At 34.1% G+C, this 62,768-nt stretch overlaps 1 protein-coding gene across 4 annotated transcripts; it reads right to left on the bottom strand.

Moving 5' to 3' along the window:
- Window positions 1-3,638: 3,638 nt before the first annotated feature.
- Window positions 3,639-62,174, bottom strand: LOC143249111 (uncharacterized). 4 transcript variants are annotated; one of them, XM_076498433.1, is made up of 7 exons: window positions 62,057-62,174; window positions 56,296-56,854; window positions 18,837-19,103; window positions 13,101-17,419; window positions 11,842-12,112; window positions 10,722-10,841; window positions 3,639-6,997 (listed from the first exon to the last, which is right to left on the bottom strand). In XM_076498433.1, exons 4-7 carry the CDS (start codon window positions 17,385-17,387, stop codon window positions 6,840-6,842), a joined length of 4,836 nt encoding a protein of 1,611 aa, XP_076354548.1. In that variant the 5' UTR covers window positions 17,388-17,419; window positions 18,837-19,103; window positions 56,296-56,854; window positions 62,057-62,174; the 3' UTR covers window positions 3,639-6,839. The 4 variants fall into 4 exon arrangements, with proteins under 4 accessions (XP_076354548.1, XP_076354549.1, XP_076354550.1 ...); XM_076498434.1 differs by lacking the exon at window positions 62,057-62,174 and adding an exon at window positions 59,581-59,708; XM_076498435.1 differs by lacking the exon at window positions 62,057-62,174 and adding an exon at window positions 57,836-57,960.
- Window positions 62,175-62,768: the final 594 nt, after the last annotated feature.

The raw sequence follows: 62,768 nt of genomic DNA, 5'->3' as shown, positions 1-62,768 counted from the left end.
ATAATTTGTTGCAATAAACAATTCGGTTAAAACTTGAAATAAAGGTAACACGTGTCTTGCAGATGGAATGTCTGTTTGCCGACTCTTATGAAGCAAAACTTTGATAACAAGTAGTATTGTGGAGCAACATTTTGCTGTCGTTAAATATTTGACTGTATCTTTTCTCATTCAATTAGATTTTATCCAGCAATATGAAGTTACCCTGAACTTCGTATCAAGTGCTATTGAATTAAATATGCTATCTGTTAGGTGTGACTCTGAGGCTAAAAAAGTACTAAGCAAAGAATTGCAGTGTTCACATTTAAAGAGTAAAGACTGCGGATATTTTTTAACAAAACCTTGTCTTCACACGTTTGTCTGAACCAATATTCTTACCACTATATAAAACCCTTCCTTGATCTTAAACGATTACGAGTTAGTTTACGAGACATAATTAGAAAGAACTACTGTTAATTGTTACTGTATATCGTTATCGATCTTGAGATGTGAATTGGTTTTAAAGTATTGTTGTTGTTTCGAAATGAGGTTTATCTTTTTTAGTTCTCTCTTTTTAATTCCTGTATTTATTAAAAATGATTGCATATAAATTCCTGGCCAGAAAGAGTCTACTAACTGTTTTTTATTCCAGTTGTTTTAAAGCTTTATTTTTAATTTTCTGTTTTTGTTACATTTTAATACAGTTTTTTGTTTGACACTGTTCGTAGCAGCGTTCTGTTTGAGTTAGTTAAACAAAGGAAAATGTATAATGATATATCAACTACACAATATCTTCTCCTTCGAGAACAAACGAGTTCATTTGCCCGAAGTCAGGGCTCTTCATGACGCTAGGATACGGCAGATGTAGTATTGTCAAAATTATATTTATATTACGAAAGTGCTTAATAACGGCTGTTTTGATGTGAATAGGATTAAATCAGTGAAATATATTTTTTTCAGTTTTATTTAAGTTATTAAAAATCAGAATTCTGGTTAAAAGTTAAAATTATATCATTTATTTGTTAATTTTAACACTAAATTGTTTAATAATATTATTATATATTTATTTTACTTTAATTAATCTACTCATAACTAAGAAGAAATGGGAACCAGCATGCCTGAAACTTTGTGGTATACAAGGCTAACCAAGTGTTTATTAAATCCTCTGTCCCCCGCTGGCTGTGCTAAAAGAAGACACACACATTAAATCCTCTACCCCGTCTAATATAGAATTATTTACAATTTTGTGATGTAGAGGTGTCTTCAGGCCTGGCATGGCCAAGCGCGTAAGGCGTGCGACTCGTAATCCGAGGGTCGCGGGTTCGCGCCCGCGTCGCGCTAAACATGCTCGCCCTCCCAGCCGTGGGGGTGTATAAGTGACGGTCAATCCCACTATTCGTTGGTAAAAGAGTAGCCCAAGAGTTGGCGGTGGGTGGTGATGACTAGCTGCCTTCCCTCTTGTCTTACACTACTAAATTAGGGACGGCTCGGTGCAGTGGGCTAACAACCTACTCACCTAAATACTTGTTGAAGAATCCGCAAGCGATTGCGGCCCTATGTTCCTAGATGGAATCTACTGGTGATAACTAACTAACTAACAGGTGTCTTCGGTTTGCAAATATATCGCCCATTGATAAAGTTTTTAAATTTATTTCGCCCAAAGTATCACACATGTTTAAGAGTGAGAATGATTTCTTTAAAGTTGTCATAATATGGGAAAGTAGATAGGGATCTTTTCTATTAACAGGTAGTGTGACCCAAAGGGGGGTACGAAGATATGACATTCGGGTTCGCGTGTGTGTTTGTCTGTCTGTGTTTCCACGCGTGTATTTCGAAAACTAATGGAACGATTTACAACAAATTTTGTTTAATGCTGATAAGTTAAGTATGGGACAGTCTCACTCAAATTTGGTCGTCATCTGGACTCAGATCCAACATGGCCAGCAATTCAAATTATTTTTTGTAGTTTGATGAGGTGTCTCAAATTCAATGTGCTACAAATCCGATCACATGTTCACATTTTCCCTATTAAATGCTAAAGAAGTTTTTTATTTTTATTTTCCCTTTTCTTATTTTCATCTTTCGAAGCTCTACTCAGATAAGTGGTTGAGTCTAACAACGCAAAATCCATATATTTTTTTTTACGTTCATTGGCCTTAAGATTTTGGCCAGCAGTGTATGTATATATGAGCCAAGTTCAGGTAGCCCTTTTAAACATTTAGGACTACTGCAGTGATTCCTCGTGTTTTACAACTTACTGTGAACGATTGAAATGGGATAGGCTGTTAATGGAATTAGCTGCCAAATTATAGAATAATATAGAGCGATTTCGAACCTTTACATTGTAACGTATGTATTTGCCAATGACGATAGACACGAGTTTCCTTACATAAAAGCTATGTTGTTTTTGTTTTTTCTCCCATCACCCCTAACTATTAAAAATTATATTTCAATATCTTTATGTTATAAGTTTTATCTTCCTGACCAGAACAAAAATGGTTCAAATCTTTTCAGATCTTAAGTGTCAGGCCTGGTATGTGTAGATGGTTAGGGAGCTGAACTCTTAATCTGAGTGTCGCAGATTCAAATCCCCATCGCACTAAACATGCTCGCTTTTTCAGTCGTGACGGTCAATCTCACTATTCGTTTGTAAAAGAGTAGCTCAAGAGTTAGCGGTGGGTGGTGATAACTAGCTGCCTTCCCTCTAGTCTTACACTGGTAAATTAGGGCCGGCTAGCACAAATAGCCCTTGTGTAACTTTGCGCGAAATTCAAAAAACAATCATATTTGGCTCTAATTTACCGCAATAACATTCGTCACTTTTACAATTCGACTGAAAAATGAATGGCTTGAAAGAAAACATTTTAAAATATTTTACTGAGCGACAAGCAGTTAAGACACCTTTTATTGCATACGGAATATAATATCTGGGAAATTCTGAAACATCGTTCGAAGTTAAAATCAAATAAATAGCACAAGAAGCAAACTTTGGGAACAAGAAAAGATAATACCATGTTTTGAGAATAAAATAAAAATATTAAAGTTAGTTACTTAAACAGTTTTATCTTGGCTACAAAGTGGTTTAATAGACACTCTAAGTTTAAAAACTATAGAGTTTAATAATACGACGGTCAACTAATGTTGTTAGTCCTAAATTAAAACACCTACTTATTGACTACATGTAGAATCTTATTAGACTCGGTTTATCAGTTTGCTCATTGATATTTTGAAATAACTTATTTTTCATGTTTTATAACTACTTTTAAGTTTTCGCTGATAACAGCTTGGACTTTTGTCATTGCAGCTTCGTATTTGAGATACTTGATTTTTATCAAGTTATTTCTGTTTGTTTAACAAAGGAGAATAAACATTCCTAATATATTTTACTGTAAAACTAAATCCAACGTAGATGTCTATAAGGAGTGTAACATAACAGTCATTTTAGCTTATAATTTTTACATTATATTGTCACGGTTACGGCTAAAAATGTTACCGAAATTATGCATTAATAGTTATGATAAGAATGTAATTTTAAAAAAGACAAGAAACTAATACAAAATCGTGTCGGACTGTAAGACATTTGAAGAAACAAATAATTACAAGCATAAAAGGCTTTATATATATGATGAGAAGAAATAAGTCACACTATTTATTCAAAAAGTAGCTTTTTATTGTCATTCCATGGTTTCACTACGAACTCAAACCTGAAAGATGACGTAAACTACAAAATGCTGAACACAATTCTACATTTCTAACCAATATCTGTTTAATTATGAGTCCTAAATCACAAGGTAAAAATTATCATTTGTAGTTTATTCTAATGAAAGATGTTTTCTCTATAGTAGAAATAGCTTCAATATTTGTTTTTAATGAAATTTAAAGAGTGTTATTGGAGAATGTAAAATGTTTAACTGTTCTCCATTCTCCGTTTATCAGCTGCTAACTAGCCATAAACTACAAAGTTACTGTAGGTGTTACGTACTATCCGTACAAACATATTATATACATAAGTTTGAAAACGTACATTTAATTTCAAAATTCTACTGACTTATCATAATCTAATGGAATTCTTTACAACAGAAAGTTTAATTAATATAAAAAAATAGTTTCTGATGAACTAATTATAGTTTTCACATCTTCGTAAAACACATAATTTACCACAGAAGAGAGAAGACCATTTGCCAGAAGGCAACACAAAATGATTATAGAAAATTAAAATGATTTTTGAACCAGTGTCTAAAGTTATATCCGCAAGAAGGCAGGCTATCTGGTAGATAGAATACGTTACCAATGGATAAGTGTAAAACAAATACGTGCATTTTTTGAAGCTAAAAATCTTTACAATTCATTTTGATTTGAAGAAACAGGGATTACATTATGATGAGGTAATAATACCTTTTTTAGTGTAGTGGCATATTGAAAATATATTCATTTGAGAGACGATTTCTTATATTAAAATATTTATACGACATATTTTCTTCTTTAGAAATACTATTGGTTTACTGAATTATTGTAAAGCGATCTTGTGTAAAAATATGTTTTAGCGACTCTTCTACACATTAACAAAATAATATCCTATTAGTTTTTTTTTAGTAAATAGAACAAAAAGCAGGCTGAAAACAATTCACTTTCACAGCTGGAGAACTTTAGAAAATGCCATTAAAACATACCAGTCGGGTTTTGTTTGTAATTAAGCACAAAGTTACACAATGGGTTATCTGCGCTCTGTTTATCAAGGTTATCACAACCTAGTTTCTTAGCATTGTAAGTCCGCAGGCACACTGCTGTGCGCAAGGTGTTTTCAGAAAAAAATAATTCTCTCTTTTTGAGCTTACACAGAAAAATATCATTTGAGACATGTTGAAATAATGGTCTCTTGTACAATCTACTGGTATCACCATTACAAGTGTTTATTAACATTGGCTATCACTATACGGTGTTTATTAACTTTGGGTATCACTACTACCAGTGTTTGTTAACATTAGGTATCACCGTTACCAGTGTTTATTAACAATGGGTGTGACCATACAGTGTTTATTAACATTAGGTGTCACCATTACTAGTGTTTATTAACATTGGGTGTCACCATTACTAGTGTTTATTAACATTGGGTGTCACCATTACTAGTGTTTATTAACATTGAAAATTGGTCTTGCTTAGCTTAGGCTCTCGTTTAAAGACATTGTTAGATACACGAGTGCTTGGTTAGTTATCATAAAGGTATGAAAACTGATTATATACATAGTTGTTGGAAACAGCCCTTCAATAGATGGCTAATTCTAACTTTTCCTTATCACAATTGAAATAAAAAGATTGATTGTTTGTTTGGGAAATCTGTAAAGCCATGAAAGACTAGAACAGTGTTTCTCAACCCATAGGTCGCAATTAGAAATTGGTTTGTCAGAATCTAATAGTTTATTGTTTTATTTAATAAGTATTTAGTAAGCCAGATGTGTTTCCTTGCACTAAAGCTAATTACTTGGTCGCAAAAGGTCATAAATGTTTACAAATAGGTACTGAGTCAAGAAAGGTCGAAAACTACTAGACTAGAGAGAAGGCTAGTCAATAGCCCACACCGCCAACTTTTGAGCTATTCTAATCTTGTAGTGGGATTTGACGTGACTTTAAAAATGTTCTCACGACCTCAAAGCGCGGGGCGTCTATTTGCTGTAACAGGATAGGAAGCATGTACGGTCCGGTACACCAAACCGCCAAATCACGAACAGCTTGAAATAAAGAGAAAACGTTATAATTTTATCAGATAGCGATTGCTAAAACAGGTAACTGCTGGTAAATGGCACAATAAAACACCAGCTTTTATGTCTGTCAAAGATTCAAGTCTTTTTGTATGTACACGATAATCTAATTAATTTACGACAATACCATCATAAGCTTGGTTTGGTTTGTTTTGAATTTCGCGCAAAACTACTGAAGGGCTACCTGCCTTAGCAGTCCCTAATTTAGCAGTGTAAGACTGGAGGGAAAGTAGCTAGTCATCACCACCGATGGCTACTCTTTTACCAACGAATAGTAGGATTGACCTTCACATTTTAACGCCCCCACGGCTGAAAGGGCAAGCATATTTGGTGTAACGGGTATTTGAACCCGCAACTCTCAGATTATGAGTCAAGTGCCTTAACCACCTGGCTATGCCGGGTTCCCTCATAAGTCTAGATACTCAAGGTTAATACATTTAATATTACAAACTCGTTAAGAAACATTGTCAACGAAACAAAAATATATATATTACGTAACCATACTTACTCAAAACCGATGGATTTGACTTCAATACAAAATCTAATAAATCTAACAATTTTACAGAGACCTGCGATAATGACTCGAGCTAATAAATACAAAAAGTTCAGAAATCAAAATTTTGAGCACTCTTCGAGTAATATCCCCTCTCCTACTTCTGTTTGGAAATATATCTAATATCGTTGAAAATGTTGAATAATCTTTAACTATTTTTTACTGAAATAAAAAAAAGTTTTGTTTTTTGTTAAACAAAAGCTACAGAATGAGCTATCTATGCACTGATCAACACGGGTATTGAAATATGATATTCAGTATAATAAGCCCACTAAGTTACCTAGGGGAATAAAAACAAACTTTATTTAATAATGAAATGGAACAGATAAAGAAAACAAAGTTTTCCTCGTTTGTAATACAATCTATATGATTTATTAACGTTATTATTTCTCAGAACTAAATTCATCATTTAATTGAAGGAACTTTATAGCAAAAAAGAAAAATAATACAAAAGACATTAGATTCACATTTTGTTTGTAATTCTGAGTTCTCATCATCATGAGTCTTATAGAAACTTTATCTCAATCTTCTTGACATAGTTATAGTACATGTTTTTAACTACGCTGTTTTACAGTTATAGTGGCTTTTCCATCAGGTAACTTCTTCATGAAGTTCCATGCCTCTGTTCTAGTCATGTTGGATACTGGTTGGTTGTTTATCGTGAAAATCTGGTCTCCAGCTCTCAGTAAGCCTACTTTATCGGCACTTCCGCCTTTGAGGAAAAAAAAAAAAAGTTCTTTCAGTCTTTCATCAAAACATAAAACACACATAAATAGAATATGAAAAACACGTCAGTGTCTTTTTTTATATATAAGAAAGAAGAACATGAATTGGTTCAAAAATAAAGCAAAGCTAAACCAAAACATGTTTTATGAAAACAAGAATAAGGAGAATAACGGAAAGTGACTTTGAATTTTCTCCATCACAAACTTCATATTTCACATTTGGCGTACATTAAACTTTCATATGTGACCTCCAGTCACTGTATTATCAGCACTTGTTTGTTTTGTTGAATTTCGCATATAGCTACTTGGAAGCTGTAGAGATGTACTAGCCATTTTTATTTTGAAGTGATAAGACTATAAAAAACAGCTGGTTGACACAACCCACCGCCAACTCTTTGGTTACTTTTTACCAAAGAATAGTGGGATTGAATGTACATTTTAAAGCCCTCACAGCTGAAAGGGCGAGCATGCTCAGTAACAAGGATTTGAACTCCCGACTCTCAGATTGCAAGCATTTTATCCATCAGGTCATGGCATGCGTTCTGATGTTAGTGGCCATAAACATTATTCATACAACTGTCGAAAGTCCACAGCCTCATCACTTACTTGGGTCTGCTATATATTCAGATCCTACAGTTCTACGACATTTCGCATCCGCAATTTCGCACTCGACTCTTGGCATCCAACAATTTAACAGCCGAGCTCGTTGGCAGCGGACAATTTCGCATCAAGGAAAACTGGCAACGGATGATTACCCAGCCAAGTAATACATAGTTAAGTTAAGGTGTTGTTCATGATGTTGCTAATGTTAACTTAACAACAAATTAACATCCATTCGAAAATTGACGTCACTTTTAAACCTGGAAAAAAACATATAAAATGTTTGCATTTACTGTTAGAACTTCAACACATAGTCTTCTCGTTAAACTTTTGTTGCTTTATTTTAAAACAGCTTCAAACAGCCGATTAGTAACATCATGAACAACACAACAACTTACGTAACATCAAACAGAGGAAAGGTGAAGGCATGCAACAATGAATACGTTTATTTATTCGATAAGGGTAGCAAGAAAGACAATCAGGTAACTTTCTACATGTGTGAAAATTACAGAACTTTGCACTGCCCAGCGCGGATTCATGTCCGAGATGATACAGTTACAGCTCGCCTCAAGGAGCACAGCCACACACTCGATGGACCGAGAAAATCCGTCCTGGATGTTGTACCTGCAAAATAATACCAAATAAATCTAAATCTTCTGGAACAAATGATTGCAGGGCATGAACCGCGAAGGAAGAAGGCAAAGTACGAGACTGTAAATCAAAGAGTCCAACGTATGGTTAACGAATATCAAGAAAGGGATCTTATTCAATTCCTTCGAGGAATTAGCTACTGGTTTAAGCTGTGAACAGATGTGGCAGCATGGTTATATGATTTTGACTGTGAATAAATGTGGCTACATGGCTGTACGATATATGAGTCTTTTTCTTAAACTGTAATGTTGATGTAAATACTCGGCTGGATAATCATCCGCTACCAATTTTCCTGAGTGCGAAATTGTCCGCTGCCAACGAGCTCGGCTGTCAAATTGTTGGCTGCCAAGAGTCAGGTGCGAAATTGCAGCTGCGAAATGTCGGGATACCAGATCCTACAATTGTTGGAAAGTGCTCAGATGTTCCATCAGTTCGAACATGCGTTGAGTGACACCAAAAATTGCCAATGGCATTTTGAAAGAACTTGACATTTCTCACATAAAATTACTTTACAGTTTAGTAAACACTGTGTTTAGTAGTTCTTGTCGTTTCAAGCAACTATATATATTACTTCTACAGCTCAACACTTATGTCTCAAGCCTTGAAAGATTAACACTGTGTAGGTAAGCCTCTGTTGCACAAAGAATAATACCTGGGTTTTCACACATACATTGAAGAAAATCCAGTTCACCCCAACCATTTTATTCAAAAAAGAAAAGAAAACACATCATATGGTTATATCCACGTGCAGGTATTTCGAAAAAAATTAGACCACATTAGTAGCATATATGTGTCTTTTTATGGCAAAGCCAAATCAGGCTATCTGCTGTGTGCACCAAGGAGAATCGATCCCCTGATTCTAGCATTGTAAATCCAAAGAGGTATCACAGGGGGACGTTATTAGTAACTTATGGATCACAACTTGCCCAACAATAGGATATAAAGAACTGCCACAATATAAGCATTAGTGTTAAAATAGGTTGTTGCTTATATTTTGTGCAATTTCACCAGTGGAATACATATTTAGTGTATTTTTGTAAAAACACATTAATACTATCTAAAAGTAAGATTGCCGTTTTTCAGTTCTAACAAATAGTCCCATGCAGTGAAACAGGAGGTATTGTTAGATACCAAGTCTTGGTGAACACGTTTAAATTTATAATGAAGAAGCACAAAATTAGTTATCAAAGACGAAGGTCCGAGGGTATTACTCTGTAATAAAGAATAATAAAGTAATAATATCTTGTAGATATTATTAGTTTAGATAATTTCTACACTGGTCCGTACAGATCTTTGTCTTGGTGATCTAAAAATATTTAATTATGTAAGTTGGGTCATTAACTTATACTTTATCGGCCCAGTCACGTTAAAGTATTTATTATCACACAGCTTGTAAGGCCTATTAAAGTATATTTCACCTAATATTTTTTCCTTCCTACTTCTGTATGCTTTCTGAAAGATGCATCATATCCGCTCTGTCACAATTGTTATGGTCTTCAGGTACAAAATGTTTTCTGTGCACGTGACTTTTCACATCACCAGTCTCCACTTCATGCTTCAAATGGGAATAAACAGGCAGTTAACAACATTTTTGGATAAGTCATACATCTGGCATGACTATTAGATACTATTCTGATAGTCAGAGAGAAATTCCTTGTACAGTCTGATTTCACAAGAGGAAAATGTGAAAGAGAAACTTCACTGGGATCACTCCTGTCAGTTTCACTGACATCTTTAGAGAATTATCAGGCCTACGGCATCTGGAATAATGGTGCTGGGTTGTCATGTGGTGCAATTGAAACGACATTTTGGCAGTAGTTTTCTTTTATTTTTAAGGCATTTTCTTAGTTCACCTTTACGGAGATGCAAATTAAGAAATGTGATCTTTAACTAAAGAACACTGTAGAAGTGATCCTTTATAGGTTTCGATAAACACAAAAATATATGGTGTGGCAATAGATAAGATAATTTCTGTAATTATACCGTATGGTCGTTTCGTCACAATTGAAACAATTTTCAAAACAATTATTTATCTCTTGACCGTAACTTGCAGGCACATTTTCCAGCTTAGATACCTTTCTCCTATCAAATATTACTTACAAAGGTTTCTACTTAAAAATATGATTAGAAAACTATTGAACGTTACTTTGTTTAAGGTGGTTGATGACCAATTCTTCCAGGATAAGATGCTACCCCATTACATGTTAGCTCCAAGTTAACAGCTGATACTTGTCATATTACTGGGACAAGTGGGGTTAAGACATCTTACACAGGGACTTAACAACATGACGCGAGCCACTCTCGAACTCGCAACTATCGACCACGAGTCCAAAGCGCGAACCCATTAAGCCGTACAAGTGCATTTTAACTCTTATTTTAATTTAAATGCAGAATTGTATAGGTTTAATAAATGACAGTTAATACCAACTTTTACAAGATATGAACAGGAGAAACAGCTACCTTTGAATATCTTTTTTATGGTTAACGGACGGTTTCCTGAGGGAGACTCTTTTCCTCCTTCTAAGCTAAAGCCTACTCCAGTTTTATCCTTTTGTAATTCCACTGTGATGATCTTTTCTTCTGTCGATGAGAAAAAAGTTTGTCTTGCTTTACATGTGTGCATCAATCAACATCTACCAACATTTTCATATGTATATACACATACATGTATGTGAAAAAAAGAAACAATTAACCACAGTCTTTAACCTCCATTTCAAGGCATAGAAAATTGAAAACGTATATTTCATTTCAGTAAAGAAAATAGAACTAGTCTATAATTTCAAGAGACATCCGTAGGTGTAAATATAAAAAACGTTTTAAGGAGTTTCTATGACATAAACTCATAAAGTAAAAAGACGTTCCAGTCATTAGTACATAATTAGTTGATAAAATATTTGTTTTACACAAGTTGTTTTCTTCTAAGTATTACGAATATTGTGTTTTGTTTACATCTCACACATGCTCCAAGAATCGTCTATTCAATATTCGCTCATAGTTTAAATACACACTTGAAAAACCGCCTCTATCATATTTTGCTTAAGTTCACAAGCATACACATTCAGACACACATAAAACAAAAACTGTCGGTGCTGTATTTCGTTTATACTTCACATACACACCTTTCAAGGATCACGCATACCATACTTTGTTAATCATTCACACATACATAGCTTGTAACATTTCGCTCATAGCTCACAAACATACATTCCAAGAATCGTCTTGACCATACTTCGTTCATATTTTATACCTACATTCCACGTATAGCTTGTGGCACACGTACCATAAATAGTTCATAGTTCACATACACACACTTGAAGTTATAGCCACCACTGTGCTTTGTTTTCAGTTCACGAGTATTGCAAATGTCGTATCTTATTGAGAGATCAAACACACACTCCATGTTTTGCCGATGCCGTATTTTATAATTCTCAAATACAGTTAAACTAATTATAATTTCTACCGTAACAAAATTACTGCTTTTGAAGGTTGTTGAATTATATAAAAATGGACAAATAATAATCATAAAGATGAATTTTCAACACATTTTTCAGTCTACAATCTAAAAGAAAATTCTTTGCACCTATTTTCATTATTTCTTGTTCACTCTCTTCTGTGGTAGCATGGTGTCCATTTATTAATTCAGGAACTACATTCGCCTTCTCTTGGTATGAAAACTTCGCACGTTCACTTGCCAAGACTAAAATCACCTCATTCCGTGGTGCTTTTAAAATGTCCAATACTTCCTTGTGTGTCAACCCCTTCACATTACGTCCATTCAGAGCAAGAATACGATCTCCTTTCCTAATCTGTCCGTTTCTGTCTGCTAAACTGCCTGCTACAATTTTATGAACCTGGAAAAGTCAGTTTTAAATTTAAAACCATATATAACAGAAGTGATAACTTATTACCTCAGAAAACTTATCCCATAATCATAGTTATCAACGCCTAAAAAAAAATTCATTCGAGCTAAGGGTGGGTTTTTCAAAATATATTTTGTTAAACTGTCTGTATGTTAATTTACTTGTGGATTAATAATATTATATATGCATGGTTGCCAATAATACGAGTTACTCAAAAATTATAGAAACAATTATACTACAAATAATGCAATTAATCCATCTACTTACTGGCAGGGTCTCTTCTGTATTATACACAGGAAATTTGTGGCTTTATACAGTTGATTTGGTCGAATATTTATACTAATTACTGTGCAGGCTAAAACATAAAATTATTCAATATGTAGATATAACCAATTCGGTAGTTTGGCGGTTTAAATCAGTTTCATTTCACAAAACTTACTAAACAGCCTGCAAACGGATATACTGAAATAATAGTATTGTGTTCCCCTCTTACCTCCCTCGTGTAGTTACATAATTTTGGTCAAAGATTCTTGTCGTAAATATTACAATTTTATTATGGAGCATAAGCGTTAAGAGAAGCTCCAATAAAACGTATTTCCACAAATATTTGTCTCTCAAGAAATTTGATATTTCAGAAATATCTATGAGCAAGTGTACATGTGAGAGAACTGAAAGATTTTATCACATACAACAATTATATATAAAAACTTACTGGAAACCTATAATGAAACTCAAAATATAAAAGCAAAGTATGTTCATGATTTTTTTTTACTTGTAAAAGTTGATGTTTTATTATATAGAAACCATGCTACAGATAAGAACTCGTAATACTGTCAGAATTCAAGTCCATAAGTACTATTTTAATATTAGTTATCAAGCCAATCATTAAACTTTGTGATAATTTCGCTTCCCATATTTCTAACGCACCACTGTAATGAAATGCTTAAAGCAATCAACTTGGTGTACTTTTTAAACTCACCGTAATTTCCTTGACTTCATAGTCTGCTCCTCCAGCAAGAGAGATTCCAATACTGCCAGTTTGTAGTTCTTTTTGAATTACAACCACATTTATTTCTTGTTTACTGTCTACACCCTCTTCTTGAAGGATCTGGTTGGCTTCTTCAGTCAGTTGCTCACGTTCTTGAGGAGAGATGGTGCCAGTTAAAGAGGATAATGATGTATTTAATCCACAAAGCTCTGTTGATGTCTTAGATTGGCACTGCATAGTAGTGTTTTCTCCTGACTCACTAGCAGATGAATCAACTGAAGAGGAATGTTTGCATTCAAATCGCAATGCTAAAGGATTTTCACTGTTTCGATTTGAGGCAGAAATTAAACACTGGTTGTTAGAATTAGGACAATTATATTTTGCAGCATTTGTAACAGTATTTTCATTTATAAACGTTCGTTTAGGATCAATTTTAGGAGCAGAAGATAAGTTACTATAGTCTGATGTTTTTTTATTCAAATGTTTAACTTTTATAGAAGACTTATCTTCGTCAGCACAACTAATAGGATGATTTTTAATAGGAGTTTGTACTCTAGTACTATAGCTACTAACTTTGGTATCATTCTCAGAATTTCTAAAACTAGATGAGCAATGAATACCAGATTGAAAGTCATAATGGGTTTGATTAACTAATGCTCGATGATTAGCGTATTTAAAGTTGCTAAATTGGTAATCATTAATCCCATTAGTAGCAGACTTGACAATTGAATTAGTATGGTCAGAGACTTGAGTATGGTTAGATAAAACTGATGTGTTGCGGATGTCATTAGATCGTCTTTGACTTGCAAAATGGATACTTAAGTTGGAACAATCTCCAGATAGTTGTGAAGTAGCAGGTCCTAAGGTTGAGTTAAAATCTTCAGAAGGTGGACATTTTTCTGACTGGACAGTTAATTTGGAACAATCGTCATATATTTGACAATTTTCAGAATAAAAATTATGATTAAAGTGCACGTCAGAAGATTTGAAGGTTTGAGGCTTTAAAATGGTTAACAAGAGGGCATCTGGGTTAGATGTGTTTTTTTCAAAACTCTTACGAATATCACTAACGCTCATGGACCTTGCAGAAGACGAGAGATATGGTCTGTTTCTGGAACCCAAATGATCCAAGAATTCTCGACTTCTACTAAAGGCTTCTCTAGAGGCAAATGACTTACCAACAATGTGGGAAATCTCTTGTTTTTCTTCAGAGGAAAAAGTGCTGTTGGTTACAGAACGTTTATTCCACATATTATTTTTTTCTCCTATTTCTTCTGTTAAGGATATGGGCCTCGGAATAGACTGTTGTTTGTCCCTCATATTCATACCTGATGTAACATTGTTGGCTAACGACTGGTTTGATACTCCATTTATTCTTGAGCAATGTGCTACATTATTCCCTTTTAGCAAGAGAGAGGGAGAAAGTTTCACACTACCACTCTGAGATAGGTTAGTCAATGAGCTGCATTTTGATATTGAGGGGCTTGGCAACGAAAAAAAAGGGAGTGAAGAAATCTCTTGGTTGCTGTCAAATGATTTTCGCTCCCATTGTTCAGCTAATGATCTAAAGTTTTTAGTTCCTTCAGAAGGTCCTTTTTTAGACATGTTCAAAACTGTTTTTTGTTGACTAAATTGACGTGCTATAAAATTTGATGTTAGAGAGTAGTCAGGAGATTCTGAATTTGATTCAGATATTAAATCACTGGTAGCTTGTCTTGAATCTTCCGTTCTTTGGCTAACTTTCGAGAAAAAGTTATCGCCACTTTCATTTTTGTCAGAAGGATATTGACTGTGGTAAGCAAATCTTGTTAAGCTTTCGAATTTTGAAAACTTTTGATCACCGTCGAACAACACAATGTGGCTGTTATTTTCAGCTCTGTCCAATGACTCTCTATAAGAACCGGTTGATGGAAGTGAAGAAATATTGTCATATTTATGTAATGTTGGCCTCACGTATTTTTTCCATTCTGGAAGATGCTCCTGTTTCAGTGTTTCTGACTCTTCAAAATCGACACAGACTGGTTTAGCCAAAAACTTTCCATGCATGTCTGAGTTTAGTTCTTTACTGTGTTCTGTTATATTGATTGAAGAGTTTGTTCTACAACATGGAATATCAGCAGTGCTAAACGTTTCTGGTTTATCTTTAAACATTTCATTGTGCGTTGATTCTTTAGAACTATTTGACTCCAAACTCTTTATGGCCATTAAACTGTTTTGTTTATATTCTTTATCCCAATAAGAACTGTGGTTATTTTTATGAATATGTTGTTCTGTTGAACGTGTAAGGCTGTTTTTACTGTCAAGCATTTCGATATCTGATAAAGAATTTGTCGAAAAAGAAGCCTTCAGCGGTTTTGAAGATGAAAAGCTTTTAGTTGTTTCTTCATATAGAGGTGAATTAAGTACTATCGACTGTTCGCAGTCTCTTTCTTTATTGTCTGATGACGTTAAAGTTGATGACATAACAGGTTTTTCTGGAATAAGAGGGGTTATAGGTTTGCTCTGTGATAGTGAAAACTGGAATGCACTCTGTTTTTTGAGAGTTGGCGGAGAAGTGATGCCAAATGAAGATGACGTATTTGAACTGCTTGTGCTGGAAGGAGAAGACGGTGTAGGAGACATAGGAGAAGTCAAAGAAGAAGGAGGAGTTGGTGAAACAGAAGAGGTAACATTTGTTCGTGGTAGCTGAAGAAATCTTCTTTGAAAAGCTGGAGAATACTTTGGCACATTAGGGTTGGCATTTTTCCATGGTGGATCTGACAAAAATGACTGTTTGTTTGCTCTTTCTACAGTGTCTTTTGATATTAGTGAAGACTGCAAGCCCAATTTTCTTGGTAACGATTTTGCTTTTTCTGGCTGAGAAATATTTTGTTCTTTCCACTGATGGCAAGTTAATAATTTAACAGGTTCGAGTTTTGAAGCTAAACAAGTAGTTTTATTAACTATTGTAGGCAATGATTTTACTGTTGGTAAAGCACTAAGGGGCTTCTCCGGAATAACTAATCCCTTTAATTTTGTAGAATTAGATTTAGAGGATTTTTGTTGTAATGAAAACAGATTCCAATTGTTTGATCGGTTTGACAAGTCTTCGTGGCTTCGAGAACTTAATATACTCAACTTGTCATAGGTGAAGCTTCTTGCTACAAAATTGTGTCTGTAACTGGATGATGTAAGATCTTGTCCATTGGAATGTGTATTTTCCATTGGCTTGATATTGCTTGGAATGCTTTTATTATAGTCATATGTTTGAAATGTTCGCTTACTGCTGAAAAAACGCGATTCTAAACTGTTCGAACTTTGAGATTTAGAGAAAGACTCTTCAGTAAAAATATGATTTTTCTTCAAACTGTTGTCCTCTGAAGTTACACAAACATTATTAACACCATGAACTTTACTACTTGATTCTTGATTTTTGCCACTAAAGCACGCGGCTGGAGTACCAGAAAGGTTTTTATACTCATGTGGAGAAGCAATAAGTTCATAATCCTCAGAACACAGAACTGTTTTATTTGTGATATCTGATGAATCCTCGTTCACGTCTATATCACTACAAGAAAACATAGCAATATGATCTTTAACACTAAGTGGCTTTTCTTTAAATCGTCTATGACAGGAGCTACTATTGAAAATCTGATTTTGTTTTTTTTTCTGTTCACCTTCTGTGTTTTTACGTGTTGTTTTTTCAGTAAGGTTTCTTATCTCGTGTGAACCGTTTTGATTGTTCTGAGCTGATTTGCTGCTTCCAAAATTTAAGTATTCTTTACCTTTGTCACATGAAAACTCTGAAGTATTAACACATAAATTGTCTTCTGATGGGAAGAACCACGGCTTGTTCGTCTCAGTACCTGAGGCCAGTCTTGTTCTACATAATAGTTTAGATGGAGGTAACGGTAAAATATTAGTATTCTTATAATCTTTAATTCCGTGTGAAAGTTGGCTACTTAAGTGACTGTTATGGATTGAATAATACTTCTGTTTCATATTAGTGTCATCTATTGTTTTCTTAAATTCTTGCTTAGATACAAATTGGAGGGTTGGAGGCCTTTTGATTTTCTGACTACTCTTTGTAGGGTGGACAAGGTCGCTATTGGACACACGGTCAGTCTGTTGTGGTGACTGTTCGTTAACAAATACTCCTGAACCCTCACCAAAGTTTGGAGACTTTATATTTAGTGAATGACGTGGTTCACTGTATTTAGAAGGAAACTTACGCCCAAAAGGGTGTTGTCGTGATAGCTTTGGATATCTTTGGTTATTTGTGTTTGAAACAAGTTCCATGTCAACATAGTTGTTGATGTTATCATCTGTTACTGTAATAAAACAAAACGTTTATCATGATAAATATTTTTAATATGTCATCAATCTCTCAAAACTAATTTTATCAAATCTATACGCATAATCCAATACGTCAAACAGAGTCACTGTAAAAATAAAACAGACTTATGAAGTTTGTTGAATTTTGCACAAAGCTACTTCAGGACTATCTGTGCTAGAGTTATATGCTATAGAGAAGGCAGCTAGTAAACACCACCTACCGTCAACTTGTGGACTGTAATCGAATATCGCGACTTGACTGTCACTTATAACTCATCAACGACACCAAAGTCCAGCTTTTTTTTGGAAATAAAGGTGTGCAAACCAGGAACATCGAATTTACAGTCCGGAAGAGCTTAAGAAGCAAACCTCCAGTCATAAACATTAACTTGGCTTACAGATAGTACATGCAACTTTAAGATATACAAACGCATGCGATAATTTAGCAGGCTTATGATATTGAAAACTGTACTTCATATCCGTGCTGGGCAGAGCACAGAGAGCCCATTGCGTAACTTTACGCTTTGTATAATTAAAATTAGTGAGGTGGTATAAAAGATTGGTTAACGTATGCTCAGTTTTAAACAAAGATTACACCATTCTGAAAACGAAAAAAACTGTGATATGTTGAAGATTCTGCAATAAACACAGTTACAAAAACTCACTTATTTAACGAAATTTGTTAAAAACGTTCACTAAATTCACACTTTTGTTTGATAGGTTTTGAATTTCGTGCAAAGTCACACGAAAGCTAGCCGTCCCTAATTCAGCAACCTAAGACAAGATTTAAGGCACCACCGCTCACGGCCAAGTTTTAAGCTATTATTTTGCCAACGAATAATAGGATTGATCGTAACATTATAATGTCCCCATGAATGAAAGAGCGAGCATGTTTGGTGGGACGGGGTAATCGAACCCACAGAATGCAAGTCGAATGCCACCTAACTCCATAGATTATATTATGTTATAAAATCCCTGAGAATATTTCTTCATTATTGTAAGAAGCAAAAAACATATCGACTATGTTGTTTTTCTTTTCCAACGAAATTCATTTACGACGTTGTTTATTTATGTTTTATAATATGTATTCTATTCAAGACATTTAACAAATATATTAGTTAAACAAAATAAAGAGAGTAAGCAATCATTTTAACAATATTAAAAAACAGTATCCTTCTAAGATGGCGGGATTAATTTGACTTGTTGTTAAAGTTTTTTCTAACTGTAACTTTTGCTTAGCCCAGAAACTGCTACTGAATTCCAAGTTATATAATAATATACGTGTATAATCAGAGTAATAACAAAATGTCATTTGTTAGGAAACCCGTAGTGCTCTATAGACGAGAAATGGTGTTATTTTATCTTAAAGCCAGTTATTGATACAGTTTTAATAGGCCATCAATATATCCATACCTCTTGCAGTAAAATCCTCATCGGTGGGTATTTGATTCAGACCTACTGACTGCACAACGACTTCTGTCGAGTCTGTTGATAAAGATGAATCCCCACTATCCTCTGCTGAAACATTTTTAACAAATGACTTTTCTTTTATATTGGTTCCAGAGTCTAAGAGTTCAAAGTTCGCAAGGTCGTGCAACAAGTGTGACAGTTCCGCAGTCTCGATATCTGTATATTCTAACGATTGACCTGTATCACTGGTGACTTTGTTCTCATCAACATCTGGACAAGAAACAAGAAGAAAATCTTTACAAATCACTGCTTACTTCTTACTCTGTCTGCATTATGAATTAATATTGTGCAACTCACGGTATAAATCGATAACGAAGTCAAAATGTTGGCTCTTTTCATTACACGTTTATACTTCTTTGACAGACTGAAATTATCTTTCAACCAATTCCATTTTAATAAAAAAATACAACTGTTCTCTTTATGAAATTATCCTATGGTATGCTTAACTGTATATCAATTCTAATTTTTCAAGTTTGTAAAATATAATTTTTTTTTCCCAAGTCCACATTTCATTGCATTTAAACATTACAAATCCTATGCTCAGATGAAACGACTGGAAAATACTTTTAATACTTTTAAATACATGCTGTTATAGCTTCTGTCACGCAATTAAATTTATAAAATTAGACATAAGACAACTGAATACATATATCAGAAATATTTAAGCTCAACTTTCGTTCTTGTTACGACATGCTTGAAAAAAAATGTTTCTTATTATCATCATTAGATAGTGCATTGGTTTTACTTTCTTGGATGCTGTTCACTCTTAATTGGTATTAAAGGTATTTTTTTCTCTTATATAGGCACTCATTCATAAAAAATTGACAAACAGAAAAGATGTACAAGTAATACACATCCACTTTGAGAGTGACTGACTGATAATAATAAGTCAGTAAAAAGGAGGCCCTTTACAATGTGGAATTTAACTATTTTACCTCCCACTAGGACATTTTAGCCATTACCTGATTACTGTTCTCAAAGACAGATCCATCCAGTTTCTAAAAGGTTGGGCATTCTATTGGAATGTTGTTTCTCTAGTTTATATAATAAAAAAAGAATGCCGATTAGATTATAGCCTATTTAACTCAGCTGAATAATGTGGTATCTGACTACTTGTACAAATCACAAAGCCAATATATGTTTTATTATCGCCTATGGCACCTGGTGATCATCGAGCAGGCAGGGTGATTTAGCTATAATCCTTGTTTCTAGTTGAAAATAAACAGGCTGTAAGTCATGATTTTTTTTTCTGCGAATATTATTCTCGAGACCTATATGCAAGAACATATATTTCTGAGAGTTTCAACAACAAATTTTAGCCGTTTGAAGTCCTCTAATAAACAAATACAGTATTAAAATATTTTCATTGCTTTTATGGTCACATACTCAATAATCTACTTTCATAATCGCTTTTATTTTGTTAATTTAATATCATAAAGTTAATATCATTAACTTACAATGTAGCTTATTCGTTAAGTGTTAAAAGGTATATGTACAAAAAGTGACGTCTTTATAGGTAATTTGACAAATATCTCGAGCTTCGAGATAAAAAGGTGATCTCTGTTGCATTTCAGCAAAACAAAATACCTAGCATTTTATTGTCAGAACCATGACTATAATTTACTATAAGTAAATCACCTGCCTATACGTGAGAAAGCAATCACACAATCGCTATCACAGCTGTAACCCAATGAATTAAGCATAGCAGAGTTTAGTTTTTATCACTAATTTTGGTTTGTTGATAGGCTGTGAAAAATATTTGTTGTGTCGAATAACAACATTCATAAATTAAAATACCAGATTATATTGCTTTTGACATTTGCTTTCATAATGAGACGATTTAAGTAATTATAAAAAATATTTTATACTGGTTTTACCTTGAACACCCCACTATTGCCTGGTAAAGCTAACATTTAGGTGTTTCCGTAAATTATATAAGTGATACAATAACCTATTTTTATATAAATTTGAACTAAAATTCAGGCGTAAAATCATTAACAATTAGGTAGTTCAGCTCAGAAAACTACTTATGTTTCATCCATTTGGAAAAGAAGCAATAAGTCTGTCAAGAAATAACCACCCCCTAAGCTTTATTGTCCCATATTTGGAATACTACAGTTTTTAACTTGAGGACAAAAATGTTTTTGCGTCCAGTTTGTATCTCCTGCTCTACTTATTAGAATACTTTTAATCTAAACATTCTGCTCATGTGTATAAGTGTGTGTGTGTGTAGTGTAATAGTATGCCAAATCCTTTAGCCAAAGCATCTCTTGTTCAATTGACAAAAAGTTTATCTTTTCCTCGAAAAAGTTAGTGTAATAATGATGAACAAACTGTACTATCTGTTTAAAAAGATCTGTATCTGCTAAATTAAGATGTCAGTTTTAATAGAGTAATTATCTATCAGAAAGAAACGTGTGAATTGTTTACTTTTTACTCAAATAATAATAATGACAAATATTTTCTAAAGCGCTCCGAACTAATTGCAACTTCATCTATTCCAAATAGGTTTGTTTCTGAGTTTTATATATAAAGCTACACGAAGGACTATATGTGCATAACTGTCTCTAATTTTCAACTGGCTGATAAACCTAATCAACAGCAACCACCACCAGTCTTGGATTACACAGAATTCACGGCTTCACAGCACGTGAACTGGACAAGAACTATTGGATCCACAGTCTAGTCAGAATAAGAAAATACAATATTTTAAATATTTCACTCGGTGTTCTGTTTCGTAAAAGACAAAAATATGAGTCCAACAATGATAAGAATTCTTATTATATGCAGTTTTTATAACCGTATAAAAATAGATTAACTCTGCTCATATTACAAACCACGAGTAGTTTGCCCCTTTTTTGTTCACTTTTTTTCATTATATACTTAACTGTTGGACATTCTTTGGAAGTAGTTTTTTATCAACAAATTGTTGAAAACAGTTAACTATGAAAAGAATAAAGTTACTGTGAGCGCTTTCCATCCCATTCACCCTCATAGTTAGATAAAATAGAAACAAAAAAGCTACGCGCTTTTAAATTTTGAATTGTAAACAACTGTTCAAGCACATGGTGATTGACTTACAAATCATAGAAGCTCGTACAAAATCAGTTTGGATTCAGGAGCTTGTAGTTCAACTATTTTATAGGTGATAAACAGAAGAAACAGCCGTTTTACTTCTATTTAAAAAAAAAAACAGAAAATTTACTTCAAGAGACATTTTACAACAGTAAATATATTTAGCCAATAACATTTCCTGCACACATTTAGTACTAGTTTTATAATTATGAAGTTGATGACGAGGTCTATTTTACAACCGGATTTTACCTTTATAATTTTAAAAATCAGATATATTTTGCTGAAATTATATGTAAACAGTTAACAAGGTCAAACCACTCGACAAATGGCGCTCTTGAAACTTTTTGTTTTTTTATATAGCAAAGCCACAAAGGGCTATCTGCTCAGCCCACCGAGAGGAATCGAACCCCTGATTTTGGTATTGTAAATCCGGAGACATACCGCTGTACTAGCGGCGGGCCTCTTGAAACTGCTGTAGTCATGTCAGTAGTAAAAACGTAACATTATGCAAAGTTATAAGCATAAACCATTTTAAAGGCGTTAAAAGAATGACAACATCCGCCTTAGGCTTATCTAACGGTTAACGACAATAATTTAAAGCATATACGACCTACAGCGCAAAATATTAAACATTTATTCGTAAAGTTTTCTTTTCACTAAAACAAAGTTAGAACTTTATTCATGAATGCTGGTATTTGAGACAAGTAATTCATTTTCTGGAATGCCAGAAACTTCAAGTTTACTTTTTTTAAATGCTGTGATTCAAAATGCAATTAAATGTTTCGATATAGAATTATTACCTTTCTAAATAATTAAATTATATTCAAGTTCTAATGGCCACAAAAAAGATGTGGACACAATCAGAAGGACAAACCAATCACAATTAAACAATATCTAAAAACGACATTATAAACGGAGTGATAATTTTGGCGTTAAAGTACAATACAGGAAGAAATAATGTAGAGAAGCTTTAAAAACTGTTAAAATTGCCAAGCCTGAAGAACCTACGTTTATAAAAGGCTTAATAATAATAATGGCTCTTAAAACAGAATCAACTCAGAGTAAATGCTTTCACTAAGTGTTATTTTGGCCTTATTAAAATTATTTCCTGTGAAAATATCTTTTAAGAGTAAGACGAAGAAAAAAAATTGTGCAAAGCAAATATTAATACACCTTTAACAAGGCCACATTAGCTTTGTTAATCTATGCTTTCTCTACCTTCCGACCAAACAATAAATATATAAAAAAGTTAAACTATATTTTAATTCTATCTTTTTCGTTTTAGTTATCATATAACAATAATAAAATTGTGGTTGACATTTTAAAATTTCTACATAGTTACTTGATTGTTTGGTCTAACAATAGCACTTAAGTAAGCGTACGGAGAAAAATGGTGATTTATAACGATAATGTTAATTAATGGTGATTGTTCACCATTGTTCACAGGAAAAAACAAACCTGTTTGTTTTATTTACGGGAGAACTTTCGTGCGAATGATCTGAAATATATATATTGATATTTTTTTATTACGATTCAAAATTTTCCAGAACGTATAAATACAAAAGGCATGAGACATATCTTTTCCTCAAATGTGACAGAAAGAAATAAAAGATAAAATATTCGAAGTATTTTGCTGTTATTGGTTACTCAGTGCAAAACTACACAATGAGCAGTTGTAATCGAATCCCGGATTTTTTGCGTTGTAAGCTCTTAAACTTATCGTTGGCTTACCGAGGGACGGAAAAAACAGTAAAAAGTGTATAAAAGTTACATGCCTCTAAATTTCCTTTAAAATTTAACAGAATTCACTGTGCAAACTGTGGACTTGGCTGATCAGAGAAGTAAAGCAAATAAATAAGTGGAGGCGCGGGTCCGGCATGGCCAAGCGTGTTTAGGTGTGCGACTCTGAGGGTCGCAGGTTCGCATCCACATCGCGCCAAACATGCTCGCCCTGTCAGCCGTGGGGTCTAACGAAAAGTGACGGACATTGGTAAAAGAGTAGCCCAAGAGTTGGCGGTGGGTGGTGATGACTAGCTGCCTTCCCTCTAGTCTTACACTGCTAAATTAGAGACGGCTACCACACATAGCCCTCGAGTAGCTTTGTACGAAATTCAAAAAACAAACAAACTGGAGGCGCTACTTATCATTCTAAATATTAGAAATGAGTATCTAAGATGCGTTATAGGAATAAAATGGAAAATAAAAGATAAAAGTAAAAGGTTAAAAAATATATATAATTACTTCGTATAAATATAACTCTTTATCTTAGAACATAAAAAAATTAAAGAGAAAGAATTAGAAAAAACCTAAAGCAAAACAATAAAGAAATAATAAGAGGAGGAAAGAAAGATAAAATTAATGATATATAATGAAAAATCCTACTATAAAACTAAATATTCACCAACAGGTATCAAAGACGACCTTGGAAAGAAATATGTGCAGCGGGAAGTGGTTGCACCTTAAATTATTTCTAAGTTGAATAAAAGTATCAAAACTAATAATTCCTGCACCGCTCACAGAAGAACATGATTTCCTTGAAATATCTCAATGCAGTCCAGAAATAACCGACTTGAAAGCGAGAAAATGCTTTTCAAACTTTATATTACTGTCAATACTTTGGAGCAATATGAGAACAAGGTCACCGCGTTTTGTATCTCAAGCTAGAGCAATACTTGTAACACCTTGTAACATTTCACACAAAAAGTACCAATATACCGATCTTCTTTTTCCCCATTACCAGTTGGCTCATGAACGTAAACACAAATTATTGTCCTTAGATAGAGATCCAGTGTAGTGTCCTTCATAATTATTATACTAATTTAATGCATGGTTTACCTTATAAGCTGTTGACATATTTATTCAAGCAGGTTTTAATTGTAGAAACATGAGAGTCTTAAAAACATTATAAAAAAAAAGTTCAGTATGAGATGCATGTAGCTGGCAATATACACTCTCTCATTTTAATAATTTGTGGAACTAATTACATATCAAAATGCTTAAAAAATTAAAATACCACTGATCAGTGGAACCACCCTGAAAAAACTTTTAAACTGCTAACTACATTGAAGGCGACTATAAGTGACGGCTTGCTAAATTAACAGGAAAAGAAAGATACTAAAATATTATGGAATGTATTTTTCCTTGCCATCGTTTATTTCCATAACCGACAATGATAATCACAAGAATGCGCCTAGAAATGCCACTGATTAAATAATCATTTTTTTGTTTAAAATTTGTCAGATTATCAGTTGGTTTATTTTAAGCGCAAAACTGCATGATTGGTTATCTGTGCTAATCTTATTGCAGAGATTAAGCTCTGATTTTTACTGTTAAACTGTTAAGTTTATCACTGAGCCAAAAGCAGGCTTACCAAAAGCAAAGAAACTACTAATATGTTTTTATGAACGGTAAATCACGTTAACAATGAATAAAAACTTTTAGCGTTCTACAGGTGAACATATCTTCATCTGTCTTTAACTTCGATGAAGACAGGTCTACTTGTTGAAAGGTCTACGGTTTTAAGTGTACGAAAATTTTATTGTGATTTACTAGCCTTTAGAATTTTTTCAAATATGTTAGTTATTCATTACTAATTTTTCACATATCCTGTAATACTACGTTTCAGCTAAGTTTGTAATATGTATCAATAGTAGCCATCCAGAACGTTGAATGTAAACCGCTATAGGTAATTACACTTTAATATGGATCGGGCTAAGTTGTTAACGCGTAGAACTGGATCAGAGAATCTCAGTTTTGCTTCCCGTTGCCGCAAGATCGACTCCCCGCATTTTGACACAGTAGATGCATTATAAATTCCAGTACGCCATTAAAGTAACCCAAGAGTTGACGGTGGGTGTTGTTAAGTACATGCTGTTCCTCTTGTCTATCAATTCATAATAGTTTCATTTTATAGGTACTCTAGTATACTTGTTTTTCACAGGATGTACCTGAAAGTGTTCTCAGTAAAGATACAACTTCGTAAATATACGAGACAAAAAATCATGCTGCTGAAAGTTAAAATTTCACATCTGAAATTTTTGTACTGGTGTCATAAGTTCGTAATTTACAACGATCTTTGACGGATCGGCAACTATATAATTCCATCAGTATCACACATTCTAGAATTGTTATCTTGTGAACATGTTATTCGTTGCCTTGCTACCTGAAGTGAGCTAACACAATGATATTCATACTCGTTTTATACGAGTAATCACGATTATCAATCTAGCCTGTAATTTATTGTTTACAGGCTAGAGCCTGTAATATGCATTAGATATTCTTATCTAATGATTCCCGATAATTAAATCATTATCGACTTGATAATGACATGGTTAAAATTTCACCTAGATGTGCTACTAGTGAAATGATTCTAAATGACGACTTTAATATTGACCATAAAACGTGCATCCTTATCGCGCTTTACGACTCTCGTACTAACTAATAAAGCTTAACTTTTACTTCTCATACGGCCTGGCATGGCCAAGCGCGTAAGGCGTGCGACTCGTAATCCGAGGGTCGCGGGTTCGCGCCCGCGTCGCGCTAAACATGCTCGCCCTCCCAGCCGTGGGGGTGTATAATGTGACGGTCAATCCCACTATTCGTTGGTAAAAGAGTAGCCCAAGAGTTGGCGGTGGGTGATGATGACTAGCTGCCTTCCCTCTAGTCTTACACTGCTAAATTAGGGACGGCTAGCACAGATAGCCCTCGAGTAGCTTTGTGCGAAATTCCCAAACAAAAAAACTTCTCATACATAGTAAGTTATTAACTATAAAATCACTAATGGGCTTCATGGACACATTGTTTGTTTTTGCCAACATGCGTTTATAAAATTGCTTACGAGTCGATCATTGTTGGTTATGCCCCCCGCTAGTACAGGGGTATGTCTCCAGATTTACAACGCTAAAATCAGGGGTTCGATTCCCCTCGGTGGCCTGAGCAGATAGCCCGATGTGGCTTTGCTATAAGAAAAACACACAAACACATTGTTGGTTATAGGGATCCTAATAATATGAGCCACACTAAAAACAAACAAAATGCCATCAGTATTGTCGTTAATTGCATCAATTATATTAGTGATCTCCATATAAAATACCATATGTAAAATTAGTGGTTTCACTAAATAACTTTGGTTAGCTCTTTATGCTAAGCTTTGAAACAGTGAAAAATATAAAACTGCTCAATAGAGGCAATATGTGGATCTCACCTGTAGTGAAAGTATATAAAACAAGTTGGCTTTATCTATTGCCAGACTACCGAAATTCTCTTTGTAGCTTAAGTTATGTTTTTTACAAGGATATTATAACTCATATATTAAATTGTTTAGATATGTTTCTTACCCGGATCACACGCACCACACACGGTGCAATAAAACTGAAATCAGCAGACTCTGATCTGGATTCAACACCGTAGAACAAATGTGAATAGAGGATATAAAGCGACTCCACTCAGAACAAGAAACGAATACCGAAAGCATACAATGAAAATAAACTGCAATAACTTCCAAAAAATGTTTAATATACTCAACTCAGCATGCTCTGCGCAGGAAAAAAATTCAAGTGTCTGAGAAATATAAGCTGTGTTTCTTGTCACAGTTAACCAAGTGCAGGTGTTTATATCGAGTGATGTGTACTGACAATAAATTTGCAAGTTCTTGTATGCTCACTCGCCCTTTCTTATATTACACTAACATTGAGTCACAATAGAGTTAATGTACATCATTTCGAGAGTCAGGAAAGGACTCGTGATTTCCAAGTCGATACAATTTTATTGTTTACGATACGCCTCAACATTTGGATTGAATGATACTTTCTCCTTATGAATTTATTAAAATTATATTTATCAACTAGTTACATGTTTTTTCATAAGAAATTAAACCTGAGACCTGGCGGGATTTGAACCTACGATATTAATTCTCATTTCATTACATGGTTGAAATTTTCACAGTATATTTTAACTACACCGATAATAATGTTGCAGGACAGTTTGCCTCGTTTAACAATTGTCACATTTCGAAAGTTGATTTCATATTTTCTAAACTTGACTGGTGATAAATGAATGACAGGATTTGCAGTGAAGTAAGAATTAAAAAGTAAGCTCCTAACACATTCTCAAATATAATCTTGTAAAACATCTGCTCGATAAACTAAAGTACGGGTTTGAATCCTCCCTCCTCGCATGTTTTAAATCTTCAAAGAAATTCTAATGGCACAGAAAAATGATACCATTTCTGATAGTTTTGATAAGCTATTAAGAGCTGGAATTAAAGAAACATAGTGTAAGAAATATTATTTTAAAATAAAGCAGCTTTGAAGTGACGTATAAAATAAACTCATATGTAGAAGAACTACCGATCTACAAAGATTTTGATCAGTGGTCATAAAGAAAAAATGTCTTATAAGATTTTTATGCTTTTGAGAAACATATTAATATTTCAACGTTTAAGTTATGTGGGTGCTTTTCTAGAAATTATCAACAAGATTAGCTTTCTGTTTGTTAATCTGTTGTTTTTGTCCGGTGTAAAATGTCTCCAATTCATTATTCAGAAAGAAAAAAGTATTACGTTTTCAAAATTTCGTAGTTGTCTAAGAATGTTGAAGTAACATTTGCTTAAAAGCAAGAAATATTAGTATAACAAAAACGATTTGTATCAAATTAAATAATTCAAGCATTTGCAAAATCCTAAATGAAAAAGGCAATTAGTTATATATAATGTAAATCAATTAGAATAAATACATACCAGCAGTCAAGACTTCTGGCTCTCTATCCATCCCCCTGGAGTAAGTTTTGAAGTTCTTACTTTATGTCTTGAATGTGCTCACTTTCGGTTTTCGTTTATAACCTCTTGACCCCTAAAAAGATCATTTTAACTAATGGTCTCTGTGATGAACTGCATCGCTCATTTTCTCTTCAGTAGTTTTAAGTTCGGTCTACTTACTTTACAAGACATTTCATTGCGAACTTCTTAGTTGCTCAACGAAGCCGTGTTGGTGAATGAAACTAGTGAGTTGTTCTATCTCAGGACTTTCACCTTCGTACCCCTTCCATTCCGTGATCTACAACGCCACCTGGGATAAGAACACTGTGTTGCTCCGAAATATAGGTGCAGAAGTCAGACTTGCAACTCTATGTTACCTAATCGATCTTCATTGTACTTTAACTTCAGTTTCGTTATAAAATAACATTATCATTTCTTCTTCAAAAGTTGTAACCGCATAATAATGATTTTAGACTTGCTGTTACGATGATATATGTTGTTCAATCAAGCATTTATTCTTGTTCTTTTATTAATCATTATACACAGAGAGATTTGATTAATTAAGCTATAGAAATCACATTTCTGTAATCTTTAATAAAGAGTACTAACACTTTAGTACAACTCCTTGTATCAGCCTTCTTTTCGGTTTTGGAAAAACCCAAATAAAGAAGACAAATCTGTACAACCAACTTCATCCTTTTTTTAAATCATGCTTCTTTTTGAAGGTATATGCGCTACTTACGCTATACTTTCTGGCATTCTCTGAGAGATATGTATGGAATTTTAGGTGGCTCAAATTTTGATTTCTCGAAAACAAAAGAGAAAAGAGAGAGAGAGAGTTAGGGCTTTGTAATGGTTAATTTAAACCAAATATCAAAAGAACAAGTCAAGTAAGTTAGGTCTACCACATATAACATGAACTATTCACTATGACAATGACCTGCATGCCTCACCGTGACCTTTACTTTATGAATATAGTTATGCACTTAATATGGTTACATATTTCATACTTATAATTTTGACTTTCCTCTTCACTATGATATTGGTCTCTAACCTCTACTATAACTTAGACAAATATACCCAAAGCTGTTTAGTTCAAGTCACTGTTAAAGGTTAATAAATATTTATACATCTGAACAGCAAACACTATGTAAGCTGTACAGATGGTTGAGTACTTTATGCTGAAATGATTTTGATTATGGAAGTCGGCAAGTTACATGACATCTATAACCGACACAAAGTCGTGATGCAATGTACATAAACTATATTTAACATTGTTTGAACTTGCATAGAAAGTGTGATACCACTGAAAATGTATTGATTTTTTTCTTTCAGAAAACTTATGTAAAATTTCCTTCCGACCCAAAATATTTGTACAATCAGATCATGAACATGATCGGGATTTTATAATAACTTCAAAACTATCCAGAAAGATACCTGTAACATGTGGTACCCGAGCCACGGTAAGCAAAGTGTAGAGTCTTGTAACAGTTGAGAATTCACAAATATAGCACAAAAATCCATGACAAAAGTCGTCCATATACCCTAAAAAACAGTCGCACCAAATTCAAGAAAGACCCTCGAGAACAGATAATTACATTTGCACAGTTGTTTATTTGCATGGATCAAGCCCACAATTCTTACGTTATAAACTTTCGAGCTTACTGTTGAGCCTCTGGGGAAAAGACCCTTAGAAACAAATACTTTTCATTCTTTGAAGATGAATCCTGTACCGATGCTCGTCTTGGAAAGTATCATTGTCCGCAAACAGTGGATTTACTATATAAATGTCTATGGTATTCTAAAGACGGCTGATATGGGTATTAAAACTTTAATTAAAATAAATGCCCATAGATGTTATCACCAACAAAAAATCAAAAGAAACAATTTATTCATATAAATACAATTTCAGATACCAGCTCAAATAAAAACACAAGAAAGTATTTTCGAAGAAAAGAGAGGAAGATATACTAAATAAATATATACGTACAGATGTACTGTTTTGCACCCGATTGTTTGTTTTTTAATTTCGCGCAAAGCTACACGAGGGCTATCTGCGCTAGTCGTTTCTAATTTAGCAGTGTAAGATTAGAGGGAAAGTAGCTAGTCATCAATACCCACCACCAACTCTTTGGCTACTCTTTTACCAGCGAATAGTGGGATTGATCGTAACTTTATAACGCCCTCACGGCTAAAAGGGTGAGCATGTTAGGTGGGACGGGGATTTTCCGTCCGAAATGTACACACTAACCACACAAAAACCCTTATTAGCAATTCGTACTCACCTGTCGATTAAACAATTGCTAGTCCGATGCTTTGTTGGCAATATACTGAAACGGTGTATGTGTGTTTTCAAATAGCAAAGCCACATCGAGCTATTTTCTGAGCCCACTGAGGGGAATCAAACCCCTGATTTTAGCGTTGTAAATCCGTAGACTACCGCTCTACTAGTGGGGGGCTACTGAAACGGTAAAAATAGATATAGGTTGACAAGGAACCTGTTCATTGATTTAAGTAAACCATCTTATATTTGCACTCCTGTTTGTGATACGTTAATACGATTTCTAATTCAAACGATGACGCTAAATTCGTCTGTGTGTGTGTCTTTGTGTTCAAATGTAAGCAGCTTTAGATGTGTACAACGTACCCCAGTAAGTCAGGGGCAAGTTTTCTGATTTACAATGCTAAATTACTTTGTGTGATCCGTGTAATGAGAAACAGCAGAAATACCCTGCTGTGTAGTTTTACGCTAAAAGATCAACACATTTATTCCCGAAATGGTTTGTTTATATTATTCAAAAAGTGGTTTTGCATTTTATATATGACTTCTTTTAAAACAAATTGGCGCCGATTTGTGTATGAATTCATATTTAGAAGTTTCGACAGGTGTCATCACACTCACTTGTGTGGTGTTACGACATAATTAATACTTTACAAAAACAGTATTATAGAAGTGCCGAAACGAAAACTGGAAGGAGTGGCAAGTATATTTCTAACTCAAAAAATGTGTACAGCAAGAAAATAAAATTAGAAGAAATTAATTTCCTCACTTCCAAATATACGAGTACAGTGTATTTGATGACCGTAATAATATGCTTTATAAGAATAACAAACAAAAACAAAAATAAGACAAAACAAATAAACTTATCCTTATATGTTTACCATTTTATGACTTCAATTTTTTTCTCAGTTGGTAGAGGTTCTTTCCTTCTTTGTTCCTATCCTTTCATTACTGATGGAAACCAATAATGTCATTATTCTTGATTGCATAATTCCGTATCATGACTGATCATATTCTTATATTCTTTGTACTACTCCTATTAAACTGTATTGTAGGTTCACGTACAGTTTTTGCTTTGTTTAGTAGTTTCTTTGACACAACGCTACATATTGGGCTATCTCTTCTCTGTCCACTGCGGGAAATTGAACCCCGGTGTTTGACTTTGCAAATCCAGATACTTACCACCGATTCACTTGAAGGACGCTGTGAGTGATATGTAGTACATTTTCCTAACAAAACTGTGATGATAAAACATTTTCATTTTAGCTTTAGAAAACAATACATACATATGTAATTATTACTAACTTTTTTATGCTTTAACATTTACTTTTTTGAACAAAAAATATGTGTATTCTCAATTTCAAATGTTCTTGTACGAGTTCTATAAAACTTTTATTATAATAATAATTTTATTAGTTTGTTTGTCTGTAATTAAGCACAAAACTACTCAATGGACTATATGCATTCTGCCCATCACGGGTATCGAAACCCGATTTCTAGCTATTAGAGTCGTGGATATAGCGCTATGTCGATGGGGGCAATAATTTTCATATCGCTGTAAAAAAATAAATCATGTTTATAAATTAAACCACACGATACTCAACGATACGTTTTATAATCATATAGCAACATATTTAAACAATAAAGCTGTATCATTAGTTGTTTCTTGGCCATTACGTATCCTCTGGTGGTGATGTGACACATCATCTGAAAACTTGCTGTTCAGATCTTTTATTATGATCGTTCCATTTAGTACTGTAAAAATAGGCATAGCTAAATATTTCCTTTATTCGAATCGAAAGTGGATTGTCAACTGAAATACAACGTTTATTTGAGCTTCAAACACTTTCAGCTGTAACTTTTTTGTGTGGAAAAATGTGTTGCAATACAACTTTTGAAATACTACACACTTATCAGATCTCATCAAATCGTGGCCAGTCGTGGCCTAGAAATGAAAGAGTTCAGACATGTAATGAGTCATAGTTTGCTCTACGTTACATTAATAATGGGCAACACACTTTGTGGCAGTTCTTGCACTACGAGATTGGCGATACAATTCTTCTATTTAGTTAGATAAAAGTAGCTAGAGAGTTATCACTGGCCACTATTGTGTATGCATACATACATTATATATATATAACCCACTTATGAAAGGTTCTGAACAAAACTAAAACCTTTAGACTCAGAAGCCTAAGGTAATTTCAAATATTCAAAACTTTCTCTGTCTTTATTTATTTTTATCACTTAAAAAAATTAAATGAATTAATTTATCTGTCCCGTAAGTTATCAGGATCTTAAGATAGTGCTGCTACTAAAACTGTAGGTTATTTATAATTAACACGACCAGACTGGTATTGTTTTTCTCATTTAGCAGTGTAAGACTAGAGGGAAGGCAGCTAGTCATCACCATCCATCGCCAACTCTTGGGCTACTCTTTTACCAACAAATAGTGGGATTGACCGTCACTTATAACGCCCCCACGACTGAAAGGGCGAGCATGTTTGGTGCGACAGGGATTCGAACCAGCGACCCTCAGATTACGAGTCGAACGCCTTAACCCACCTGACCATTCCGAGCTCACACTAAGTTCAAACGTCTCCATTTCACGTCCTGGAAAAAACACTTGTTTTATAAATACACTTGGATCATATTTTATCTAATGGGCCTGAACGTCACCATTATTGAACTCACATTAAATGTCGCATTTTATAAATAGACTTTGTTTTCTTTTATCCAATGGGCTCTGAGAGATACTTAAGTTTATCATTATATGAATTCCGAGATGGTCCTTTTCTTCTTGTTGTTAAAGTAATTGCATTCTTCAAGGATAATGTGGTGCCAATAAGAGGCTCATTTTGCTGTTTCATTCCACAACTCTTCCACAAGTGGGAATGTTGGGTTCAGTACAGCTGTCTGAACAAAGATGGGGGGGGGATAATAAAAACATTCCGATTCGGATCAAGATAACGAAAGACATTGACTGATTCACGTTAACAACGAATCCCAGTAAAAGCACATGCATTTAAATTTTTTAACTATATCTTATCAAGATTTATATATGTATAAGCCATTATTCTCTAGCCATGATTTTCATCATTTAAAGCCATTAAAAGCTCATGGTTTGGATTCTAATTTATATTGAAAAGAGCTGTAAAAAGTGGTTCGCTTTCTGAGTATACGCCTTTATAAAAAGCGATTTCACTGTTTAATAAAAAAACTCGACGTCTTATTGAATTAAAGTGTTAGATGGTTAATCCATTCAACACAATTATACGTATTTACTCATTCAAATAAAGTCACCAAAACACATACACACACACATATATTCCATACCTTACACCATTATTTTGACGAAACAGTACGAATCAAAAAGGCTAGCATTCGTAGGCGAATGTATCATGTAATTTTCATGCAATTCTTAACATGGCCAATACTGACGCCTGAAAAAACGTGAAAACAAAGAAAAATTGGAAATTGTCTATATCACTGCCTGAGACCTGCAAGATTTGTACCAAATCCCATCTAAGGTAGTTTATATGTACATCAACAATCCACGAAAGCCCAGAATTTTGTGCTTTTCTCAATGAAAATGTGAGTAAAATATAAAAATTCCAACTTGTCCATATCTCTGTTTAAGACCGATAAAAATCTTCTTTAGTAAAATGTCCCATTTAAATTGGCCAAAATACAGCGAAATAATTGTCAACAAATACTAAAATTATACTTGTGGCATTTTGACCTCCTATCACGATAAAAATTGAGCAAGTCCGCCACTTATCTTCGCCAATGTGGTAGACCTGTAGAAAAGTATCTTTGTTCCAAAGCTTGTGTAAACTGGCCGCAATTTGAACGAGTAATTGATCAAAGACCTCATAATATGCTTTTTTTGTAAGCTCTGACTCTTAAAAAACAAAGAACTCAAAAGTGTAAACCCAACATTTTTTGTTTCTCAATGTGCTTGACGCAAGAAAATTTATATTTGTGTCAATTTTCAACTTAATTACTATAAACATGACAGCACAGGAGCCCAAAATATACATTTTTGGTTTGTTTAAACTTTGAATACATAAAATCTTCCAAAAGACCTAAAAAAAAAAACGATGAAAAAGTTGTGTGGTAAAATTAGACCAAAGTATAACATTATCACGTTTAAAGTAAATCTTCCAAGAAAGGAAGGAATGATGGTTGGTTAGAAGAAGAGGAAAGAAAGAAAAAGAAGAAACAATAGGAAAACGGCATGTTTCTCCGAAGAGTCAAAACAGAGAAAAACAATGACAGTAAATTAGTAGAGTATATACTTCCTCTACACGGCCCTTAAAAATACGAAAATGTTCGTATGCCTGTCTTTATTAATAGATACGAACTGTATTTTGCAGGACAATGAGAAATAATGTTCTACATCTGTCCACCAAATTTCATCAAACTCTGATTATTTTTGACTGAGTCATAGGTCAAAAATAGTGTGTGAAATCAGTCCCTATATTAAGTATAAGGATTTTTTTTATTTTCGTAACCTTGCTGTGATCTTGATCCACCAATAACTAATCATTTTTAAGTTGGTATCTGTGATGAAATGGACAAGCATGTTTGGAATCACGAGGATTGGAACCCACGGCCGTCAGAGTACCACTCAAACGCCCTAACCATCTGGCCATGCCATTTTGGAGAAGTTTTCCTGATAAACATATACACACGCAGGGATGAAACACAACTCGCCTTTAGTGGTGGAGATAAAAATTTCAAGTTGACCAGACCTCATTAACACCATATTTTCCTGAAAACTAAAACATGCTGTTTTTTACTTAAAACAGTGCAGATGCTAATGGAGACACGCTTTTGTCATGTATATTTATTATCCATAGCACGTTTCTTTAATCAAAAAATTATCCAAATTAAAACAGTGCCAAAATACACAATGTTTCATGTAGGTCGTTAAAGTCACCTTAGCGCTATATTCAGAGATGTAACAACATCACTAAAGGATTTCAAGTTGCATAATACGAGCTGAAGAATACTGAACGATATCCAAACTGTAGATCCAATTGTCCGTGGTCAATTGGACCACTCTGTTACTGACAAAAATAAGAATCGAGCCTTGCACTTTTGGGACGTGGAGGCATTTTTTTTATAAGAGTAACGGTCAAATTTCACTATTCGACTACACTATTGGAAGTCCCTAGTGGTGCAGCGGTATGTCTGCGGACTCCCACTACTAAAAACCGGCTTTCGAAACCCGTGAAGGACAAAGCACCGATAGCCCATTGTATAGCTTTGTGCTTAACTACAAACCAAACAGTAACTAGTAAGATGACAGTTGATATAGGAACACAAGTTATAAATGATTTATGTAGACCAAAACTTCAATTAAAAATGGCTATAACTATTTCAAATTTGAGAAAGATTAAAGTACAGGGAAAGATCTTACAATATTTGAGTTCTTAAAGAAGTAATTACAAAAAAATAACTTAGAAATGTATGAAGTGATGTCCGATTTTAGGTTGAGAAAAAGGATTTCAAACTTTTTAAAAGTTATTTAGTCAATAATGTGTTTCATTATTATTAATTACTTCCTGCCAACGATTCACAAGCTTCTGAATACCACTTTTATAACATTCTTGGGGTTTAAAGGAAAAGAATATAGAGAGGGCAGTTTGACATTTTCATGTGTTACAAGTTCTTTTCCACCAAGATAGCTCTGCAACCTTCGAAATAAATGATAATCAGATGGGGCAAGGTCTTGAAAAAAAAAGAGGATGTGGAAGTTTTCCCAGCCGAGATCTTCAGTCTTTGCAGATGTGATCCTTGTTGTATGGAGCCGTGCATTATCCTGGTGTAACACAACACCCTTACAATTGATTAAAGCAGATCTCTTTTCTTTCAGTGCTTCAAGTGCTCTAACTGTTGACAATAAATTGATTTTGTTTGTTTTTAATTTCGCGCAAAGCTAGCCGTCCCTAACTTTGCAGTGTAAGACTAGAGGAAAAGCAGCTATTCATCACCACCCACCGACAACTCTTGGATTACTCTTTTACCAACGAATAGTAGGAGTGACCATTACAATATATAACGCTCCCACGGCTGAAAGGGCAAGCATGTTTGGTGTGACGGGGATTGGAATCCGCGACTCTCGGATTACTATTCGAGTGCCTTATCTACCTGGCCATGCCGGGTCAGTTGATAATAAAAGTCTGATGTAATCGTTACATTGAGTTGCAGCAACCCAAAGAGGATCACACCAACAATATTCAACCAAAAGCTTAACAAGACTTTCCTTGGGTTGAGGTCCATTTTGGGCTGTGCTTTAGCCAGTTTACCTGCACTGAGCTATTGTCTGTGGCGCTTAACATTTTTATAACATATCCATTTTTTACCTCCAGTTTCTAACCTATCCAAAAAAGGTAAGTTACATTCAAGTGCAGAGAAGTGCAAATGTCCACTCTTGTTCTAAGGTTGGCTTCTGTCAAATTATAGTGGACCCGTTTTCCAAGTTTTGACACCTTTTCAAGCTGTTGTAGATGACGGTGAACTGTTAAATGGGTTGAATTAAGCTTCTGTACTAGTTCTTCGATTGTTACAGCACAATCTTCGTCAAGTGCAGCCAGCAGCAAATCATCATTAAACTCAACAGGACAACCTGAACGTGGCGCATCACTTAAGCTGTAGCCACCTGATTTTAACTTCTGAAACAACCTTCGACATTTTCTTTCATTAAAAGATTCCGCACCATAAACACCTTGAAGTTTTCGTGTAGTTGCTGCTGCACTATTGCCTTTTTTAAACTCATAAAGCCTTATATGCTCCTCAAACACATCAATCTTCATAAGGGTTTATTTGATTAATGACCTGAAAAAGTGGAATTGGGTTAGTTTTTTATTTGTCTAAACATTTTAATACACGTCCTACTACACATTTTCGTTATTAAAGCCTTCTATAAAGAGAGAAATGATGTACTTTCTGTATTCGCCCTGTATGGTCAAATGGTTAAGGCACTCGATTCGTAATCCGAGGGTCATGGGTTTGAATCCCCATCACCCCAAACATGCTCACCCTTTCAGCCGTGGTGGTGTTATAATGTTACGGTCAATCCCACTATTTGTTAGTAAAAGAGTAGCCCAAGAGTTGGCGGTGGGTGGTGATGACTAGCTGCCTTCCCTCTAGTCTTACACTGCTAAATTAGGGAAGGCTAGCGCAAATAGCCATCGTGTAGCTTCGAGCTAAATTCAAAACAAACCTTTTGTATTAAATTTTCGAACATTACTTCTGGGATGACCTGATAAATATAAAGTGATTAAAACAGAAGAGAGAAGTAAATATTTATTCATCTCTGACTGTGACATTTTCTTCCTTACGAAGGTGCCGTAATGTACACCGGAGCGTATGTTAACGTTACGAACAACCCACAAAAAGAGTATTTTCAATAAACAATACCAGATAATACTTCGACGTTATGCCTCGCTCGAGCATATGTTAACGCCACATATATACAATGAACAAAACTTGTATATTTCTAATTTAAGTCTCGAGGTTTTTTCAAAAGCTAAGCTACCGATGTCAGTCAGGGTTTAAAATTTGATAAGGCAACTTGACTTGTTCAGTCCCAAGTGCATGAATATTGTGCATACATGTGTGTATCAAACGTTGCGGCAGCAGAACACAAAGTGATACACAATTTTCGTTATTTATAAAGATAATTCATCACTGGAGAATAAGGTTAATAAAAGGATTTTTTCCAGTGAGAGAGTTATTAAAATTCAACTGCCACGTAAAGTGTGTAAAAGTCATCAAATTGGGTACGAGTTCTGTACGTGCTTCAACTTAATATTAAAAATAGGTACATATGTCATACCATAACTTCTTTTAAAAAATACATATATAATAACTACCTCCATACTGAAACTTGAAATTGGAAATTTCTTATTAAGTTAATATCAAACTAGGGTCACTATAATCATATCTCACTCCTGAAGAGACAACTTCTGATGTTGCATTACGATAACCACAAGCATGGAACAGAAAGATTGTTTTGTTTTGTATTAAGCACAAAGCTACACAATGGGCTATCTGTGTTCAGCCCACCATGGGTATCGAAACTCGGTTTTTAGCATTGTAAGTCCGCAGACACACCGCTGAGCCACTGGGGGGCTAGGAACAGAAAGACTTATGGTGAATCTACATTAATATATCTATTGATCACTAACATATTGTGAAATATGTGGAACAACTAATCGTTCGTCTTTGATGAGGTAATAAACTCTATCTGATTGGCTCAAGGCACAACTCACGCGAGGTCAGTACAAAAATAAGTGTGCTGGTTATAATAAAGAGGAGGAATATGACTCTGAGAAACACAAGGAACTTTGCACTGTTCTATATTTACCAAACGCAGAGTTTTATTACCTGAAGCTGATGTCGTGATAGTAATGAGTTTATGTCACAAAAGTTTGGTCCGTAAGTTTATACCTGTAATCAATCAAAGAGAATGTTTATTTATGTTATTACCGTGAAGTTATTTTTATTGCTTAACTGTCTACGAAACGTCTGTTTAAAAGATAAAAAACCACTATTATTACGTTTAGTATAACTGCTGTAACGCTTGAGTGTACAGATTATAGATTTTAATTCTGTATCTGTCTTTAATTAATTTTTTAACACCTTTACTCGAATTTATTTCAGAGCTCCATCTCTTAGTTCATTTGCTTAATAACGCCATCGTTTCACATAATCAAATCTACAATTAAGTGTAATACAACTTCACTATTAAAGGATGTTAAGATTTAGTAAACTACATTTATTCTGCAAGTTTTCAAACACGTTATAATCAAGGTTTGCGACCTGGTGACATGTTTTCAGTGTTCTTAAAGGAACAACTTTCACTAGATTCACTAAAATCATTGCTTTCGTGACAAATAATAAAAGAAGATCATACGCCTACCCTATTTGTGTAGTTCCAGGAACTAATGAGTTAGCTTTATTCTTGTGAAGACAGGGGTAGAACAAGAGCACACGTTTCTTCAAGGACACACCAGGTGGTGCATGGTTATCTTTGTATCAAAACAAACAAATGGATAAACCGGTCTATCTCGTGGAAGACACTGTTTACTTCTTCAAATGAAAATAAGGAGATTTAGAGCGTCACGATGAGAGCTCGAGACGTGGCTTCGAGTGATGTATAAAGACAGTCTAATACATTTTCTCCATGACAGCACCTCATGGCGCATTTTTCTTTCAAGGTTGTGGTAAATACATTAGAGTATTTGGGGCAGTAGAATATCAAAAACGTGAGATACCCTAGAAACTAAGCTCAAATTCCCAGATAAATCCTGTCATCTGTTCAAAACGTGCAAATATGCCAAAGTATATCCTTATTATCTTCGACTACATACATGCAGCACCACCTACATTGATCTCTCACATAGCCCTAACTGGGCCATGAACTGACAACATATACCTTTCATCCAGTACCATAAAAACTTTAAGATAAAAATCATATACACTTGCAAAGAGAGAAAGAGAAAAAAACACGTATTTTTTCAGGTTTGACAAAAAAGGAAAGACAGGACTTCAATAGCGCAAGCCCCTTCCAACATCAGAGAGGGTGTGTTCCGACAAACCGACAGCTGGCTTGTTCAGCTAGCATTGTACGTAAAGTTTTAAGCTGTATATGGAAATAATGAAGAGGTGTAGCTCAACTTCAAAGATTAGTAAAAAGCATCTCTGTTTACTTCTCAGACAGTATTGAGGGAAGATCCTGTTAGTTTGTCATCAAATCCCATTCACACTGTGTATAAAAAATTGAGAAACATCTGGTCACATAAACGGAGATATACGTGTATGTCGGAGCCTATACAGTAAATAGAGCCTCGGGACGTAGCAAGGTTTGAAATTAATCCCAGATAAAGCAACGTTTCAAACATCCTTTGTTATTTTGTCAATTATTTTAAATAATTTGATGTTTAATACTTCTGAGTCCTGTTTATGATGTTTCTTCGTCTTTGATAATTATATCCATATATGTAATGTAATGTAACACATTTTTCTTATCGAAAGTCGCTGATAAATGGTGAAACAATCGAACCTTTCAAGATTAATATCGAAACTACGAAATTACATAAAAGAAACTGAAGTCATGAAAGCAGACATGTGTTACTAGTCGCAGTTAACATTATCACGAGTCAGTAAGGCTTACTCCTACTTATTAAAATAAATGTTGTGAATATAAATAGGAACATTTTATGAAGTTAATTTTCTCTTCGTGATTTCAGTCTTATTTACATCTTACTGAAAGAAATATCTGCAGCTGTTTTACCAGTTGTTTGGCGCAGATAGCCTAAATGCTTTACGTCATAAACCACCAACCAACCAACCAACCATTCGTGACTTCTGTCGCCTTCTAACGTCAAACAAAAAGGTTTATTTTCGAAAATTCACGCAAAGCTAGTCGTCCTTAATTTAGAAGTGATAGATTAGAGTTAAGGCAGATAGTCAACACTACTCACAGCCAATATTTGGACTACTCTTTAACAACAAATAGTGGTAATGACCTTCACATTTTAACGCTCGACGGCTGAAAAGGCATGTTCAGTGAAGGGATTCGAACTTGCAATCCGCAGATTGCCCTAACCACCAAACAAAGAGGTATGTGAGTGAGTGTGGGCAAGAAGCGGATTTTGAAAACACCTAAGTGTGTGCGTTGTAATTTCAAAAGTTTGAACATCACATTGTACATTTAATTAAAATAATAATTTAGCCTAAATCAGGTATATACGTTGGAGTCAGATTTATATATTGAGAAATTGTTCAATTTTTCATTTTTGTTTCTTTCTTGTTTTGATTTAAAGGCGTTGATCAGGCCAATACAAAAATTTAATATAGTTTTTTCATAACTGTTGGTATACTAAATTATTTTGTTTGTCGGCATCTAAACTTTTTTCTCTATGATATTTCAAAACCCCTTTAGTCTTAGCGATACTGAAGATAAAATTTTCCAAGTTTAAATGAAACGGATAAAAGTTTCATTAATATGATCTAAAGTAAGAAATTATAAATTACCCTGTGCCGTAAAGCGAGGAAACTATTCGAAATTCGATAACATACACGTATACCAAAAAATAGTACAACAGTTTATCAGCAATACGAGGTTTATAAAGAAAAATGTTTCATTTTACCTCTTATAAAACAAAACTAAAATAAGAGTAACGAACCTTACAAACCATTTGTGTCAATTTTTCGAACAAGGTGAATGAACTGATATTATGATTACATAAAACCTAAAGAAAAACACTTTTTTTTTTTCCGGTCAGTTTATATCCAGCAATGAAAAATATAATTATCTGGGTGTTGCTCAACAATAATAATAAACAAAATGTAATAATGTTTTCATACTTTTCTTCTAAGAAAGAGTGTTAAAATATTTAACTGATCTAACTGTCTATCCAACAACGTACATTCTTTGTTAGTGCTAACATTTCGAACTTCGTACTAAGTCTTTAGAACCAGAGAGAGACTTAACATGGACCCTGAAATGTTCTCGTAAACAAATTCAAGGTAGAAGAAGTCCACACTCGTGGACGTGCAAAAAAAAAAAAAACGCATTGTAGCAAATCTAGCTCTCTATCTAATGATAGGCCTGGCATGGCCAAGTGGTTAAGGCACTCGATCGTAATTTAAGGGTCGCGGGTTCGAATCCTATTCACATGCTCGCCCTTTCAGCCATGGGGTCTAACGAAAAGTGACGGTTAATCCCACTATTAGTTGGTAAAAGAGTAGCCCAAGAGTTGGTGATGGGTGGTGATGACTAGCTGCCTTCCCTCTTGTTTTACACAGAAAAATTAGGGACGACTAGAGCAGACTACCCTCGTATAGCTTTGCGCGAAATTCAAAACAAATCAAATCAAACTATCTAATGACATAAAATGATAAAAATCTAACTTCCTATTCAATGACATTCGTTGTTGAAAATTTAGCTGCTTACCTGATGGTAGACATTGTCGCAAATCTATCTATCTTATGGCATACAATGCAAAAATCCTGCTTTCTATCCAATGGTAGACACTGCTGAAATGTAGCTGCCTGACCAATGGCCATATATAATGTTGAAAATAAGCTATTCATGTGTCATTTGTAATTGTAAAGAAAGCTTGAACTAGCGTCTGAAATATTCTTATTTACAAACAATTTATTAGGCTTTTTACAATAACTGGACTTTTTTTTTTCCACGAGATATTTAATCAGTGAAATTATAACAGTTCTAACCTAACTGTAACTTTAACAAATACACATGTTAGATATATTGTGTTTTGTCAAAATCGTTCATTTACATATAAACACTCAAATAATTATCTATAGTTGTAAGATTTCACACTAGAATGTTACCCTTGAAATACGTGTAAAATGGTAAAACATATGTAATAATTTATTTAAATTTAATGTAATTATTTGTGAATTTCTTCAGTAAATTTGAAAAAAAAAAACACGTTACAAATGCACCTTTGCTGTTTCTCGAAAAAATTATTGAATCGATTTTGATAAACATTAATAACCACAAATTTACTTCCGAAAAAAATCAATTTTAAATGATGAGTTTTGTTAATTTTCAGAAATATGCAGTAAAATCACATAAGGTGAAAAAAAAATTTACTCTGGTTTCCAGATAACGAACGATTTCCCAACATACATATTACCAAAAGACAGTCTAAAAAGAGTTGGAGCAACGTACTAGCTTACCAAGAATCGCATTTAATACAAATGCGCAGCGTTTATGTGTTGTTTTTTATTAGATGGATTTCTAGACAGTAAAATTGAAAGTATGCGTCAGTATTTTTGTTGTTGTTTCTGTCACAATGCTAAAGAACAGAAAAATCAGTTGCTAGTGAAGTATAAAAACTGATGAGATTGAGATCGTTCTCAGACCAGTTTGGCGAACAAGGAGGAGCACATACAACCTGCGTATTACTCAGCCAGTAATTTGTTTGACCTTGATATGCAGTCAGAATCTTTCATATCCCCAGGACGTTTATTGGAAGAGGCACGGATACAATTCCACGAACCTGTCTATTTGCACACAGAAAGTGAGTTCTCTAAAACGTCCAGACATTTCCCTCTAGGCTTATTTTGATTACCTTTCGTTTTAAACCAGTTGCATTTCATCAGTAGAAATGTTAAACCAAAGCAACTTTTCATCATTTGTGAACCTTTTGACGTTCCACGTTTGCAACAGCTATAGGAAAAACCGTTCTTAAATCTCAAAACTGTGTTTAAATAAATACATACATTTAAAGTCATGTTAACAATCTACATTTTCAACTTGAACAACACTTTATGCGATACAAAGGCAAAACGGTCAGGTCAGAGAATAAGATTCTAATAAAGCTGTCCATGATTTAGAACTACTGGTCACAGAAATGGTAACCAGTCACCGTATCCTGGCACCTACACGAATACGCTTAAGCGAATATTGCGCTCATAGCTGAAGTTTTAAGCGTATTAATTAGTATACAGCGGTCTCAAAAATGGACTTTCCAAGATATAATTCGATATGCTAACCATTAAGCCTGAAACAGAGCTGAGCATTTTATTGAATTTTCCTTTTATAAATTGAAAGACAAGTACAAACTTTCAACATTTTGTTCAGATCTAAAAGCAATTCAATATTTAGTAATTGTGAAAAATAAAATTTATGTCAAAAATGTTGTTCATTACTTTATTCTTGTGTTGTTTATAAATCAAAGCGGGAAATATTAACAATGATAATTATGTTCTGCAATACGTTCTTGGGAATTACATAATATGCATTCAATTAGTACTTGTTTATGTTCATAAAAAACAAGAATAAGGATGTGATTTTGTAAATATCACTTGTGTCGAGATAAGAAAAAAAGGACTGATATCAAACTAAAATTATTTTGTAGGCGTAAAAAAAAAGTCGAGTTAATAAAAGGATTCAAGTGAATTGGAATCTCGCTAAAATGGATCGTCACTTAACATGTTAACATGAAACTTTCTGCAACCAAATTAAAAGAATGGGATTTTATTGTTTCACGTTATAAGGATGCGACGCATCTCGTCCACCGATACAGTTATTATGGTCATAACAGACTATCATGTAGCAAAGTCAGTGGAGCTGAAAAAAAGAAAGTATGAATATTAGCACTAATTTCTCCTTTTCATTTAAAATCCAACCAAATTTACACAAAGGCGCATGTTAGCTGAGGAATAAGAAAAACTAGAAGAATACCAAAGTATGTATTTTTGAACTTGGATATTTTATATTCCACTTTCATAAGGTTTAACATATCGATTTTCTATATAGACTTTAGCCTTTTACTTACTTACCATACATTAATTGCGTGATTTATTAGTAAAATTAGAAGCTTAAAAATATATATACATTTATTGATAAAGCTTGTTTTGGAATTTTAACGCAAAGCTACAAAAAAGGCTATCTAGACACAGTCATTCTTACTTTTCAACCGATAGGTAGCTCAGTCAACAACCCCCAACGTCAACTTACGTTCACTCTAGTCTGATCAAAAACTGGGATTTGATTGTTACTCTTTAAATGCATGCACAACATCTAAACGCGAAGCGCATTTCTATAGCAACAACCTCAGCAAAATAAAGCAGAATATAACACTATGTAACAAAATTTTTACTTTTTCTTGTTCCTGAACAGAAAGTGTTATTTCCCAATTGCTTATGCCTAAAGTAAATGGAAAAAAGACCTATTTTTCTCTTCAAACTTTGCTTTTGTGGCCTGGGTAATGAAATTTTCAAATTTACCCATTTTCCAGTATATTCAACATTGATTCAGTGCTGAGTAGCTGATGCCGAGCTTTTGACATCTAGGCTCAAGTAGCGTGGATGGTTTGTTTGTTTGTTTTGAATTTCGAGGGCTATCTGTGCTAGCCGTCCCTAATTTAGCAGTGTAAGACTAGAGGGAATGCAGCTAGTCATCACCACCCACCGCCGACTCTTGGGCTACTCTTTTACTAACGAATAGTGGGATTAACCGCACATTATAACGCCCCCACGGCTGGAAGGGCGAGCATGTTTGGCGTGACCGGGATGCGAACCCGCAACCCTCAGATTACGAGTCGCACACCTTAACACGCTTGGCCATGCCGGGCCTGTTGGATTTCTTAAACCAAAGTGTGCACGTCGCAAGTCAGAAAAAGCGTCGCCGACATTTTTCACGCTTCTTCACTCATCAAAATGGGCTCTGCTTCTACCCCAATGTATTCGGTCTGTGCGAGGCAATTGGAATTGCCTATAACCCGAACGAGCGACTGGCGCCTCTTCATTGATAGCTCATCCAGAATCCTCAAAGCTGTGCTGCTCCATAATGGGAATAAGTATCCGTCTCTTTTCTTGGCTCAATCGGTGCACCTCAAAGAAGAATACAACAGCGTCAAGACCTTGCTAGAAGCCTTTAAGTATGATAAGTATGGCTGGGAAGTTATCGGAGACTTCAAAATGGTGGCATTCCTGATGGGTCTCCAAGGAGGCTTTACCAAGTTTCCCTGTTATCTTTGCCTTTGGGACAGCTGGGGCACCGCAGCGCACTACAACAGGAAGCACTGACCACAACGGACTGAGTTCTCTGTGGGAAGGTACAATGTCAAATGTGAGCCTCTAGTGGATCTTCAGAAGGTGTGCTCCCACCATTGCACATAAAATTGGATCTCATGAAACAATTTGTCACAGCTCTTGATAAGGAGTTTGCAGTCTTCAAGTACCTTCGAGACTTCTTCTCTAAGCTATCTGAGGTAAAAGTCAAAGCTGGTGTCTTCGTTAGACCACAAATAGAGAAGGTCCTGGCGTGCACAGAATTCCCCGAGAAGCTCAGTAGGAAGGGAAAAAAGCTTGGGGCAACTTTTCGCAGTGGTTCGAGGCTTCTTGAGCAATGGCAAGGTCGAAAGTTATGTGAAACTGATTGAGGCTCTGATGAAGAAATATGGTAAAATGGACTTCAGGATGTCCCTGAAAGTCCATATTCTTGATGCTCATCTTGATAAAATCAAGGAGAACATGGAAGCATACTCAAAGGAGCAAGGCGAGCGCTTCCACCAAGATATACTGAACTTTGAACGCCGCTACCAAGGAGCGTATAACGAAAACATGATGGGAGACTATATTTGGGGGCTGATATGTTAAAGTGATTTACATTACAGTCGCAAATCTCAAAAATCTACTCACTTGTAAACATTTTCGTTCATTCTTGTATAACTTTAGTATAAATACATGTAAATCTTGATTCGTATGAAGTTTTATTCAAACCTTATGTAAATGAAAATGCGCACATTTGCCCGTTTTTACAAAGAAAATAGGTTAATTTCTAAATTTCATTATCCAGGTCACAAAAGCAAAGTTTGAAGGGAATAATGACCATTTTCTGTACTTTTACAATATAAGCAATTAAGAAATAACACATATTATCCAGGAACAAAATTTGTGTTACATAGTGTTACGTGTATCTACGTTTGTCATCAGAGTTGAGGTAAGTTAATTCGATAGATAGACAATCACAAGTGGTTGGTCTACAATGCTTTTCTTTTTTTTAAAATAAAGCCCGATGTTCGAAGTCTTGGAACTGATTAGTAGATCAAGATAGTAAGAAGCTTAATGCTATGACGTCAGATCACAAACAGAAGGCTATCTTCACTCCTGATGTCTGTTAATGTTATTATTTGAGGTTCCATCGAGAAAAATAGCAGTTACCATAAAGGAATGTAGAAAGACACCACCACAATTACTAAAATGATATCCGTTTGTCCACACCACACGAGGAGATAATTGCATGTATTAAATCTACATTGACAGCAGAACTGGCTTTGTTTTCCATACTTCCTTGGTTTTAAGGCTCTTGGGGTATAAATGTAAGCTCTTATACAGGATTCCATGCAGTATTATTGGGTAAATAAAGCCCACGTGTAAGTAATCTCTCAAGGAGGTCATGACTTAATTAACTTGTTCATAAAGAAATGTCAGACTGGTGAAAACGTATAACTTGGAAAATAACATATAAATAATAAAGAATAATGTAAAACTCCTTAGTAGTCAAAAACGGTATGCAAGAAACAATGAGCATCCGTTTACAGTAACAGTATAGATTGTTGATATAATTGTAAACCGGTAATACAATAACAGTATAGAAAGATATAGAATGACACACAAACAAACTCAGATATATAGCATGGTGATCGCATGGTTCCTTAATTAAAATAAATTACTGGCAGAAACTTCATGTTAGCTTGAATTAAAAACACTTTAAACTTTTCTGTTTTAGCCTGTTTTGCGCTGCCTCAAATTATAAATATTTAAAAATACTGTAGTTAAGTTTATCTTAAAAGTATCTTGAATTAACTACGTTTTACAACATTTTAATTCAGTTTGTTTTACATTGACTTGAATCTGTACGACGTCTGTGAAGTCACCTTTAGCTGATAGTAAGTGTCGATATACGCGATGGGCACAACACAGATAGCCCATTTTGAAGCTCTGTGCTTAATAACAAACATATGTCTGTGAAATAAACAGTGATATTTAATATGTTCCTGCTTAGAAAATGCATGACGGGTAAGAAAAGCATAAAGCATCATACCTGGCCACCTCTGATGTGCACTCAGCAAGCGCTATAAGTCACTAAAGAAGTTTGGTTAAAAATGAACAAATTGAGCAAAGTATTTTAGATACATTGGTATCATTCGTTATGGCAGTCAGGACTTACAACTGATATCATTATAATTTTGTGGTTAATCACTGGAGCATTGATTAGAAACTCAAAACCGCACAGGTTTGGAATTTATCTTCTATCACTGTTTATCGGATGGTTAAAAAACCGTCCTATAGAGCGAAATATCTATAAGAATTATTCAGTTTAAGTAAAAAATGTTAAACATATATATATGTATATATGGAAATTATTTTGTTTATTAATTTCTATGTTGATTTCTTATGAAACATGCAATATCTAAAAAAAAAAAAGAAACCTACGTGTGAGGCTGTCTTGTTCTTGATCAAACGAAGCTATGTTGTGTAACACAATCTCCAAATGAAAGAGAGCATTGTCAGCTGAGATAATTCCTCTATCCACAAGAACACCGGAGAGAAGTAATTTTTAGTGGGCGAACATCCATTCCGAGTCAGCCAATAGCAGACAAAATGGAGCTGTAGCTGAAGGGGGTCTAAGCATGCAAGGGCAGACAGGGGCACAGTGCACTAACCTAAAAACGTTAGGCAAAGCCACCACGTGTTCACGTCGGCTATGATAACTAAGCGCATAAAACACTTAGCATTACAATAACCTCATTAGCAGATTCCGTTGCGTAGAGGAATCAAGACAGTAACGTTAATCAACCTCCCCCATTTTTGTATAATAAACGAACTTGCGGAGGGTAGAAATGGAAATAATATTATTGATAGTGACAGCCAAACAACTTTTAAATTAACATACTTATGTATTACATGGTTTGTAATTATACAACAATTATTCATACGTTCTTTGCTTTCATTTGTCTACTTTATTACCCTGTAACTATTTATTCGTTATAATTTCTCATTATCTGTACGATTAGTCAGTCTGTCTTGTACCAATCGAAATCTCTCTATACATCAGCTAAAATCTTAATATTTCTCGAGTCCACCAGGATACCACTTTCAGTAAAAGTCAGTTTTTCCTGTGTGGAGTAATATCTCTCAATGTCTCTATTATCAGTGCCACAACTGTTTGTACTACGTGCTCGCGTGGCTCATCACTACTCGTAAAGATTAGTTTTTGTTTGTTTATTTGTATCCCTCGGCTTCTCTCTTATAAAATAATCTTTATACCACATCACTCAATTCTCTTCTTAGTCTTCTTATGGTTATCCATATCTCTCAATATCTCTACTCTGACTCACTTTTACTTGGCTCGATATTCATCTCTGTAGTCAGTATTTTACTTTGTCAATACTATTGTTTGTTTATTATTATTAAGTCATTATCTTTATCTTTTATGACCAATATATCCCAAACTATCCCTCGTTATCTTCGTAGTTATTATCATTATTGAATGCCAAGTGTTTTCTACGTCATGATATATTTATCATTCTTTTAAGTCAATATTTGTTTCTGTTTTAATTAATCTAACTGTAATTATGGTAAGCTTCCGAATAATAAATCTTACATTAAATACAAAAAAATAAAATATTCTTAAATGTAGGCCTAACATCTGAATTTTGAAACAAACATCTGTTTCTTGCACGTAGAACAGTTTTAGTGCAGTTTACATTCATCTTTATTTATAACTTTAATGTATAACGTTTGTCTACATTCCGATTTTCCATTATTGTTTTAAAGATTCAATGCGACTTTCATTCACCACCATCTTTATTCATCAGTATCTTGTGTATAAAAATCTTTCTTCCATTTAGTACTGTTCGCTATTACATATCTTTTTTTCTTTCTCTCTTTCACAACATTACTTCTTTTGTAATCACTAGATCTGTATAATTATCTTTAGTTTTTATTATATTATTTCGGCTGTTTTTGTGTTTTTTTTACATCCTTCCTTCTTTCTTTCATTTATATTTCAAGCAATTCAAACCCGAACTGTAAGATATAATACTCTCAAACATAAAAATTTGTTGTTGTTTTTCTAACTTTTTTATGTTTCATCCTTTATTTTCTCACTAAAATTGTACCGGTTATGCTCTGGCAATTTTAAATTACTGGCTGTTTCATTTAGTTCATTTTTCTTTGTTCTAACGTTTTCTCCTGTTTCCCACATTCTCATAGCATTATGATAAATGCAAACTATTTTTGATTAATAAAAATAACATGATGTATTAAATATATATTCCACATGAAAACCAACTTTCACTTATTTAATTATCAATACAGAACACAAATTGTCTTCAAAAAGTAAAACAAAAACTAACAGATCCATAGAATATGACGATATTAGAAACTAAATATTTAAAGCCTACTGCATATCCCAAACCAATTAAAATTCTGAAGAGCATTTACTCTGTGATTACCATGTTACAACAACAACAAAAAATGTTTTTGCTGGTTATACAATTTTTTAGAAATAATTTAAATTATATCTTATGATATTTCGCATCCTTCTGCCTCACACAACATGTTCTGACATTAAGACAAATTTCAAAAGACAGGCACATACTTTGACTAAATATCTTTGACCAGAATATGTTATAGGGGACAAGATGATAAAATGATATAAATTTGAAACTACGGAAACGCAAAATTGATCACCCATGAACTCAAGTACCCCTTGCGGACGCCCACGATATCTAGTTAAGGAAACCAAATATAATACAACACAGCAATTCTACACGTTCAGAAAACTAACCTAGTTGGTATACTGGCAGAAAAGACATACGTCAAACAATACGGAGCCGGGAGCATATGACCGCTTTTCACAGAATCTTGTCACTTAAAGTGGGCTCCTTGACCTCCAGCCACAGTAAGTGATATTCTCCCCCTTTAAAAATCCTGAATCCTCGAGTGCCAAGCCTAAAATAGTCTGGTGGTTATGGTGCTCAACTCATAACCTGTGGGTCGTGAGCTCAAACCCCCGTGATCAACATGCTCATCCTTTCAACCGTGGAGGCGTTATGATATGACATTAAATTCCACTATTCATTGGTAAAATAACGACACAGTAGTCGATGGTGGGAGGTATTGACTAGCTACTTTCTTTGTAATCTATCGCTTTTAAATTAAGAGCAATTAGCACAAATAGCTTTCGTGTAGCTTTGTCCGAAATTCAAACCAAACCAATCATCTAGTACCAAGCATATATAGTCCAAATTACAATAGATCATAAGGACTAATATGCAAGATTAATCGAAATTTAGAGAAACAATTAAATGTATCGTGCTGTTACCAACTGTGCTCGGTATCATGATTACACAATGTAACATAAATTTTATTCCTGTATAGAAAATGTTATTTTTTAATTGCTTATGTTGTAAAAGTACAGAAAATAGCCATTATTCCCTTCTAACTTTGCTTTTGTGACCTGGATAATGAAATTTAGAAATTAACCTATTTTCTTTGTAAAAACGGGCAAATGTGCGCATTTTCATTTACATAAGGTTTGAATGAAACATCATACGAATCAAGATTTACATGTATTTATACTAAAGTTATACAAGAATGAACGAAAATGTTTACAAGTGAGTAGATTTTTGAGATTTGCGACTGTAATGTAAATCACTTTAACATATCAGCCCCCAAATATAGTCTCCCATCATGTTTTCGTTATACGCTCCTTGGTAGCGGCGTTCAAAGTTCAGTATATCTTGGTGGAAGCGCTCGCCTTGCTCCTTTGAGTATGCTTCCATGTTCTCCTTGATTTTATCAAGATGAGCATCAAGAATATGGACTTTCAGGTACATCCTGAAGTCCATTTTACCATATTTCTTCATCAGAGCCTCAATCAGTTCCACTTTCGACCTTGCCATTGCTCAAGAAGCCTCAAACCACTGCCAAAAGTTTCCCCAAGCTTTTTTCCCTTCCTACTGAGCTTCTCGGGGAATTCTGTGCACGCCAGGACCTTCTCTATTTGTGGTCTAACGAAGACACCAGCTTTGACTTTTACCTCAGATAGCTTAGAGAAGAAGTCTCGAAGGTACTTGAAGACTGCAAACTCCTTATCAAGAGCTGTGACAAATTGTTTCATGAGATCCAATTTTATGTGCAATGGTGGGAGCAACATCTTCTGGAAGTCCACTAGTGCTCACATTTGACATTGTACCTTCCCACAGAGAACTCAGTCCGTTGTGGTCAGTGCTTCCTGTTGTAGTGCGCTGCGGTGTCCCGGCTGTTTCAAAGGCAAAGATAACAGGGAAACTTGGTAACGCCTCGTTGGATAGGTCTATTTGTTCACTTAGGCAGCTAGAATTAAACTGAAGTGGTGGGTGATGAGCCCTTGTATATATATATTTCTATGGAAAGTTCTACAACATTCTAGAAAATTCGTGTAAGTTCTACAACATTCCAGAAAATTCTTGAAAATGCTTGTAAGTTTGAGAAAATTCTCTATCAGCTACTCAATACTGAATCTACCTGGAATGTTCTGGAAAATGAGTGTTTGAAAATTTTATTACCCAGGTCACAAAAGCAAAGTTTGAAGAGAAAAATAGGTATTTTCCATTTACTTTCGGCACAAGCAATTGGGAAATAACACTTTCTGCTCAGTAACAAGAAAAAGTAAAAATTTTGTTACATAATGTTATGGTATGGTCAAACACGTATTCTGAGATTTACTCAGACTCCTCTACTTTTTGTAGAAATTGGCTAATAAGACCTGGGAAAAGTCAAATATACAGAAGCCCACGGATGCACAGTATGGTAATTTACAAGTGTGTGTATTTATTAGAGAAGACCTTTGCATGAATAGTTTTTAGCATAGTTTTTAAAGCACTGTTTATATGCGAGTCATTCTTATAAATATATTGTTCTATACAACTTTATTTATTACATGTTACGATGACATTATTAGATTTCATTGTTTTAGCAATATCAAATGGTCATACGGAAGTTAAAACAATTTACACAATATATGTAAATGCTTTTTGTTGTTTTTCGAAAAAACATTTATATGTTCCTACTTTTGATTTTTCATAATTTTATTTATCTCAAAAAGATTAAATATTTATCAAGGTTTGAGATATGTTAATCATAGGACTGAACACTTCGTAATCTAGACTGAGTGGGTGGTATTGATTAGGCATAGGTTTTCAGTTTTTTATAATATGAACTAAACATGAAACATAAGTTGGTGTAAAATAAACTTCCTGAAGCTTCAGAGTTAAAGAAGTAACAATTAATAAATAAACTGTGATATCTAAAATATTTTATTGATTTTTATTTTTGTTTGTTTCATAATGTAGCGGAAACTACACAAGAGCCGTCGCTAATTTTAAATTAATAGACTAAATGGACTAGTCAATAGTACGTGCCGACAACTTTCTAATGACTATTGTCTGACCAAATCATGGTATTTGGCCGTCAACTTTATAGCACATCCACAACTACAAATTACAGAGCAAGTTCTTGCGGCAGCGGGCGCAAACCATGAATCCTCTACATTACAGTTTGCCCATGTTCGGCCACTTGATGCAAGTTACAAGAATTACAATAGACGTTCCTTTGAGAAAAACATCATGATAAATTACATAGGTATTAGGCAAGTTATATTTTGAATACGATCAGGCTCGGTACATACAAACAACTTTTCCGTCAAAGTTTTGGCATATTTATTATTATAATAATATAAGCTGAGAGTTGAAACCTATGATCTGATTTCGTGAAACGAAAACGTTTTGATAGCAACCAAGTACAAACAGAATTACTTTTCGAATATATCAATTACATTTATATTTTGTATTTATGGCAAAAGAACTGAAGTTATCTTCTGCGGTTGTTTATTTTTAATTGCTGACCTCTAGCGGCCAATCAGTAGCATCCTATTGCTCATTACCCACACTAAGAGATTGACTGTTGCTCTTATAACGCCCCTAAAATTTAAATGACGAAGAATATTTTGTGGTATAGCACGGATTCGAATTCAGTTTGCCGATTCCAAATTCTAGAGCTATACCGAAAAGTGGATGATCACGCAATATGTTATAAAAATGGTTTAATAACTCACAAAACATTTAAAGCCAACATTATGTTTTCAAATAAGCATTCTTTGATGGGTTGCCTTTCCAACAAAATTTGACAATGAATCGCTCTATCCATCTACAACTTATTCTCGTGAAATAAAACTTTATAATTAAAGGCAATTAATTGTATTAAAAATACTATGCCGTCACTCCTGGATTTCATTATGAAATGTGTATCATGGATCTGCTGTATTCTCAGTCATAAGATCAGAAATGTTATAACTTATTCTTGAATGTTATAGACAAAAATCCTTAATTTTATTTGAATAGTAAATAACGAGTTTGTTTCAGATTTTCGCGCAAAACTGCACAAGGGTCATCCATGCATAGCCACCCCTAATTTTGAACTTATAAACAAGAAATATCACATTATTGTGGCAATTTTATCTTTATCTTGTACAGTATATTAGGTTAGTCTCATGAAACAATAACAACATACCTCATATCTCGTGTTTGGTTACCATAAAACAACCATGAAACATTCATATTTCTCTGCTGTGAAAAACAATCACGACAATATAATGGCGAGAAAACATGCATATATTGAATTTAAACAAGAGATAAAAATCAACTTAAACCACTAATGTATACTAGCCACAAGTTGTTAAACAAATTGCCATAAAAACTAGTAATGACAACTTATATTTTATCCTGCAAACAAATACTCGTGCCCTGTTGCGGGGATCAAAGGATCATGGTTCATACAGACCCCAACTAGCTTCTCCACTACTCACTATTACTTCTACAATTACGGAAAGGGGATTCGTATCCGAAAATAATAATTTTTAAAGCATCCATATGTGGGTCAAGTTTGATCCTGCTAGCTTGAAAGAGAGAATAGTAACAATTTCACAAATGGCGTTCAGGGATCTCGAAAAAAGAAGGATGGCAGAAATATAAAATCCAATATCAGAAAATCAAAAATCAGAGTTCACCAACCCTGCAAACCTATTAAAATCATGCTTAGGTGACCTCTCGTGCACATTTTAGCCCCCTTGGTATCCCACATAAATAAAGATTGTGGATTACATTATATAGAAAAAGCTGCTCGAGTCGGCTGCAAAGCTTGGATCTTCCAGATACAAAACTGTAGAAGTCTGCGAACAAACATACAACATGCAATAATATAGAATAAATTTAAACTAAGTAAAATAAGATTTGATCGATTACATGTATTTTTAAATTATGTTGTGAGAAAGGAAAACTGAATAAGTTTTTTACCTAAGCTCAAAATACTGAGTGTCGTTTTACAATTTTATTAGAATGTGTCTGGAGTTCTCCATCTCGAAATGTTACGTACAGTAATATAAGTTTGCTTTATTAAAATATTTGTCTGTCGTTAGCAGATACAGATTTAATACTCAGATCTATAAAGGTATCTGCTGTTTTAGTTTGTTTCGTTTACTCAGGAACATTAGCATAAACTAGAGGTTAATGTAATGTCCAGACATATGCATATACCTATATTTCGCGAAACACGAAGAAATGTTCTAACAGAGCAAGGGCTAACAACAGGAAGGCAGTTGGGTGAACTAGATAACATCAAGTTTCCGCCTATGGCAATAGAAAAACTGACATATAATATACAAATACTGAACTATAAATGTCACTCCTTACCTTGGCAAACATCGAGGTTTCTGAAATGAGGGCGCCAGCCAATGGTACTCTTATTCTCTTGCTTGTCATTATGTATAAGATGACCCTTTATTTCGTAAGTGTCTTTTGTTTTTACTCTCCTGTCAAGTGATAGTTCTTGGCTAGACCTGTTCTCTCTTAGAATAGAAAGCAAATGTTAACAACAGACTGTCGTCATGCTAGCTCGACAATGTAAACGAGTTTTGGTCTATGGATGAGCTTTCTGAGAAGCGGTTACGTGATTTCACGTGATAATTAATTGCTAATGGCTCATTGACTGCTGAAAATGTCAAACCTTTGAAAACATCTTTTAGATTCCCAGTAATAAGTGAAACCTGTCTGTTAGAGAGTGAATATTTTTCGTCACTCGTTAGGGATTTGGCTTTATTTTCAGAGCTTAAGAAATGTTCTTATTTTTTCCCAATTTATGTCACACAGTTGATCCTTTGGTAAGCTATATGTAACCGAAGTCTCGGGTTCTAAGAAGACGAATGATTTAATAACTAGCCGATTTTCTTTTGTTCCTGCTTCACTTTTATACCTAAAAAAAAAACAGAGTTGCTAATTAAAAGTGTGCAACGAAAGTGAAGAAAGCATGTGAGCAAAAAGTTACAATTCACGTCATTTTTACGTAAAGTAAAACAAAACTATTTATGAATTAAAAGGTATTATCAAAGAAGAGATTTCAAGATATAACACCAATTACACAAACTAGCAAGGCTGAAAAATAAGTTAAAACCTATACTATAGGAAGATATTGTTGTTTTTAATTAAGCACAAAGTTACTCAATGGACTATCTGTTCTCTACCCACCACGAGAATCGAAACCCGGTTTTTAGCGTTGTTAATCCGCAGACTTACCGCTGAGTCACTGGGGGCAGGAAGATAATGTAAAGGGAATACAGAGAAGAAAATATATTTTATGCGACATTCAGTATTTCGTACGAAAAATTCACGCAAAATGAGCTACTTTGGTTAAGTCTTTGCAGATATTTTTTACATTAAACAGAATTTTAAATTCTCAGTTTGAGATTGATGCTTTTTGGACAATGACAGATATTTATGACCCACAATTTTAATGAAGGCTAGCTAGATTATTAGCGTAAAACTATCTTTTTAATGCTACACACTCTCCTTCACTGGAGACCTTACAGAAAAGTTTTATTATTATACCAGTAGTCTCCTCCATACAATGAAAAGATTATGTCCCCTGAAAATAATCATACATCATTTTTATTAAATTATTCCACAATACCAATATACTCAATAGAATTTTATTGTAGCTTAAGGAACCTAACGCACACCTTGGCCTTACTAGTCTAAACATTGGTCTGATGTGATTGTCTGTTTGTTTGTTTGTTTTGGAATTTCGCACAAAGCTACTCGAGGGCTATCTGCGCTAGCCGTCGCACGCCTTAACACGCTTTGCCATGCCGGGCCATGTGATGTGATAGATTTTAAGGTAAATGCTTAGCGTACCTACTGTTTTTCTTCTGTTATTTAACATATATATACTAATTACCACGATCTTTTCAGTCCAGTTTTTATAGTATTGTCTTTTTGCTGTTTTTTTTATGGTTAACGGCCAGACATCTACATTAGTCGTTAAAATAATAGCTTGCAGGATCTAGTCTTTTCATTTAGTTCATATCATACTATAATGTAACTCTTGCTTATGTGGTACTGGGAAAAAATTTTATTACGCGATGTGCAATCCCCAACTTCGCGAAATTTTGATCCTGTGTGCACGTAGATTTGCAATAAGGGTCACGATTTTCCCGTTTGGCTTCCGTTTCCCGTCACGGAGAACTATTTTTTATCCTCCATTCTCAGGATGCAGATATGACGTCATGGATACATCAAACTCGGATCCACTGCACTGGCGCCATGTGTAATCGGCTAGTATTTGATAAATGACATTCAGATTGAGAACATAAAATATAAAATTATGGTTAAGAACACCTACAAACTTGAAACTACTTTGTTACTAATCTCTCCAAAAAGAGTATACATTCTAATAAAACTACTCTACGTGTTACGAATCCCTACAATGGGGTATTAAAACTCTAAAACTAGTTTTTTACTGCCCCCCTCCAGTGGACTCACAGTTCTAAAATCCAGGTTTCGATACCCGTGGTGGGCAGAGCACAGATAGCCAATTATGTAGCTTTGTGCTTCGTTCTAAGCAAACTTTGTTACTAATCTCTACAAAATGAATATAAGTTCTAACAAAACTACTCTATGTGTTACGATTCCCTACGACAAAATATCAAAGCCTTAAAACTGATATGTTTATAACCAATCTTTACAATAAAGTTCCAAAACTCAAACAAAATTACTATGTGCGTTACGTCATCATACCTCTTCAAAAAGAATGTTTGTATACTACTTTTGCACATACTTTTTTTTATTTATCAAATCGTACGTACTATAGCCTCTATGCTCATCTTCAGTGGTTCTTTAAATAATGGTTTGTAACTGGGGGCATTATCCAGTTAATGGTTTTTTAGGGAGATTAGTCAGAAAACAAAGTACTTTTCATATCAAAGATGGGTTAATAATAATAATAGAAATAACAAGTAGAGTAGCTTTTACGTTCTATAGTATTGCATTTCTGCTGTTACTTTAACTTAACTGGTTTCCAATACCGACAAATATTTTGAAGATGTTTAACCAAAAATTTACACACGGTTTTGAAATTATTAAAACTGTGCGTAGAATATACTGGGACGTCCCAACCCTGGCCTTATAATTTATATATACTGGATTTGAAATAAGTGATATCTATGTACGTGTATAGACATATACATACGTTTATACTTACATTTATATATGCAACTGAAAGATAGAACTTATAAAGAAAGAGATGGATTGCTTGAAAGATAAATGATAAAGACAAATATATAAATAATCAGCGGTTAAAATAAAAACTAGGCTTCTCACAGTAGTACACTGGTTCTATTTCACTTCAATCTCCTTCAAAAAGGTATTACATAGTATAGAAGCATGGAAATTAGATTAGGTTTAGGAGCTATAAATAAAATATCCGCAGACAATATATTTAAATGTGCGGTTATTAATTTTTGTTCAGATTCGTAAAGAGAGGTAAGAACTAAAATTATCATAAAACTTATTTCATTTTTAAAGTCCTTTCTTGGTGACATCTAAGGAACACGGCTGTCAATCAGATAAACAGTTCCTTGCACATCTTATCAAACAGTGTATTCTGCACACTAATCAAAATTAATTTTCAACTTTCCATTCTACCTTTCTTTAATCTCACATAAGCCAAATGAATTTATTTTTACAAAAGTTTAAGTACATTAACTCTAAATTACTGTTTTTACAAATTGTTGTTCAACTAAACAATGGAACAGAATACGTGTTACTACGAAGGGGTTAAGTTCTTTGAACTGATTAGAATGACACACGTATTCTATTCCAGCCAAAAACTACTTGCGCTCGTGATAAGAATTGTAGAATGATTGACAGATTTTAGGAAAGAAAGGGCGTGGAGTTGAGAACGTGATCAGTTCGAAATAAAAGTGATCATTGTTGTTATGGGGAGTCATTACATATTTCATAACTTAAAGATTTATATATTTAAATATATATTAAAAATATATAGCAGAGTAAAGCTGAAACGCAAGATTTTATTGCATATTTTTAAATGCCGAAAAACGTTTGGCGTCACATGAGTCAACTACTAGTCCTCGCTATACTAATTTCCATTCAACACTTTGGTCACACCTTATTTTTGTCCTTAATGCTTTATATGACCTTGGAACAGGGCGTGATTTAAAAACGAAGAATGTTCTGGTATTTCCAGACAGAACAAAAATGATAGAATATTTGAGTGTACTGATAAGAAACGTTCAAGACGGAATAGCAATGTGGAGTTGAAATAAAATTATTATTCCTCTACTATAAAGCCCAGCCCTTCCTCCATTTTCTACATGATAAACAAAACAATCTTTTGAAAAAATCTCGTCTTTTGATGAATTCTGACACGAAAACAATCACTATCCAAAGCAGTAATATCAGTTTGTCTTACGTTTTGGGGTATTTGCAAGCGAGCTGCTTTAACTCAAGTTTATAAAGCGTGTCCTCATCCAGTAGTTTGTAATTCAAAAACTTTTGTACGCCAACCACTAATACATTTAATAAGAACTTTACTAGATTCATCAGTTAAATAATCAAAAACTTATATAGCGAAATTAGTTCTAACGCGAACGTACTCGTTACTTCAGCGAATCTAGTCTGAGTTCATAAATCAAAGAGACAATGAACGCAGAGCCTCCTTGTGACCATTTTAAAACGATATGTTCCAGAACAAAGTCATGCATATTATAAGTAAGAAGTGGGAGTATTTTTATGTTATCAACTGGGAAAGCCATTAGCATTCTAATTTCACTACAATAATTTATAGCTCTATTTTAATAAACAGAGAACGTACTCATATTTATATAATTTTTTCATGCTATTAGAAAATTTGTGAGATTATAAATATTTAGTATATTGTTGTAAATTATTTTACAAAGAAATTAACATATAACATTATAATTAGTCAAGTTTTCAACAAGTACAATCTGCTGGCACTTTGTTTGTTTTTGAAATTCACGCAAAGCTACACGAGGGCTATCTGCGCTAGCCGTCCCAGTGTAAGGCTAGAGGGAAGGCAGCTAGTCATCACCACCCACCACCAAATTTTTATCAACGAATAGTGGGATTGACAATTGCATTATAACGCCCCCACAGCTGAAAGGGCAAGCATGTCTGGTGCGACGAGGATTCGAACCCACGACCCTCAGATTACGATGCTGGCACTTTATGAAACCAAATCAAATACAATTTGTAAATGTTTTCAGTTCCACCAGTGGAACAGCGGTAAGTCTTCGGCTTTACAACGCTAAAAATCATAGGTTCGATTCCCCTCGCCGAACATAGCAATGTAGTTTTGCTATAAGAAAATTCACATGCAGTGTTGCATTTTCTGAAAATAAATCGAAAACAGTCTGTTAGCACTTTATAAAGAAAAATCAAACACAATCTATTGGTACTTTATAAAGCTAAGTCAAGCACAACTTAGTGGTACTTTATGAAATTAAGTCAAACAAAATGCAAAGGAACCTTCTCGTTTTTTAGAGTTCAATAGTTAGTATAAGTAAGAATACGTATATCTGAAGTAATTATGGATAACATAGGGCTAGAACTGAAATATGCTAATATATACTGAAGTTGGTAATTTATACACTCTCTACGAAGGATCCATGCTGCCTAAATTACACACATTAATGTACCTACACATACATATAAGTACAAATTATAAACACACTCATGATGTTTGGTTTCATATATAATACAAAGTCACTGAATAAACAAGTCTGTTACACAGACAAACTGTTGTTGTTTCAATATAAACTTACACATTTTGTTACCTACACTCTGTCTATCACAAGGGGAATCAACCCTTGAATTTTAGTATTGTAAGTCTGTAACCTTATCGCTTATCACTTAGCTGAGGGACAAACCTCTGTTTTGGCAGCTACAAATGACACCAAATATGTCAACGTCTCACGTTATTTTGTTTTTAAGAAAAAAAGAATTATCATACGTTTAGTCTAAGGTATGTTCACTATTAGGCTGTTCGAATTAACTTTAAAATAATTTTTATATTATTAGTAGAAACACAAGAATGAAAACAAAAAAAGCAGAATTTAAAATACGAAATAAAATCTCTTACGACTTAAAAGGTAACTTGCATCAGGCCATTGACTAAGTATTTCTGTTGTATTAGGTATAAATCGAAAATTTGTTGGACATAGTATGTTTTACCAATCAGAACAGTGAGAAGAAGAGATCACTGACAGAAGTCAAATAGCTAGCATTACAGTGTACTGCCCTCTGACATTGATTATACTTTAGTTATAAAATTACTAATTGTATTTCTTGCTACATAATAGTTTACTGTAGAAATACCTTTAACCGTTAAATAGAAACATCTGAATGCAAATGGATGTTTAAGAAAATGTCTTTACATCAGAAAATAAAATTCTACAAATATTAATTAATTAGCACCTCTGTACTAACTAGTTAATTTTAATATGCGAATGTTATAGTCTTTACCTTTATTAGAATGGCGTTTACTGTCTCGTCAAAAATACCTTAGGTGTGAAAAAAAGGTGTACACGAGAAAAGAGTGTGTGACTTACAGGAATGAAATCAAAACTGGCGGTCAGACTGGTAGCTATATTTATAGCATTGATAATAATTTTATAACAAATATTTATTCATTAGTTAATCAGTCGCATTTTGTTTAACTTGTGGCATGATGATGGGTAAAACAAGATACGCGGCCTAGCTAATAAATGAATGAATATTTGCTGTACAATTTTTAATCCTATGCTAAAAGAAGATGAATGCTTATGAAAACACATTAATAAATTGTATTTTGG

The sequence above is a fragment of the Tachypleus tridentatus genome, chromosome 4, assembly GCF_004210375.1.
Source record: "Tachypleus tridentatus isolate NWPU-2018 chromosome 4, ASM421037v1, whole genome shotgun sequence".
NCBI classification, from domain to species: domain Eukaryota; kingdom Metazoa; phylum Arthropoda; class Merostomata; order Xiphosura; family Limulidae; genus Tachypleus; species Tachypleus tridentatus.
Note: the sequence above shows the minus strand (reverse complement) of the source record. Positions and strands in the feature narration are given on the sequence as shown.

Excerpts from the sequence above, each read along its gene's own strand:
- LOC143249111 (XM_076498432.1), bottom strand. The coding sequence starts at position 28,735 with ATGGATAGAGAGCCAGAAGTCTTGACTGCTG. Across the intron at positions 12,113-13,100 it reads ATGAAGTCAAGGAAATTACG|GTTCATAAAATTGTAGCAGG; the intron begins GTGAGTTTAAAA and ends TGACTTTTCCAG. Across the intron at positions 6,998-10,721 it reads CATAAAAAAGATATTCAAAG|GCGGAAGTGCCGATAAAGTA; the intron begins GTAGCTGTTTCT and ends TTTTCCTCAAAG.